Source organism: Dermochelys coriacea, chromosome 20 (assembly GCF_009764565.3).
Source record: "Dermochelys coriacea isolate rDerCor1 chromosome 20, rDerCor1.pri.v4, whole genome shotgun sequence".
In the NCBI taxonomy this organism is placed as follows: Eukaryota; Metazoa; Chordata; order Testudines; family Dermochelyidae; genus Dermochelys; species Dermochelys coriacea.
The window spans coordinates 6,868,847-6,938,740 of record NC_050087.2 but is presented as its reverse complement, the minus strand read 5'-3'; the positions used below and the strand labels follow the sequence as shown (position 1 = coordinate 6,938,740).

General features: G+C 56.1%; 1 protein-coding gene and 1 long non-coding RNA gene across 9 annotated transcripts; both read left to right on the top strand.

Moving 5' to 3' along the window:
- The first annotated feature begins 7,556 nt into the window (after positions 1-7,556).
- On the top strand, positions 7,557-15,038 carry LOC122458321. The gene is made up of 2 exons (XR_006278317.1): positions 7,557-8,052; positions 13,477-15,038. It is a non-coding gene; the product is annotated as an uncharacterized LOC122458321 (long non-coding RNA).
- A 13,269-nt stretch (positions 15,039-28,307) lies between these two features.
- On the top strand, positions 28,308-60,806 carry CALCOCO1 (calcium binding and coiled-coil domain 1). 8 transcript variants are annotated; one of them, XM_043506730.1, is made up of 15 exons: positions 28,308-28,522; positions 46,672-46,836; positions 47,803-47,905; positions 48,851-49,044; positions 49,584-49,742; positions 50,126-50,274; positions 51,075-51,165; positions 51,449-51,604; positions 52,331-52,585; positions 53,225-53,350; positions 53,711-53,806; positions 54,079-54,190; positions 55,684-55,898; positions 57,737-57,843; positions 59,301-60,806. In XM_043506730.1, the coding sequence occupies exons 2-15, from the start codon at positions 46,675-46,677 to the stop codon at positions 59,503-59,505; spliced, it is 2,130 nt and encodes a 709-aa protein (XP_043362665.1). In that variant the 5' UTR covers positions 28,308-28,522; positions 46,672-46,674; the 3' UTR covers positions 59,506-60,806. The 8 variants fall into 8 exon arrangements, with proteins under 8 accessions (XP_043362665.1, XP_043362670.1, XP_043362666.1 ...); XM_043506731.1 differs by lacking the exon at positions 28,308-28,522 and adding an exon at positions 38,248-38,356; XM_038379139.2 differs by lacking the exon at positions 28,308-28,522 and adding an exon at positions 38,289-38,385.
- The last annotated feature ends 9,088 nt before the right edge of the window (positions 60,807-69,894 follow it).

Here is a 69,894-nt window from a genome sequence, read left to right as displayed (position 1 = left end):
CTGGCAAACAAACCCCACCGCTGCGAGTCCCAGAGCCTGGGTTGTCAGACTTGCAGGGCTCGTGCTGCAGCTATGTGTAGCCATGTGAACATTCCCACTCGGATTCTGAAACCCAGCAAGGAGGTTGGAGCTCAGAGCCTGAATGGGAACGTCTACATGGCTATTTGTAGCAGGAGCCCCACAAGCATAAGTCGATGCATCCCAGTGCTGAGGGCATGGCTCCACTTAAAACACTACAGTGTAGACACTACCTGCGCCAACAGGAGCGGTTCTCCATTGGCTACCTCCCTGGCCTTGTCCATCAACCTAGCTCTGGTTACAGAGGGACTTCGGTGAACTCAACTATGCTGCTCATGGGGGCAGATTTTTCACACCCCCGAGCTATGCAGTTATGCTGACCTAATTTTCTAGCATAGGCCAGGCCAGAGACTTGCTGCTGTGGGGTTTTGCTTGCAGTGTAGACGTACTGCAGCCCGAGGTGTAATTGCCAGCTCAGGCAGAAATTCTTGTGCTAGCTCTGAGCCAGCGGACTCCAGTTTGGCACCGTTGTAACTGGGAGCAAGATCTGCGTACAGGGGACTATTACAGAGTTGCGGTCAGCTTAACAGTCATGGGGAGTGGGGGGGAGAGGGGAATAACCTTACCTGGCCAGAACCTAAGCGATGGTTAAAGAAATGATTAGAGAAATAACTACTTTATAAAAACAGATGGATAAAGAGAGGGCGGGAGAGATGTGTGCTACTTGGACATTTTAGAATGATTCATATGGAAAGAATCTTTAAAAGCTTTTTCCGGCCTGTGCTGTTTTCTTTGGCCAGGAACAGGACTCATCAGTTTCAATTTTCTTCCTAGTCAATTTCACAGCCAGGCTGGGATGCTCTCCCCAGAAACTGCAGTGTCTGGCTCACAAATTCTATTTATTTATTGGTTGTTTCCGTGGAGATTAATCATCACTGTTCTGATCACTCTCCATCTTTGGAAAAGCTGATTTTAAAAACAAAAAAAACAAAAAAACCCCAACAAATGCATGTGGTGGTCCTGGTTTAAGATGCCAGCACCACTGTGATTCCCCGGATCAGGTGCATAGGAACCAGGCCAGGGAAGTCAGCACTCCTGGGCCTTAGTTCCTGTTCTGACACCGATTTGCTGTATGACCTTGGGCAAGTCACTCGGGCCAAAATGTTCACAGATGAGTGTCTCCACCTCCATCTCAGAGGTGCCCAACAGAAGACTCCAAATCCCTGCCCCTTTGAAAATGGGGCTGTTACCGACTCAGTCACCCTCTAAGACACAAGGACAATGTTCTTGCCTCAGCTCTTCATAAAGTGCTTTGAGATCTAAGGAAGAACAGGGCTAGAGGGGAGCCAAGTGTAGCAAAGAGTAATCCGAGAGGTGCTAATTAAGCTTGTAGCAGGGTCTTATTGGAAAAAACCTGGGAAGTGGGCAGGCGCAAGCCCACCCACGGCTAAAGGCCCCTCCCCCAGCCTACAGGAGGGACCACTGGACCCAGGGACCAACTGATTATGTGGGACAACTAATGAAAAACAGGATCGGAGTGAAGGTCAGAGGTTCAAAAGGAGGATACCGGATGGGGACACTGAGCAGAGAACCCCAGACAGCGCCCACTGCTCCTCAAAGCTGTCGAGGGAGCCAGCGGACGCTGCCCAGTGGAACTCTGCCCCTATGCGTAAAACTAGGGAGGAACGGAAATAGGCCCCGCAGTCGCAGAGCACCCCCTCGTCTAACATCATCCTCCCGGTATTATAGATGGAGACTTTGGCCAGAGCCAGGAGGAGGTTGACGAGGAGGTCTCGTGACTTCGTGGGGCCACGGATAGGGTGTGCAAAGAGGAACAAGTGTGGGGAAAAGTGCAGCTAGAACCTCAACAAGAGGTTCTGGAGGAGCCGGAATAGGGGCTGCAACCTGGCGCATTCGAGATAGGCATGCGCCAGGTTCTCCCTCACGCCGCAAAAGGGGCAGGCCTCAGGTGTAGGGGTGAACTGCGCCAGGTGCACGCCTGTGCTCATGGCTCCATGAAGGAGCCGCCAACTAATGTCCCCGGCGGGTCGTGGGACCAAAGTGGAATAAAGGCTGGCCCACCGGGGCTCCTATCCCTCTTTAGGTGGAAGATAGTCCCCGCCATTTGGTGTCGGGCAGGACACGACGGTGAGGAAATGTAACATATGGAGCACGAGCGTGTACAGATGATTTCTGGGAGTAGTTCGAAACCGGACTGGGTGCAGGGTACACAGCCGGCTCGGAGTGTGGGAGCAGGGAGGCTGGGAGGGCTCGCAGAACAGTGGCCCAAGAAAAGTGTCCGGAGGGCCAGAGGTGAGGGTGGGCAGGGAACGCCCTCTCGCAGGGCTTGCCGCAGGAAAGCAAGTGAATCGGGTGACAAGGCGACCTTCACCTCCTGGAGTACGTGCCTAGGGGTCGGAAGGGTGGAAAGCCCCATGCGTCATCCGAGTGTGCGGGGCTCCACCCAATCCCCCCTGTCGTAGTCCAGGAGGTCTCCGACTCTGATGGTTTCTGCCAGGACCAACCTCCGACACACCAAGGGAGACTCGGCCACCTGCACACGGAGATCGAGGTTGTGTAGCAGGGGCTCCCTCGGTGGCCACAATCTACCTGGTTGCTGAAAAACGCTTCCAGGTCTGGAGGAGGTCCTGGTAGAAGACCGGCAGCTTGAAGAGGTCTCACGGAAGGCCTCTCGGATGGAGAAAAAAGAGCTGCTGGTCACATCAGAGCCCTCGGAGGCGGTGGAGGAAGGCGTTCGCCAACGTGCTCCACGCCGGACTACCTGCACGGTAAAGGAGCCTCTGCAGGGCCTGGAGGTGGAAGACACGGACCTGGCTGCGCAAGCAAACCAGGCCCTGTCCTCCCTCCTCCAGAGGAAGACTCAGAGCCCCTGCAGAGACCCAGTGCAGCCCCAGCCAGAAGAACTCCAGAGCCATCCTCTGGAGCCTGGCCAGGATCCTCAGGGCCGGGCTCAGGGTGTTGAGTCAGTGCCAGAGCATGGACAGGACCAACTGGTTCAGCACCAGCACCCTCCCTCGCAGGGAGAGACACCGGAACAGTCCTGTCCATCTCCGCAGCCGCTCACCCACCCTGGCTTCCAAATCCTGCCAGTTCTCCGGTGGAGAAGGATGTATGGTGGATAGATAAACGCCAAGATAGAGCAGCGGGCCTGCACTCCACCGGATGGCCTGAAGCACGGGTGGGAGGGAACTCGCCTGCCACCCATCCCCAACCACCAGGCCAGAGCTCTTGACCCAGTTGACCCGGACAGAGGAGGCTGCCAAGTAAACTGCCTGGCAGGCCTCCACCCGCATCAGGTCATCCGGGTCCTGGACCACGAGGAGCACGTCGTCAGCGTACGCTGACAGGACCAGCCACAGCTCCGGTTCCTGTAGCACCAACTCCGTCAACCTCTGGCGGAGGAGATGGAGGAAGGGCTCGATCGCCAGAGCATACAGCTAGCCCGAGAGGGGGCACCCTTGCCGTACTCCCCGCCCGAAGCTGACCGGCTCTCAGGGTCCAGTTGAGCCTGACTAGACACTCCGCGTTGGCGTACAGCACCTGGAGAAAGCCCACAAACTGGGGCCCGAAGACAAATGCCTGCAGGATGCCCAGGAAATACCCGTGGTCCACCCTGTCAAACGCCTTCTCCTGGTCCAGGGACAGGAGGGCGAACGACAGACCATCCCTACGCCCCAGCTCCAAGAGGTCCCAGACCAAATACAAGTTGTCAAAGATGGTCTGGCCTGGGATGGTGTAGGTCTTGTTGGGATGAACCACGTCCACCAGCACAGACCCCAGCCGCAGCGAGATGGCCTTCGCTACGACCTTGTAGTCCGTGCTGAGGAGCGAGACGGGACGCCAATTCTGTAAATCGCAGAGGTCCCCTTTCTTCGGCAATAAGGCGACCACAGCTCGCCTGCACAAGAGAGGGAGGACCCCGCTTTGCAAGGACTCAGCCCAGTTGCTGACAAGGTCCGGGCTGAGGACATCCCAGAACACGCGGTAGAACTCCACGGTCAGCCCGTCCATGCCCGGAGATTTATTAATGGGTATGCGACGGAGGGCTTCCGAGAGCTTGGCCAGAGAGAGAGTGGCAGCTCCAGCCAGTCTCGGTGGCCCGCACTGACCGTCAGGAGTTTGGTCCAGAGCACCCTGCGGGCATCGGCTTCGGTCGGATCCGGGGAGAAAAGGTTAGCATAGAAGGCCATGGCCCTTCCACGCATCTCCTCCGGATCCATGAGTGGGGTCCCATCCTCTGCCAGGAGGCAGCTGACGTGCTTTTTGGCCCCCCTCCTTTTCTCCAGGGCATAGAAGAAGCGGGAGCCGCGATCCATCTCCCGAAGGAGGCGGATGCGGGATCGAACAAAAGTGCCCCGGGCTCGATGGTCCTCCAGGACCTGGAGCTCCTCCTGCTTCTCCCGGTACGCTGCGCAGAGGGGTGGATCCTCGGGGCCTGAGGCGAGACGCCTCTCTAGCTCTAAAACCTCCTGCTCCAACTGCCCTATCACCGCATCCCTCCGCCTGGTGGCGCCCCGGGTGTAATCGCGGCAGAAGAGCCATGCATGCACCTTCCTCACATCCCACCACCGCCTCGCCGAGGTGGCACGCCACTGTCCCCGCCAGGCCAGCCAGAGCTCCCGGAAGGACGCCATGAAGCCCACATCCTCCAGCAAGCTGTGATTAAAATGCCAATAGGCCGGCCCCGGCCTCTCCGAACTGAGAGAGGCTGCCACGGTCACCAAGTGGTGATCCAAGAACAGGGCCAGCTGGATGCTGGAGGCGTAGGCTCGTGCGAGATGGAAACGCGAGATATAAATGCAGTCCAAACCGGGAGTGGCACGACCAATCCCCCTCCACCCGGACATAAGTAAAGGTATCATCGTCGTCTGGGTGGTGGTCGTGCCAGACATCCACCAGGGAGTGAGGATCCACGATCTCCCTGAGGATGCCCGCAGCTGCCTGGGATGTCTCGACTCCTGAACTGTCCCGGTCCTCGAGGGTGGTGCTGAAGTCCCCGCCCAGGACCAGGCGCTCATGAGGATCCAGAGTGCCAAGAAAGGCCGACGCCTGCCGATAGAAACGCACTCGTTCCGGGCCCGCGTTTGGGGCGTAAACGTTGACCAGGTTTAATCTCAGCCCCTCCCGGACATGCAACAGGCGACCCGGCATGACCTCGGCTACCCCCAGCACCTCGGGCCGTAGCTCGGGGGGAGAACAGGGTGGCCACCCCAGCTGAACAGGTGCTGAGGTGGCTAAAGTAAACCTCGTCCCCCCACTCCAGCCGCCAGCTAGCCTCGATGGCTGGAGCCGTGTTGACCTCCGTCCCGCCCTTTCTGCCCAACGTTGGCCTGTTGCCTGCCCTCTCCACCCTGGGGAAACCCACCTCCATCATCAGCCCTCTCCCGCTGGGCTGCAAGGACCCCGCCCTCCGCCACGTTCTGTCCTTCCGCTGGCAGGTGCAGATTCAAGTGCCGCCGGCGACGCATGGCGGGGTGGCGCTTGAGGAGTCCTTCTTGGTGCCCTATCAGGGGGCCCATTACCGGGTCCATTATTCAACAGGGGAGGCCCAGTGCTTTCTCTGCCGGGCAACGGGGCACGTCCGGAGGGACTGGCCCCTGGCCCGGCCCGGAGGAGCATCCGGGACCCCTGAGACCCAGGAGGGCACTGGCCCTGTCACTGCCGGCAACCCTGGCAGCCCGGCTGCCACTACCGCTGCCCCTCCTCCTGTGGAGGAGAGGGTGGCAAGACTTCTGCCAGCTGAGGGAGAGGGCCCGCCCCAGGGGGAGGTTTCCCTTCCTCCTGTTGTCCTGTTCTCGCTGTCCCGAGCCCCAAAATGATCGCCCTTGCCCTTGGCCCTGCCCCTGCTGACTGACCCTCCACCTCCACTTTGGAGGGCTGGGTGCTCGCCGGTGGAAGTGTGGCGCCCGTAAATCACGGGCTCGATCCCTCCCCTCTGACGAGGAGGGAGAGGAGGCCCCCGAAAAATGCTGCGGGGGGCTGACGCTGTTACATAGAATCATAGAATCATAGAATATCAGGGTTGGAAGGGACCTCAGGAGGTCATCTAGTCCAACCCCCTGCTCAAAGCAGGACCAATCCCCAATTTTTGCCCTAGATTCCTAAATGGCCCCCTCAAGGATTGAGCTCACAACCCTGGGTTTAGCAGGCCAATGCTCAAACCAATGAGCTATCCCTCCCCCTACATCTTCTGCCGTGCCTCCGGATGGAGCTCAGCAGGAGACGCTGGCTATAGCAGCCATGGCAGCAGACGGAGATGCCACTGCCGCCCTTGTTGAGTCCCCTCCCGAGGAGGCCTCTGTAGGAGTTCTCCTGGCCCCTTTGCCATCTGTGCCCCCCCGCCGCTGTTGATAGCGGGGCTATTACTGCCCCGGTTCCTGGCGGGGAGGACTCTGGGGTCGCAGGGACTGACTTTACTTCCATATTTGAGGAGATTGAGGCCCTGGATCTGACCCCGGTCACCCAGGGGGAGTACGACGACCCCCCCCACCACCAGCGGGCTTCGATCTGGGCGGTGGCTCAGTTCCACTGCCCCCTCCTCCTTCTCCCTGCCCCTCACTCCCAGTTGTAGCCCCTGCTCTGGTCCTGGGGGTGGCCCTGGCTCTCCCTATTTGCCCAGCCGTGGATGGCACCTCACCTGAGGCTGCCGAGCCCCCAGAGGCGATGGCTGATGCCGAGCAGTTGGGTCCTGAGCCTGTGGGCATGCCCTCTACCACCCGGATGGAGCGGTTGGCTTCCCCTCCGGAGGGGGGCCCCACTGAAGTATCCATAGTGCCTGACGCCATGGCTGTGTGCGACGTGTTTCTCACAGCTCCCGTGCCTGGCGTCAGTGAAGGCCCCTCTCTAACCCCTGTCCCGTTGTCCCCCAATCCTGGCCGAGAGGAACCGCACCCCGATAGCCGGAGATCATGAACTCATCAGTGTCCCCACTCCTGTTCCTACCCCTGCTCCCGGCCCCTCTCCTGCCCCGGTCCCAATGTTAGCCCTTGTCCCTGCTCCCGCCCCTTCTTCCGTCCTTGCCCCTGGCCCTGTCTCTGCCCCCACCCCGATCCTATTTCTGTCCCCAGTGAGTCGCTCGCCCCCTTCCCCACCACCGTCCATCTTATTGCCGCCCCTGAGGTTGTCTCGTTTCCTCTATCTACGGACAATTCAAGGGGTGACAACAGTGGTGGAGGGGTCCTCACTTCTCCTCCCTCCAGAGGGGTGGGCAGGCTGGAAGGCCCCCCCTCCCCACAGCAGTGGCCATCCAGGGAGGGAGGCAGAGCTCCAGCCAGCAGGGCAGCCCGAGCAGACTGACCTCTCCCTCCTGTAATATTGGGGGCGGGGGGATCACCTGCTTCTGCCCCTGCCCTGAAGGGCTTGAAATCAGCCCGGGCAGAAGCTGCGAGAGGGCTGCTCCTAGGGAAAGCAGCTCGCCTCAGCTGATTGGGGAAACAGCCCCAGCTGTGGCCACACCCCAATCAGGGCCCAGCTGGCCTTTATAAGAGGGCAGTGGGCCAGGAGGACACAGTCTGTCCTGAGATGTTGAGATGCCTGACTGCTAGGAGCTGAGCAGGCTACCTAAAGTGGAGCAGGGCTGGGGAAAGGCTAGAGGAGCTGGGGAGCTCCAGCCTGAGAAACCCCCAGGCTGCAGGCCTTGATGAAGCCCTAGGAAAAGGGTACTGGTGTTGCAGAGGGCAGCCCAAGGGTAGGCAGAAGCAGCAGGTCTAGACCCTCCTTGCCAATGATATGGGGCAATTATACTGCAGTCTGCCCCAGGGAGCAGGTGTTAGAGGGTGATTGTCAGTTGCCAAGACTGAGGTGAGGTGGGGATAGAGGGTAAGAGTTCCCTGGGGGGCAGGGAGACCCAGATCTGTAGGGGTACTGCCAGGGGGCAGCACCCCAGTGTGAAAGGGGCACTGGGGTCTGGGAGGGACACAGGGGCCAGCGGCAAGTGGGACACCAGCCTGTGGAGGGCACTCTGGAGGCTGGAAACACTAATTCCCTGGATGACCAGCAGGAGGTGCTGCAGGGGTAAGTCCTGCCCCATCGCAAAGCTGAACTCCATCACATTCCCCCCTTCTTGGTTCAGCTTGTAGCATGGGGCTGGCCATGCACCTTCTCCCCCTCAGAAAGGGGAGCGAGATTATAGAGAGTGGCACTGCACAACTGTGAGAGGCTGGGGCAGTTGGGAGACCTGGGCTCTCTTCCCTGTTCTGTTACTGACTGAGCTTGGGCAGGTAACGTCTCTGCTCTGTGCCCAGGGGCAGCTGGTATAACAGAGCAGCTGCCAGACCCTGGGTTTTGAGGGGAAGTTTTTGATTTATTCCAGGTTCCAGGAGAGTGCTGAGGAAGAGGTATGTGCTATTCAGCTTTGTGGGTTCATCCATAATCTCCCTGGACTCCAGAGAGATTACTGATGAACCCAGGAAGTTGAGTAACAAATACCACCTCCTCAGCTGCCCCAGAACCTGCATGGGGCATATCAAATGCTTCTTGCAGGGGAAGCCAAAGTGGGGGCACTCAGGACTCCTCTGGGGGGGGCAAGTCTCAGGGCTCCAGCCACGGAGGGGGGCAGCACGGGTAGAAGGGTTGGGGCTGGGGCTAGCCTGCTGCCCATGTCTATACCTTAATTTCCCTTTTAGCCTGGACTATGTACAAAGTAGTGCCAATTCAGCCCAAGGCGTGCCACTGAACCAGTGCCACTTGGCATGTGGACCTCTTTACCTCAGGTCAGCTATGACTTAGACTGGTCTAGCTTCTACCTGTACATTACCCAACATCCACAACCCCAAAGCTGCACCAGTTTAGCCATCTTTTACCTTCTTATGTGGTGCTTCCCCATCTTTAGAGTATTTATCCTCACAGCCCAGCCCTGCCTCACAGGGGGTTATCAGCCCATTGCATAGATGGAGCACTGAGGCACAGAGAAAAGAAGCAATTTGCTCGATCAATAGCAGAGCAGGGATCTAAACCCAGGTCCCTGCCTAGCACCCTAACCACTGGGCCATCCTAAGTATCATCTCTCCCTTTAGTTAAACCAGTGCAGCATCTGTGTGTAGCTAGAGGATAGATCCAACCAGGGAATCATCCCCAAGGAATGGCCGCAAGCCCCGTCATTTGGTACCACAGAACTGCCTTGGGCAGAACCCAAGATCTTTGCCTTGCAAGGATCAGTCCTGAGCTAGGCTGGGAGAGGGTTAACAGGGTTTCTCCTTCTCTAGCTTCTGTTCTTCTGTCAGCCCCTGGCTTGGTGCTTCAGGCGACTGCAAGCTGCTGCAGGGGGGCTTCTCACCAGGGTGTGTCTGGACTGGGCAGGACTCTGAAGCAGGGACAGCAAAACCCCAGAGTCCCATGGCTCTCAAAGGGGTGGAGTTTCCACCCTGCCCCTCCCACATGGGCTCAGAGTAGGGATTCTCACCAGGAGAAAGAGCAACACCCCCCCCCAAGTAACCTCCTCTTCCCCCCCCCCCCCAATAACCCTGTGCAAGGGGCATACAGCAGGCAGGACTGGGCCCAGCCTGATGCCAGCAGCACCAGGCCACCCCAGCAGAGCCCAGGGAGGGGCTTCTGGGCCATTCCAGCCAGTGCCCATTTTGGGAGATTCTCCCCTTCTTTCCTTCCATCCCCACCCAGGTCAGCAAGGGGAGGGACAGGGTGAGAGCAACAGCCAGAGTCAGGCAGGCAGGTCTGGCCAAGATTCAACCTCCACAGCTCTGCTGATGCCCCTCAGTGCTGACCCCAAGCCTCCTACTACCCCAGTCCTGGCCTCCCAACCCCCCCAGAGCTCTGCAGTGCCCCTCAATCCCGACCTGCAATCCTCCCTGCTCTCTGAGCCCTGGGCTCCCTGAATCGCCTGCTACACTGCACCAGGCCAAGATGTTTGTGGTTGCAGCCAGATCTTGGCAAAAGATTCCCAGCCTCGACGGAAAGACCCCAAAGCCTGGTTCACACCCAAAGTGGATTTAAACCACGGTTGTGGTTTGAATCTGATTTCATCTGACTAGAGCCAAACCTGTTACCTGGGGACACTGACCTGGGTGTCAGCCTGGTTCATATCAGCTTAGCTCCCACTGGTAATTTTCCAGGCGGCGGCTAACCCAACGCCACCAGCTTTAAACCTATAGGAGGGCCATGGGGTTTAGATTCATGGATCTGGAGACCAGCAGGGGAGCATCCACTCGGGCCTCACGTCAGTGTCAAAACTGGGGTTCACTGAACTGGTTTTTGAAGCAATTTTCATTCAATGGAACATCTGGTCCAAGTGATGGAGAATCCAGCACCTCCATGGGTGCTGCCCTTCCATCTGCATCTCATTTCCATTGGGAACCTGCAGCTCCCAGCCCCTGGGATCCTGCCCTGCCTTTGTCTGATGGTTGAAAAGGCCCCTGAAGCAGCCGATTTCTCTGCTCACGCCGGGACTTACAGACCACGTGCCACCCAGTGGCCCCTAGGAGAGACCCTCATCTCTGCCTAATAAACTCTAGCAAGGGCTTTGGGTGCTGGAGAAATACAGGCAGGATCTTGGCTAACAGCCCCAGGGAGGTGCCTGGTGGCAGGAGGCTATGCCAATGGTTTAGTGGCATTTAAGTGACTTCTGGCCTGAGGCTCTGTACTCCCAGCCATAGGCCACCAGGTGGCAGTAGGTTGTGCCGTTTTTGCCTTCCCAGGCCTTGGGTGCTCAGTTGTTCAGCTTCAGGTATCATGGCATAGCACAGGCACCAATCCACAGGTCTGCGGGCTGGATCTGGGGGTGGGGGGAGCAGTAATTGCTGCTACGCCTAATGCCCAGGCAGGGCATGGGGAGGAGGCACAGCACCGGTGCTGCTCCAGTCCATTGGGACAAAGCTATGAACCGCGGGGCTGTTGGGGGCAGCGGGGCACTGGCCCTTTGGGGCTCCGCCCTGCGGGATGCTGAGCTCTGTGCGCTCCTGTCCTTGCAGGGCGAGATGGCCCTGGGGCAGAGAGGGTCAAGGATGGGGGAGGAAGAGGAGCCAGATTGGGGTGGGGGGCTGAGTGCATGGGCCCGGTGGATCTGGCAATGATGGAGTATAGGGGCCCCAGGGTTGGGGCCGGCTCATGGGATTGGGGGAGAGCCAGTTGGACTGTATTGAACGGGGGGTGGATCTAGGAGGCAGCTGTGGAACTGGGAGGGGAGGGGAGACTTTACCTGCAAACTATCAGTGCAGTGAATGGCACCAGCCCAGCCTGGAGGCCAGTGGGAAATCATTAGCTCCCCTTTGTAAGGTGCTCTGAGATCCCCGATGGATGGGCTGAGCACTGATCCCTCAGGCAAGGGGCAGCTCCAGAGGGGTCCTTCCAACAGGCCTAGGAGAAGGCAGAGCCCAGCATGGAGAGAGCTTGTGTCTGTTTGGGCCAATTTCAGGCTGGAGCTAAGGGTTTGTTCAAATGAGCCAGCCCAGCAGATCAGGGTTCTGGTTCTAACTCAGATCTCACCCACCCTGAGAATTTAAAGAACATGGATTCAAGTCCATCAGCTGACACACTGAGGGTCCAGAGCCTGGGAGAGCACCAGTAGCACTGCAGCCTGCCCAGGGATGGCTTAGTAATCTGGCTCTAGGGCTAGGACACCCTCCCCTCCTTGGCATTATGGGTTTGAATCCCAGCTCTGTTTTTCCTGATCCCAGACAGCTTGGTGCATGTGATGTCTGAGATCTCAATGCCCTCCTCATTCTCCATCCCTGACTCCTCGCGTTTCCCCAGAGGTGGCTGCACTTCAGCTCTCAACTTCAGCATGCCAGGGGCTCTTGGGACCTTAGAAATTGTTCAAGCCCCACGGCAGACCCTGGGCGGAGCTGACATCAGTCATGGAGAGTGCGTGGTTAGCAGGCAGGGTTAGGGGGAGGCCGTGGCTGGCTGATAAGCCGGGTTGGAACAATGATATATGGCCCCGCTGATAAGAAGCGCTGTCCTTAATTGGCCTCGATTGCCTGTATCATCGCTTCACAAGATGAGTGTTGCTGTGTTTTTACACAGCATTGTAACACGCTGTCTGCTCCAGGCCAGGCTCCCTTAAATCAACTCAAAAATGCCTGCACGGGCTAGCGGCTGTCACACTCTGGCCAGCGGAGCTGGGGGGTGCCAGGGGTTAAGGCATCACACCCACTGCTACCCCCGCCCCCCAGCACTGATAGGACTGGGACCCTCTCTGGAGCCTCCAAAGGTCCCTTCCTCAGAGAGGGGAAGTGAGATCCTAGAGTACATTTGTGGTAGGGCTGGGAATAGAACTCAGCAGGTCTGATTCACAGCCCCCTGTTCTAGCTACGCACCAGTCAGCGCCGGGAATAGAACTGAGGCGTCCTGATTCCAGTCCCCTGGTCTAAGTACACTCCTGTCAGTGCCAAGAATAGAACCCAGGAGTTCTGGCGCCCATCCCATTCTAGCCATGCTCCTGTCAGCACCGGGAGTCCTAATCCCAACCCCCCATTCTCACCACGCTCCCTATCAGCACTAGGAATAGAACCCCGGAGTCCTGGCTCCCAATTCCCGTTCTCACCACATTCCCTGTCAGCACTAGGAATAGAACCCAGGAGTCCTGGCCCCCAATCCCCTGTTCTCACCATGCTCCCTGTCAGCGCTAGGAATAAAACCCAGGAGTCCTGGCTCCCAATCCCTGTTCTCGCCACGTTCCCTGTCAGCACTAGGAATAGAACCCAGGAGTCCTGGCCCCCAATCCCCTGTTCTCAGCACGCTCCTGTCAGCGCTAGGAATAGAACCCAGGAGTCCTGGCCCCCAATCCCCTGTTCTCACCACGCTCCTGTCAGCGCTAGGAATAGAACCCAGGAGTCCTGGCCCCCAATCCCCTGTTCTCACCACTCTCCCTACTAGTGCCTCTAAGGTCAGGCATCACAGTTACGCAGGTGCTAAAATAACAAGGAGTCCTTGTGGGACTTTAGAGACTAACAAATTTATTTGAGCATAAGCTTTTGTGAACTACAGCTTACTTCATCAGATGCAGTAAGCTGTAGCTCACGAAAGCTTCTGCTCAAATAAATTTGTTAGTCTCTAAGGTGCCACAAGTCCTCCTTTTCTTTTTATCTAATGAGAGAAATCAATTAACAACAGGACCCCAAGGGAATAGAAATAACTTCTGAAGTGGTAAGAGAGAGGCTCGTTACAGACAGTTGACAAGAAGGTATGAGTAACACTAGGGGGAAATTTGTATTGGGGAAATTAAGTTTAGGTTTTGTAATGACAGGTGCTAAAAAACCCCACCCCAAAGTTTAAACCATCAATCGAAGTTCACTTTGCCTTTGCTTGAAGCAGACTTTGCTTTCTCTGGCCACGATCCAGTCAGCGGCCCACTTTACCATAAACTGTCACGGTTGGGGATGAGTCCGGGAGTTTCTAATGTGACAGACCACCAGGGCCTCATTACGGCTTCCCCCCGCCTCCCCGGATGCCTCTAACTGCCCAACCTGGCTGCTTCTCTTGCAGGTCACCTGTCCAAGAGGTGGGTTTCGGGCAGCTGTGGTGCCAGACTACAAACTACTCATCCCTCCTGGCGAAAGGGCAGGACCATAGGTGCAAGAGTCAAGTACGTCCTACATGAGCCAGCAGCACGGCCAGCATCCTGTGTTCAAAATTGTGAGACTGGGGTAAAAGGTCAGGAGACTGGCATAAGAATCACGAGACTGGCTTTAACATGGGGAGATGGGTGTAAAAATGATGCAACTGGCATGTAAAGATTGGCCTGGAAGTCATGAGATCGTTGTAAAATCGTGAGGTTTGAAAATATCATGGGGTTTTCTTGGCTCCCTGGTTTCTGAGCCTTTCTGGGTCCCGTTACTCCCATTTTCTGCCCTTTCGTGATTTCAATAACAGCTGAGGTTTGCCTGTCACCCGTGACTCCAGAAGCTGGTGCCTGATGGAACAAAGTCACATCGAATCTCATGATACACTTGGGATCGCTGGAACGCTGCGGCCAAGGAAGGAGGAGCTGGCAGCCCTGGGATCACAGCTCCTTTCTGCTTTTCTTTACCAGTCACCTACACAGTGCTTTGCAAAATCCGGGAGGAGGATCTCACCATCCGCAATACATGAGACTCCCCTCTCCCTGGGCTCAGCCTGCTGGGGGTGGGGGCTACGGTCCCTGTTCAGCCCCACCTCTTGTCTGGCTTGAGGACCGGGTCCTCCCAGTGTAATGGTCTCTTGCAGGAGGCTAAATCTGAGCTGTCTGCATGGTCCATGCTGTGGGGAGGGATGACCCCTCCTCCCCAAAAGCAACATGCAGGAGCCCAGGTGCACATGTGTAGCAGAGATGTCTGGCTCATCTGCTTAATTAGCAGTTCATTGACTGTGGCGGGGGGGGGGGGGGGAGGGTGCGGGGGAGGTGCACCGGGCATCACTCTTCCTGAAGAGCAGCTTGGGGAGCCAGCAGCTCGCCCTGTTTGGATCAGGGCCGGGGCGAGGATCTGATCCCCCGCCCAGTGCCTAGGGAGAGGGTGGGCATCGGCTGGAGGGGGGGTCTCAGGAGAGCACTGGGCCCCATGTGCTGCGTAGCTGACTCAGTGACCCACAACCATGGAGTCGGCGGGGGTGGGGGTCGCGAGAGACGGTGCCCAATAAGCCGCCCTGAAGATGGGCCCCAGCCCCGGATCTGGACCCAAACTGCCCCATCCTTGAGGGCTTCCAGCTCTGGTCTGTTTGAAGGAGGGGCCCTGAGCTGCCGTCTGCGCTAGGGGGAGGCGCCGGGTGAGCGGCGCTGGAGGCTGGCGCCTTCTCTCCATCTACAGAACAGGGCCAGTACCGCCAGTGCCAAAGCACTCTCCCCCTGCGATGCCAGGGGGACCTCCCATGCCCAAGGGGACATGAGAGTGGCTCAGGCTCCATGTCTCAGCCCGTCCTTGGCAGCTGCCCATGTGGTGCCTTTTGGGAGGTGGAAACATGGGCACTAGGTGCTGGGCTGAGACCCCCTGACTCATTACACACCACGGTGGAAGGGGTGGTTAAATGCAAAGGCTGCCAATCCCTGAGGGTCACGTGGCTCCCAGTCCCCCCCATGGCATATGGCGAAGTCGGCCATCCAGTCCATGGCTCCGCCGGCCAGGATCTAGGGCTCCCCCTGCGGCAGCACCTGGTCATAGCTGGGGAGAACCCCAGGGTCTGTCAGCGTCCAGCAGCCTCAGTTACGAACCCTCTTTCTGCCCATCAAGGCCCAGCCCAGCCATCCTCTGCCACAAGGAGGGCTGCAGGTCATGGGCCCATCACCCACCCCGACCCCTCTCCATGAGGGGTGCTGTCTGGGGCGCCCTGGGCCACGCTTGTGCACACCTCCCAGAACGTTGCAAGGCCATGCTGGAAGATGGGAGAGACCGGGGCAGCCCCAGTCCTGTCTCCTGCTGCCAGACGGCTCCTCCCCGTGCTGCCCTCGGCCCAGCAAGGCTCTGACTGGAGCCGGAAGCCGCCAGCCTTTGCTGGCACAGACATGCTCATCACCCAGCGCCTCCTCGAACTAACCCTCCCTTGGTGCTGCTAGGCTGGCCCACCCCTGCGGTCTATCACAGCCCCTCTCCTAGCATCATTTTGCCTAAGAACCAAACCCACTCCCTGGCTGAGCCACCAGGGGGCAGTGTTGACTCACATGGGCGGGGTTTGTTTTGTGGGTGGAGCTTAGAGAGCACCTCCCCTTTTCCCCTTCCCTACCCCAAATTCAACCGGTGAGCGCTGCTGTCCTTCCCCTCCAGATCAAGGGGGCAGAGCTGTGTTCCCGCAGGTGCCATACTGCCCCAGAGCCGCAGGATGGGCAATCAGAGAACCCTGCTCCATCCATATGGCCTGTGGGCACCATGCCCACCTCATATGGCGTTGCCTGCCCGGACAGACCTGGTCTTGACTTCCAAACGTCCGCCTGCCCTTGCCCTGCCAACCCGCCTCCCTCCCACCAAGGCACTCCAACCCACAGCCACCCCAGTCCCTTTGGATCCCAGCCTGGGGTGGGTGGGCAAGGACCGAGATCTATCCACACCCACACAGAAACCCTCCCGAGGCTGGGAACGGGGTCGGGTAGCGATCCAATTGCCAAACCCCGCACACACACCCCCGCCCCTCCCTGAGCCGAGCCCTCTGTCAATTTCACCCCTGGAAACGGGGATGGAAAGCGGCGGGGGCAGGCGGCTTTTTGCTGAAACTTTGCTTCGCTAGTTTGTTCCCCGTTCTCCTCCTCCCCTTCCCCCGCGCCTGCCGGCGCTGTCTTTTTTCGGCCCATAATGCGGCGCTAGCTTTTCAGGTCATGTTTTTAGTAATAACCTTTAATGCAGCTGGCCGGGGTCCAAATGGTTGCTATGGAGCTATGTGTATAACTGATCAGATGGACTATGAAGTGTTAAGGCTCCTCTGGGGTCCAATCCCACATAAAGCTATCATTAATTTCTCTGAATTACACCAATTCCGGGACATTCTTTATGGACAGATAGTGAGGGAGACAGTTATATGACAGGACTTGCTGTGCTAAGCAGATGTGCCTGGTTCTCTGCTATTCTATGCATACTAAATGGCTGCTCCGGAGAGTCCCCCATCGCCGCCCCTTTTAGCGGGAGCCAGGAAAATGGCCACGGGGAGCGGCGGGTGGGGGGGTCTGTTCTTGGGGCTGGGCCCCATCTTGCAGGGGAGGGACGGCGGTCTGATTCACCACCCCGCCGGCCCTGGCTCGTTCCCCTTTTCTCCTCCGCCGGATTTTCTCCTTCACTCGCTTCTCTCCCGTCCCCCATGCCCCCCTCCTTTGCCCCTTTGCCCCCCCTTTCCGCCTTCCCCCGTGGGAAAAGCCACTTCTGACTGGGAGCTAGCAGCTTCCAGGGGGAGGCATGTTGGGGAGGGGGCTTAGGGATGCAGTGGGTGGGATCCCCAACAGGGCCCGATCCTGGAGGTCATGGGCCCCTTGAACCCCTGTGGGGGGGGGAGGGGGACCTGACCAGCCATGGCAGAAGCTTTCAAGGTTCAGCTGCGGGGCTCATATCAGCACCTGGAATCTGTTGGGAGGGGGCAGATCCTCAAAGCTTCTGGCCCAGCCGGGATGCCACGGGGGTTTGCCTGGGCCAAGAGGGACGACTTCTGGGCATTCCCACTGACTTCTGCCGAGCAGCGCTGGAGAGACGTCTCCACTGGGCCCTGACCACTAGGAGCCCCAGGTAACCGAATGACAGCCGGGCCAGTGCAGCAGAATAGAGTTAGCCAATGGGGGCTAGTGGGGCTGCCTGCCCTAACCACGACCCATGAGTCTGGGAGCCACCAGGGTCTCCAGAGCATCATCATGGTGCTGACCCAAGTCCAAAATCATAGCAATGGGATCCTGTCACCATGACAACATGGCTCAGCACCCAATTCTAAAGTAGCCAAGGGAGTCCCTGATGGGATACGGTGCTGCTCGGCCAACCCCCATCCCAGCGCAGGGGGCAGAAGCCAGGAGAGTGAGGGAGATTGGGCTGGGCCTGTCACGGAGAGGTGGGGGTCAGATCCTGGTTCTTCTTCAGACAGACCCCTGAGGGCTCCAGGGAATGATCCTGTTTCGAGGTCAAAGGGACCAAACCAATCTCCAGCATCACCAATGACTTTGAAATCTGCAGCCCAGCCTTGCGGGGCAGAAGGTACACGGGACATCCTCTGGGCACCCTATGTAGCTGCCGGGGGTAGGGGGAGAGGGCTTGTGACCCTAGCAGGCCTTTCTCTATTTGGGAAAGGAAGTGTGGCGATTTGAGCAAAGGCATGAGAGTCAGGACTCCTGGGTTCTATCCCCAGCTTTGGGAGGGCGTGCGGGGTCTAATGGGGTGGAGGGCAGCGGGCTTCTGTCACTGGTTCTCTGTGAGCATTGAGTGAATCAACATTCAGTGCCTCAGTTTCCCCAGCCACAAAACAAGGCCATGAAACACCCACCCTTAACTGAACGCCTGACTGTGCGTCTCCCTCCGCTCCCATCCACAAAACACCTTGAGACCCCCGAGGGGCTGCGGAAAGGTTACCATGATACCAGCCCCACTCCCCCTTCACAGTGAAACAACCCATACCAACTGCTTTAAAATGGGCAGGTGGCGGGGGGGATCTCGCATCCCTCCCCACCCCCAAAGGCAAAGGGATTTTTTTTAAGTAATTAAAAGCGTCCGATGGTTCCCCAGGCCCCATTAAAAGTCATCAGGTCTTCTCCAACTCCAAGATGCTATACACAGAGGCTTATATATGACTGGTAATTTACGTAAAACAAGCCAGCAGATGGCTCAGCAATTTAGCAATTACCAGGTGTTAGAACATGTATATCTCGGCTTTATGAAGAATTTTATTATTCCTAATTGTGTCACCTTTTTTCTTTTCGGAACAATTCCTGCCCATTTTGCTTCTCTCTCTCCTGCTGTCGGGCCAATTCTCCCTGGCCTGGATCAAATCTGTCCATGGGGTACGGTCCGTTTGTCCCAGTGAGCGACCGGGGGCATTGGAATTTGGGGGCTGTGGGACTCGGCTATGAGGCTGGGGGATTTTTTTTTCTCCTTCCCTTTGCAATTTGTCCTTAAGGATAAGTCACGTTAAAGGTGTAATCGTAAAAAATAATTGCTGAGCATAAAGCTTTCTCCAAAATGTTGTGCCCATTACAAATCGGCAGTGCTTTCATATGGGTGCAGAGGGAGGGAAACCCAAGCCACTAGCTGTCTCAGGAAAACTGGGTTCAGATCCTCAGGAAGGTCACTCGTGGAACGAGTTTGCTGGGACTCCGCTTAGCTCCTGCAGTGGGGGGGCACAGAATTGTCTGCTGCTTGTATGGGTTGTTTAGTAAGTGGAAGAAGGACAGGATTTTTGGTTCCAGCAATGAAGATGGGAGGTGTCTCATGTGGCTGCCTTTGAACCCCTCTCCAGGACTCCAAAATTGGGGTGCAAGCAGGAAAAGTGAGGTGCCAAGTGGGAGCCGCTCATGTTTGCTGTGGCTGTGTCTGCTCATGGGATGCCCAGGGTTAAAAATATTGAAGGTCGGGATTGAGGGGTATCAGCAGAGCTATGTATGTAGGGAGCCCAGGGCTGGCATAGCAGGGGGCTCCGGGTCGGGATTGAGGGGTATCAGCAGAGCTATGTATGTAGGGACCCCAGGGCCGGCATAACAGGGGGCTGCAGGTCGGGATTGAGGAGTATCGGCAGAGCTAAGTATGTAGGGAGCCCAGGGCTGGCATAGCAGGGGGCTGCGGGTCGGGATTGAGGGGCACTAAGAGAGCTGTGGGGGTGCCATGGATGGATTTCCAGGGGGGCTGCAAGTGGGGGCTGAGCATTGCAAGGCTTCACTCTCATTAGACAAGGAGAAAGGTTTCCAAGGCACAACAGAAAGCAAAGCAGCCATTGCCTCTCTCCAGCCCCCACGTTAACCAAACAAGGGAGGCAGCCAGAACTGGTCACCTTTTATCAATTCTTAGGCACTTCTGGCCCATCCAGGACAGGGCTTGGGGCCAGATTTCCAAGAGCTCAGCTCCCCATTTAGCCCCCCAAATCAGAGGCTGGATTCTCTGAAGGGATCAGCCCATGGAGTAGGGGTTGGGCAGATTGGAGAATCTGATCATCAGTGTCACCGTGGGAGGTGCTAGGGGCTGACCACGTGGGAGTCCGGCCTCCGCTTTATTTCAGTCTGTGCCTCAATGGGAGTGGAGCCCCAGTTATCAGAGCCCATCACTCCCCAGCTAGATGCCGGCTGGCCCAGCCGCAAGTAAGTCTTTGTGCTAAGCACGTGTCCAAACAGGAAGGCAGAGCTGAGAACCCCAGAGTCCTGGCACCCCCAACCTACCTTCCAGCAGGACACATCAGACCTGGCTCCAGTTCTCCAAGTCTCCAGGGGGATCCCTTAGATGCAAGCTGGGGGAAAAGGCATCAGTTTCCCTGGGGGAGATTCCCAGGGGGCTATTTGGGTCAATCCCCCCCCTCAGGACGGCAGCCTCATGAGAGCATTGATGCATCAGGGAGAGGTTAAACGTGGTGCACTGGGGGGTGCAAAGGAAGCATCTGATGAACCCACAGCTGGACTCCAGCTGATGCAGCTAGCCCCGGACCTGCCCCATGCTCAGTAACGAAAGGCACTTGACAGTGGTGGGGATGTGCAGAAGCAGAGGGAGCGGGGGCTGCAAAGCCCTAGGCCAGGGGTTCTCACAACAATATTTTTGGTGGCCTCGGAGTGCGGCCACCAACTATTGGTGGTGGTAGAAGGACCCAAAAGCTTGGCTGGTTCTCCAGTGTGGGGTTTTTTTTTTATTTGCTTTTTTTGCAGGGGGTGGGGGAAGAATCGTGCTGGGGCTTGCGGCTGAGTCAGAAATGGACGTGGTCAGAGCTCCCAAAGTTGCCATCTGCACTAGCTGCGGCCACAATGGAGAGCCAGAAATGGGGAGGCACGAGGCACCGGGTGACCCAGAGCGGAGTGGCTGGGGGGAGAGAGGAGAGGCTGAGATTGAAAGATGCTGATGCTGCCTGAGTGCGAGAGATCCCACAAGTTGTCGGGGATCAGGGAGGGGGCGATGAGGAAAGATGGGGCCTGCGGAGCAGCCTGATACCAGATCAGGAAACACACCTCAAGTGTGATGTGACCCCACTCGGGGGGGGGCTCCCCCTGCCGTAACCCCTCGGGCGCCTGTCTTTGTCTCACACTGGCCTAGCTCAGCCTGTCGACAAAGCCTCATTGAATCGGATTCTATTGCCTCGGCCAACACTTGTACCCCTCCCTACCCAGCCAAAGGCCAGTGGACCAGCCTCCCCTGCAGAGTCCAGCACCATCCAGAGGGGGCGATGTGCCAGGCTCCCAGATCAGTATTGTGCAATGACACCGCCCCAGAGCAGCACGGATCTGTCCCGAATAAAGTCTCTTTGAAGTCCCATTTCCCTGCTTGGGAACAAGGAATTGAGTAGCCACCAAGAAAACCAGGCAGCTGGACGGCTTGTTTGTGGCCAATCTCATGGTTTAGCGGCTGCTATTGGCAGCCCCTCCCTTGATGGCTCCAGTTGGACTGTCCTGCTCCGGTTGGCACGACCCCCAGATCCGAGCTGCTGATGTCAAATTCTTCAGCCGCCGGCCCCTTCCCATGATGGATGCGAGAGGTCTCTGGAGCCCGGCTTGGCACGGATTTAGCACCCACCGAGACCTTGAAATGACAGAGCCCGCCTGAGGGGCAAGGTAATAACACCGCTTAGGCCTCATAAAGCACTTTGTACCCAGAGATCCCAGGTCAGTAGCATGGTCCCCATTTTGCTGCTGAAGCCCAGCGAGAAATAACTCGCACAAAGTCACCCAGGAGAGCAAGCCGGGGATAGAACCCAGCTTTCCCAGCTCCCAGTCCTGTGCAGCGCGCTATCCACTAGGCCGCACTGGCTTTCGTAACCTGCAGCAACCTGGGGGACTGACAGCCTCAGCGGACCAGATATTCCCAGGTCCCTGTGGGTTTGGGCTGGATTCGTATGGTCTTTGCTGTTTATTAGGGGTATTTCAGGAGTACCCGGACACCGCGGGCAGCGATGCACTGTCTCTGCAAGCTAACGCTATCAAGGAACCCTTGTGTCGGAAGATGTGAGGATTTCAGGGAGTACTAATCAGGCCCTGACTGAAAGTCTTAGCGGAGATGCCAAGGGCTGCAAGGGCCGTGGGCACCAATGCCTTGCATGCCCTCCACAGCTGGCAGGAGGGGACAGCCCTGCCCCTGCCCATGGGATTCCTTCTCAGGGGCTATGGTGGTGTCGCAGTGTGGCTTAGCAGGTAGGGTGCTGGGCTGGTACTCAGGATTGCTGGTTTGCCTTCCTGGCTTTGACTTTGGGCAAGTTTGTTCCCTTTGTTCAGGCTGTGAGCTTTGTGGGGCGGGGGCTGTGTCTGGGCAGGCCCCGGCATGTAAGGATCTTGGCTGGGGCCTCCAAGTGCTACCATCGGATGCCTTTAAAAAGAACAAACTCTCCCGGCATCTTCGCCCCCCTTGGCAGCCCAGGGACATGGCTGGCGCGGCAGTCGGATCCCCACGACACCTGCCCGTCCCACAGGTCCTGGCTCCTTTCCCTTTTCCCATCCAGACCTATGCAAGGAAGGAACATATGCCTGGGTGAGGTGTGGGGGCTGTGCATTGAGCTGGTGGGGGAGGTGACCCTGCATTGAGTTGGGGGGAATTGCACCGAGTGGGGGGGCACTGTGCATTGAGCTGCAGGGGAGGGGAGGTGACCCTGCATTGAGTTGGGGGTGATTGCATGGGGGGGGCTGTGCATTGAGCTGGGGGGGCAGGTGACCCTACATTGGGTTGTGGGGAGATTGCATGGGGGGGGCTGTGCATTGAGCTGGGGGGGTTCAACTGAGGGGGGGCTGTGCAGTGGGCAGGGGGGCGCTCACTATCTGTCCAGCCCCAGACACATCTGTCCGTCTGTCCGTCCATTAACACCAGCTCTTCTGTTCTCCCCCGCCCATCGCACTGTCCTGCCAACTGCCCCTGATGGGCCGGCCCAGCAGCGAGGCTGAGCACTGACTGGGCCGTGGCGGGCGAGACCTGGTGGCCTTGAAGAGCGCTTGCCCTGTGGGTCAGAAGAGGGCACCAGCCTGCAGCCCCTTCTGCCAGGACTGGTTCTCTCTGCAGCCCAGCACCTTGCCAGCACTTGGATTTGGGCTGGGCTGGCTCCACCCGAGTGCCCTCCCTGCCGGCGCCAAGCTCTAATTAATTAGCGCACTCAGTCAGGTGGCGGGCAGAGTCGTTTTCCACCATGGGGACTTTGCAATAACGCTCCAGGCCCCAGCTGCGGCAGGCAACGCACGCGCTCAGCAATTATCCAGCCAGTGGCTCACCTAATCGCCGGCTGCCAGGATAGCACCGGGGACCCCGCCACCATCCCCTGGCATCGCAGGCAAGGCAGATGGCCATAAACACGTCCCCAAGGGAAGCTGGGGTGACAATGGCGGGGGAAGGGTTGGTGAAACTCACCCCCATTAATGCTACTTGGGCTAGGGCCCTGGCCAGGGAGCTGGCCCTATAGCTAAGCAACTAGCATCAGTAACCAGGATGCCTGGGTTCTAGTCCCAACTCTGCTGTGGGACCTTGGGTGAGTCCCTGCCCCTCCCTGTGACTCAGTTTCCTCTCCCACCCTTCTTTATTCAGACTGTGAGCAGTATGGGGAAGGGGCTGTGTCTGTGCAGCACCCGGCAAAATGGGGCCTTGATCTGGATTGGAGCCACGCAGTCCTGCTGAGCTACTTCTGATCTGGGAGTGTATATCTCTGGAGCCTTTCGTTTCCCTTCCTCCCCCCTCCCCGCCCCCCGCACACACACACACAATTCCCGGAGAAACAGACAAAGCTCTTGCAGGCTGCTGAGCTATGGGTATAATATGTGGACTAGAGTGGGTGTATACCACTGCCCTCCGATGGATGGAATTGGAACTATTCAGCTTGGTGACATAGACCCTATATCCCTAGCCACGATGGGGATTCTCCACTAGCTCTTGTGGAACTTGGAGAGTGGATGTTTGGCGCCAGAGGAGATGAGTCCTCCACCTGCTGTTTCTGTTGCCAGCTGGCCAGCCGAGACTCTACTAGGAAGACATGGGCCTCGGGGGGGGGGGGGTGCGGAGCTTGTCCCAGAAGGCAGGAGAGCTCATGTGTGCAGGGACAGGTTTTCTCCAGCACTGTGCCTGTTTGGAGCCCCATAACTCAGGACAGAGTTGGTGCCCAGCACACGCTGCATAGAGATACAACCCCTGGGACACTTTGCAAGGACATCGAATTGCCGCAGCCCTGCCCGCGCCCCCTCCCTCCTCCAGCCCCTCAACCCTGCACCAGGGGCAGCATTGATTGGAAGAAATCAGCTGGGAGCATGGGCCCCGTCCCAGGGTGATTCCACCTGCTCTGTGCCCGCCTAGGTGCGGAGAGGATGGTGCATGGGTCCTAGCAGTGGCCTCGTGCCTAGGGATGCAGGGGGCCTAGGCTCAGTTCATGGCTCTGGCACTGATTCCCTGCGTGTCCGTGGGCTCCCTTTCCTGAGTGATCAGCACCTGTCAGCTCCCAGTGCATACAAGGGGCAAAAGACACAGTGAAGGCTGGTGAGAGGCAGGGGTGCCCAGAGCAGGGATGGCAGAGAAAGCGTGTGGCAGGGAAGAGCCGCACTAGCTCTGAGCTGCAGCCCTGGCAGCAGTGCCAGGCCGGGGAGCCAGGCCCAGCTCAGCCAGATGGAGCCGGGCCTTGGAGCGAGCGGAACGTACCACCTAATAAGGGGAAGTTGAGAGCCGTGACCCCAGCACCTGCCATGGTCTGAGGGCCTGGCAGCTCCTGGCAGGGGCTGTGGAAGCAGCAATTCTCAGCCAATCCGAGGCCGTGGCACCGTCCCCATCTGACAGGGCCTCAGGGCTGGGAAATAGACCCAGGCATGCTTGGCCCAGCCAAGCCGGGATGCGGAGCCGTCTGCTCGGCCCAGCTGCTGCTGGTGGACCCGGCGCCAGCACCAGCCGGGAACAGGCCAGCAAATCGCGCTGCCTAATGAAAGCCTTTGAATTTGCAGCTGCCTCCAGACAGGCGGACGTGCATGGAATGGCAGCACCACAAAGTCTGGGCGGGGCGGCAACTTACCGGGAGGTGGCCGGGAGGTGGCAGGACTTGTGGGGGGTGGGGGGTGGCTGGGGTGCACAGGGACGTGGCATGGGGTCATGGGTGTCAAGCTGTCCTGCAGCGGCTCAAGAGGGCAAGTGCCAACCTCAGGGCAGAGTGTGAGGAACCAGAGCACAAACTCCAAATTGGCTGTGAGTTTGATACTTACATTTCACCAGCCAGTTATCAAGTGTGAACTCCTCGGGCACTAGACCAGCCTTAGCCTGGAGTGACTGACAGCCCCCTTCGGTGCTTGGATCTGTCTTGCCACCCAAGTGGGCCTGTCTTTGTGATAGCTGGTCCCTTACACCAAGGATCACAGCAATATTCAGGTTATTCCCAGTCCCAAAGGACCAGTCACTTACCCCAGGTCAATTATAACTTGGCTCTCACACCAAAGACAACGCTTGGAGTCAATCCTATCCTAAACGAGCTAAAGATTTATTATATAGGAAACGGAAACAAGCGAGTTAGTTACAAGGTTAAAGCAGGAGAACAGACCCACACAAATGAGTTACAGTCTGCCATTTCACAAGGTAATAGACACTTCTGTAACCAGCAAGCTCTATGTGTCCTTTAGGGCTAATCCAGCCCAAGCACTGGGGATCTCTTGTTTATCCTGAGCAAACCTGCCCTCGAGCGTGCAAGCAGCCCAGAGCTACAGTTTCTCCTTGTTGAGGGTTTTTATTCCCTTTCCCCCTTCTCTGAGCTGCCAATTCAGCTGATGGGAGGGATTCACTTGCCCGTCTCCGGTTCATGGGGTGGGGGGGCAGGGAGCAGTCAGCAACGTCTCTTGTCCTCTTATGTTCCACAATAGGTCGTCTGCTGTTGCTGGGCCTCCGGTGAGATTAGGTGAGGCAGGAGCTTGCAAGCATTCAGTGAAGTCCAACCACGAAGCACACGACACGTGATACCTATTTTAAGAACACTAACACCCGGACTGGTTCCGCCCGGGTATTTGTCAGTACCCAAGTGAGGCCTGGGCAACATGGCATAAGCTGGCACAACAGGGACGTGGCCAGGGCTCACGAGGAGGTGACCAGGAGGGCGGGGACTCACCAGGACATGGCTGGGGGGCAGGGGCTCATGAGGAGGTGGCCAGGGGCATAGGGGCTCACGGGGATGTGGCGGGGGACTTGTTGGAATGTGTCTGGTGGGGGAGGCTGGGGCCTCACGGGTATATGTTCAGGGAGGACTCAGGCTCATGGGGATGGGACCAGGGGGGGGTCACAGTACTGAAAAATGCAGGGAGATGGTCCCCATCTCTGTCCAAGACTAGACCCCCTTGGGGTCCTGGAGGCCGGGCAGCTGATCGTCATCCTTACAGTGGGATGGACACGCACACAGAACCAGGACCCAGCATGGTACCTGGGCAGCAGTGTGGTTCTGGGTAGCCTGGCCCCGTAACAGACACTGTCAGGAAGCCTGGGCCCCAGTGCAGGATGCTCTGGGTTTGCGGGGGGGGGGGGGGGGGGGAGGTTGCCCTGCTGCCCCTAGGAGACGGAGGCAGAGCCCTGGGGAAGGCAGGAGACACCCCAACCAGCTTCATCAGGGACAGAGGGGGGGCCAAGCTCTGGGGAGCAGGGGGGAAGGGATAGAGCAGGGGAGGGGTGGCAGGAGGGGCACGGGGAAGGGTGGAATAGGGGGCAGCAGAGGCGGGGCGGTGGGGGGCAGAGGGGTAAGGACTGGTGGTGAGATGGAGCTGGGGGACAAGGGGAGTGAACTGAGGAGGTGGGGACAGGAAGCAGCGAGACGAGTGGGGACCACAGAGTGTTAATCCCAGCCCAGGAGCCCTGGCTCCTGCTAACACCCAGAGCCCCCCAATTGCTGCTGGGGGTTCCCCCCGCTCCTAGCCCCGGGGCTCTCTGGGGGGCCTGATGAGGCGATCTGGTGCACAGTGGTGCTCCATTGATTTTGCCATTGAACTGTCAGCGCCCGGCCCACTCGTATTTAACATGTTGACCAGCGGGGCAGCGTAAAATTGAATTTGCTTCATTACCAGACAGATCCTGGCCTGTAAATTCTGGCTTCTTGTCCCCCGCGCAGAGCTCTCAGGCCTGGCCAGGAGAAGGGCTTCCTGGGTGGAAGGGAAACTGAGGCATCAGGCAATGGAGCCATGGGGCTGCTGCATAGGGATCCCAGCCCCAAACTTCCGCCACCAGCAGCTGCTCTGAGCTCTGCCCTGTACCCACTCAGGGGGTAGGGAGTGGGTATAAGATGCCCCACCCTGTCAAGCTGGGTGAGATCAACACACACCACCCCCATTTTGCCAATACATCTCTGCCCCATGCTACTACCCCCCTCCCCAGGGGAACCTCTCTGTGCCCTGCCCAGTCCTGGGGCTCCCTGCCCAGGGGGCTGGATCGCGCCAGTCCTGGGGGCACAGGGTGGATGCCTCTTCCAGTAAGAATAGGTATGAAATTTCTTCCGCCTGGCTGGATTTGAAAAGAAATGCTCCCCATCCCCTTCCCAAGCCCCGGAGCCACCTGCAGATAAAGGAGGCCTACGGGAAAGCAGAGACCTGCCTGGCACAGGGACTCGCCAGGAGCTCCATGGGCCATCCATGGCAAGGCCCAGGGAAGAGAAGGAGATGCAGCAGGCAGGGAACAGGTGAGCCCAAGGAGGCCGGCTGTGGTGGGGGTGCTGTGGAGGCTGCCCCTGTTCCATGGCTTGTTACCATGCTACAGCACCACACCCCCCTCAGCTAAAGGCTGGGGGGAATCCCAATCCGCACTCAGAGCTATCCAAGGAGACCTCCATCTAACTCAGGAGAGACAGGGCTTGACACTCCGGATATTTCCAAGGTAAAGCTCTATGGGGCATGGACTGCCTTTTTGGTTTGTGTCTGTACAGCGCCTAGCACCAGGGGGTCCAGGTCCATGACTGGGGTGCCTAGGAGCTACCGTAATACACCTAATAAATAACATACAGTACCTAGCACCATGGAGTCCTGCTCCATAACCAGGGTTAGTTGACACTATTATAATACACCTAATAAATAATGAACAGCACCTAGCACCATGAAGTCCTGGTCCATGAATGGGGCTCCTAGGCACTACCGTAATACACCTAATAAATAATCATAAGGAAAGAAAGAGCAGCAAAATCAGATGTTTCCCATTCGGGTGTCCACTGAAGGGGCCAGAAAGGTCTGGCTCCCTGTTCTCATTCACCTCCAGTGGAGGGCTGCGAAGGACTGGCACCCCCAGGGCAGGGTGCCCCCCGATCGGCGAGAGGGGGGCTGAGAGCAGAACGGGGCTGGCGCAGCGAGCCAGGCTGGCACATAACACAGCGAAGGTTGGCCAGAGAATGCCAATACAACAGCTCCTTCTGTTCATTTCCATGCCAGGGCCCGGCATCTGACGCGCTAATGAAAGGCAGACGAGTCGGGCTTAATTAGGTCTCTCTCACGCGGTGGTCTGTGATTTTTAGCACCCCGTGGTGGATGCGGCATCGCAGCCACCACCCACCCTCCAAACTGTAGCATAAGCCATAGCGCCTGGCCTGCCAGGAGCATGGGGATTTTTATGCTGAGCTAATGATGTTCCCCTCTCCCCAGCTCTCACGCGACCCCCTCCAGGCTAATAAGAATCCTGCTGACGGTAGACAATGCTGGATCTTGAAAGGACGCGCACAAGGTATTTTATATCACAATTCAAACAAGCCTCACATTGTTCTTTACTATAGAAAACCCCAGGTAGCTTTCAAGCCAATACTGTCATCACAAGATAGTTCCCTTCCCGCGTCCCCTGCAGACGCGGCTTCATTAGTATTGGATTTGTTCTGAGCCCTTGGCCTGCCCCGGTGGGTCTGGTTAAAACTCGGGAGCTCTGGAGGCACAAGTGGCTTATTGCAGCCTCACTCCTCAGCAGGATCCAAGCCTGCTGGTTTGTTTATTGTAGGGTTACTTGCAAGCTCTGACCTGCAGAGGCTGGTGAGTTGTTGAAGGGGTACATGTTTTGCAGAAGGGTTTGTTATTGTAGGCTGCTGGTGTGTTGCTGGGCTGTGCACGTGGTTTGTTATTGTAGGGTTGCTGGGCTGTGCACACAGTTTGTTACTGTAGGGTTGCTGGGGTGTGCATACGGTTTGTTACTGTAGGGTTGCTGGGGTGTGCATACGGTTTGTTATTGTAGGGTTGCTGGGCTGTGCATTTGGTTGTGAGTGTCAGACAGTATTCTTCTTGTAGGGTCATTTGCCAGTGTCTGATTGCCCATGCTGGTTTGTTATTGTAGGGTCACACTCCCACCCACACACTAACATGCCCTAATGAACAAACAGGCAGGCTCACAAGAGCCCACCCTCATGAGCACATGCCCCCTCCCTCCCTTTATCAGCCCTCTCCCGGGCACAGCGAGATGAGCTGCCAGGCCCTGGTGGCTCATGACCTGGCATCCCCTGCCTCCCAGCACTGCCCTCTGCTCCTGCTTGTCGGACCAGTTATCCCTGCTCAGAAGCGGGTGCTTGGAAGGCGCAAACCCCCAGGATAGAGAGGAGACCAGCAGGGAAACCTCCCCAGCAGCGAAATCTCTGGCTGTGGACCCAATTCCCACGGGAAGTGCTGAAAGGTCCTTGGAGCCTGTCACAGAATCATAGAGACGTAGGGACTTCAAAGGTCATCGGGCCCCAACAGGTGTTTGTCCAACCTATCCTTAAAAACCTCCAGTGACGGGGACTCTAAAGTCACCCCAGGTACCCTGCTCCAGACCTTCGCTATCCTTAGGGTCAGAAAGTTCCCCCCAATATCCCAATTAAACCTTCTGTGCTTCAAAGTAAGCCAACCCCTTCTTGTCTGACTCTTGGTGGATATGAAGAACAGCTAATCACTCTCCTCTTTATAACAACCTGTTCCATATGTGAAGGCTGCTCTCGTGTCCCCCTGCAGCCTTCTCTTGACTGCACACGTCCAGTTCTTTCAACGTATAGGTCAGGTTTTCTAAACCGCCGATAGCAGATGTTGCTCTTCTCTGGATTAGCTCCAGTTTGTCCACATCGCTGCACAAAATGCCTAGTTCGATCCATCTAAGAGCGCTCACAACTCCCCTGGGAGGCAGAGCTATTACCCCCCTTGCACAGCTGGGGAACTGACACACAGAGAGACTAAGTGACTTGCCCAAAGTAAGTCTGTCGTACTTAAACCGAGGTCTGCCCCATCAGAGTGCCCTAACCACTAGACCCTCCTGCCTGGAGCCTGCTGAAATTTTTCACTCAAAACTCTTTTTTTGCCAAAAAATGAAGATTCAGGGCGTCTGAAACATTTTGCCATTTCACGCCAGTTTTACCAAATTGTTTCTCTGGGCGAAAAAAAATGTTAAAAAATTCCAGAAAAATCTAACAAATTTATTAGAGCATAAACTTTCGTGAGCTACAGCTCACTTCATCGGATGCATCAGATGCATCGGAAATGCATCCGATGAAGTGAGCTGTAGCTCACGAAAGCTTATGCTCTAATAAATTTGTTAGTCTCTAAGGTGCCACAAGTACTGCTTTTCTTTTTGCGAATACAGACTAACACGGCTACTACTCTGAAACCTGTCAGAAAAATCTAAAATGTCTCAATTTTCGTTTCAAAGGTTCCTTTGATTTCATGACTGAAAACAATCATCACAGGCTTTTAAAAGGCCCAAATCAAAATGAAAAGTTTAGTGCGACCCGAGATTAATTTTTTTCTTTGACTTTTTGACTCTGAAAATTTTGTTTACGGAACCACCCAAAATTAATGATTTTTCCCCACAAATTTTTGGAATTTCCTGAGGACTGAAAAATCTATTATATGCCCGACTCCAAGAGGTAGGTAGGTTTCCCATCTGGAGCAGGATGAGTGAGGCAGAGTCGGGGCCTTCCCCAGTGCACTGTGTATTTACAGAACGTGTCCCATGGATGGGGGGAGGTGGCAAAGTCCCCACTGCCCTGCCACCAAAAAGCAGCTTCTTTAGGGCGCAAGGTATGTCTACACTGCAATCAGGAGGCATGACTGCAGCGGGGTGGGCATTTCATCTCGCCAGCATGGCTAGGAAGAGCAGTGGAGATGCAGTAGCACGGACTCCGGCGTGGGCTAGCAAGACAAGGACGTTCCCGGAGCCCTGTGCATGCCTGTTCACCCCGTCACTGCTAAATTAAAGCCAGTTGGGTATGCCTAGCCCAGCTGCAATCACACCTTCCACTACAGTGTAGGCAAACCTCCCCTCCCCCCACACTGTTCCCATCTCCCTGGGACCCTTCCCCCTTGTTCCTGTCCCAGCCCAGGGCAACCCTCTGCCTTAGTCTGGCACATCCTCGCCCCTTGAGGCCAAGCTGCAGCTGAGGACCAGTGGCCTGGCCACGGACCCTCCTCTTGTACCACTGCTCAGCAGCACCAGGCAACATCTGGACAAGATTCGAGGGCCCCCACCCCAGGCAGTCCCCTGAGCTGTGATGTGGGGAGACCTTCAGCGGGAGTGGGGGGGGGGGATGGTGCATCAGGGAGCCTTCACACACACCTGTTGCCATAGCAGCAGTATGTTGCCAGCCCGGTGTAGCCCAGAGACAGGGCAGGAGGGAGGGAGGAATCAGAGCATCCTAGATCCCACCAGCCCATCTTTCAAGGGCCACGTCAAGATGTCGCTGAGTGTGGAGGTCCCAGAGCCAGAGGGGAGCTGCCCCCACCCTGCGGGAGAGGCCTCTTCTCTCTGAGGTCTGTGACCCCCACGGTGGATGGACAGGGTGGATGGGGGTAGGGGCACAAGGGAATGGGCAGGTTGGGTATCTGAGGCTCCAAGCTACTGATTCAAAATCATGAAGGAGACTCATTTTCCAATATCAGCTGCTCAGCAATTGCTGCAGAAATGCTCCAAATGCAGCACAGCCACCCATTCAGCATGACCACGCTTACCTCTCCATCCATCCCCATCCGTCTGTCCATCCCCATGCACACCCATCTACCCCCATGCACATCTATCTACCCATCAGTCCCCATGCACATCTATCTACTCATCCACACCCATACACACCCATCTATCCATCCATCCCCACCTGTCTGTCCATCCCCATGTGCACCCATCTACCATCCATCCCCATACACACCAATCTATGCATCCATCCCCATGCACATCTATCTATATCCATCCATCCCATACACACCCATCTACCCATCCACCCCCATGCACACCTATTTTTCTATCCATCCCCATACACACCCATCTATCCAACCCCATGCACACCCATCTACCCCCATGCACATCTATCTACCCATCTGCCCCCATACACACCCATCTATCCATCCATCCTCATCTGTCTGTCCATCCCCATGTGCACCCATTTACCATCCATCACCATACACACCAATCTATGCATCCATTCCCATGCACATCTATCTATCCATCCACCCCCATACACATCCATCTACCCATCGACCCCCATGCACACCTATTTATCTATCCATCCCCATATACACCCATCTATCCATCCCCATACACACCCATTTACCCATCCATTCCCATCTATCTGTCAATCCATCCATCCATCCACACCCATCTACCCATCCATCCCCATCCGCCTGTCCATCCCCATGCACACCCATCTACCCCCATGCACACATATCCATCCGTCCCCATGCACATCTATCTACCCATCCATCCATCCCCATCTGTCTGTCCATCCCCATACATACCCATGTATCCATCCATCCCCATCTCTCTGTCCATCCCCATGCACACCCATCTACCCCCATGTACATCTATCTACCCATCCACCCTCATGCACACCTATTTATCCATCCATCCCCATACCCACCCATCTATCCATCCATCCCCACCTGTCTGTCAATCCCCATATACACCCATCTATCCCCATGCACATCTATCTATCCCCATACCCACCCATCTACCTAACTATCCATCCGTACATTCCCATACACATCTATCTATCCATCCATCCATCCTCACGCACACCTATTTATCTATCCATCCCCATGCACACCCCTCTATCTATCTATTCCAGCCTTCTAGATTCTTAACATTCATCTCTTCAGCCCCTGGGCCTACTGCCCCCCCAACTTTCCCCTCCCCGCCTTATCCCTTTCTGCCTTTTGTAGTCTCATGTGGCTCTGTCAGTCATGCTCAATGCTGGGTCAGCCCAGCAAGCCCTGCACTGGTAGCTGCTACCCCCCTCATCTAGGCAGCAGGGAGACAAGGATGGAGACAAACGGGCTGGCAGGGCGCCCCCATCTCCTGCCAGGATCCCTGAGACATCCCTGGCAAAGAGGGTTAATGATTGATCTGTTTGGTGCTTGTCCCAAAGCGAGAGGAGAGTGACGCCATTATGGACAAGTGGAAGTTACTGCTACAGTAACCTGTAATTAACAGCCAACAGTTCATTAGCAGGAGAGATTGCAAGGGGCTCTATACCGGCGGAGTCACCAGCTACAGATCTGGCCCGTGATTTACAACCATGTGGCAGCTCTCCTAGAAGGGACTGCGAAAGGTGCTGGTGGTGCCGTGAGCTAGGTAAATCAGGAGCATTTGGCTTCATTTAACCTGACCCAACCCACGTTAGGAGGGAGGTTCGGTGAAGAGCAGTGTGAGAGACAGCTGAGTGCAAGCAGGTGTCAGCCAGGCTCACAAGAAGGCCAACTCTTGAAACCTCTGAAGAATAAACTTGTGAGACAAGAGACCCTAGGCAACACCCTTCCCTTCGCAGCGTCTCACTTCCCCCTGGCACTGATTCATCTTTGTACATTGCATTAAACCTCGCAATCATTTCTATTATTGGCCGGGGCCAAGATCAGGGCCCCATCATGCCAAGTGCTGCACAGACACAGAGTGAGAGATAGTTCCTGCCCTGAAGAGCTCACTCTGAATAGATCAGAAGGGGAAACTGAGGCACAGGAGGAGGCCTTGCCCAAGGACAGTTGCAGAGTCTGGAATAGAACCAGGTGTTCACAGTCACACCCACTGGCCCTGGCTGCCTTTCATGTAACTGCAAAGTACTTACCAGTTCAGTGAAGAATCACTATCCTGAAATTTGCCTCCAGTATGTTCCTGGTTCTGAAATGTCTTTGCCTGGGGTTTGCTTAGAGTTAAATAACATCCTTGAAGTTATTCTTGCTGCCAGATTGACGATCCACCTTGGGTTATATCTTGGTTCAGGGCCCAATCCTGTGTCCGTTGTTCATACCATTAGTTCTGTAGACTAGTCTAAGTTCTACACACAGTTTTTGGCTCTATTGATTTGAAACTGGTTTGTTTTTTATTAATAAATCCCCAGCTGTTATGGGGTGTTTTTCATCTCCAGATCTCAAAGCACTTTACAAAGGAGGTAAGTATCATTATCCCTGTTTCATTGATGGGGAAACAGGCACAGAGATTCACTTAAGGTCAGCTAGTAAAGCGGGGAATAGAACCCAGGTCTTCTATGTATCAGTCCCCTAGTCTAGCCACTAGGCCATACTTCCTCTGAAATCACTTAACTCACAGGGAATAATCTATAATGGCATAAGGCAAAGTTCCACAATAAAACTGCTATAGGTTGCAGCAATTCAGCTACATGGAAACTCAAACCTCCCCCATCAACACAGTTAAACAGTACCAAAATTGCAGCTAGACCTGGCCTTTGATGGGGTTAAAGGATCAGGTCCTGAGTTGTTTTTTATTTGCATGTAAAGTGCCAGGCACATTTACAGCACAGTAGAAATAATAAATAACCGGATCCAATCAAACTAGCTTCCTCTTGGCCTGCCTTTTATTAAGAGAGGAGGAAATCCCAGCCAAGGGAGTTAAAGCAAACGGGGACTGCCCAGCCCAGCCAGATGTGTTCAGAAAGGATGCTACAAATAGCAGGCAGTCCCTGGAGGAAGGATGACGGCTCTGATTCATGGGGGGGTGGGGTGGGGTGGAGACGATAAACCCAATATTGAGGGAATGATGCAAATGAGCTCATTTGCCTAGCAAACCAGGGATGAGGCTTTTACAGCATCACTAGCTTTTATGCTTTCATCATGTGTTCTGCAATGCTCATTGTTTCTTTCCAAGCCCCAGCACATGGAGTCAGGGGAATTCCTGAGAATCTCAGCATTTGCTTAAAAAATAAAGGCCAGAGAAAAGCTCAAAAACATGGCATGAGGCTCAAAAGGCGAATAAAAAGAGCCCCCAATGGCCTTTTTAAAAAATCTCATGTTTTTAAAGCCAATCTCAGGACTTTTTCGAAGCCTGACTCATGGGTTTTGAACACCACTTAGGATTGGCAAGGCTGCTTTCGCCCCCATTTTGGGGTCTGGATTCTGATGCCCTGACACCTGGCATATATCCCCAGCTGGAATAGCACTTCCCATGATGGGAGCAACATGCAGCGATTACCTAACTAATCCTCACCTGCAAGGTAGGTGGATGAATATCGTCGTTCCTGTTTTACAGACGGGGAAACTGAGGCACAAGAACAGGGAAGTGACTCATTCAAGTTCCCACTGTGACTCAGAAGCACACCCAGGACAGGAACTCAAGATGGGCAACATCCAAAGCTGCCACTCTTCCCTCAGGGTCACTCAAGGGCCTCTCTTACAGCCCCTCTGTCAGGAGTGACTCCCCTCAGCACCCGCCTCAAACCTGAAACGGGATCCTCTTCCGCCATTCTCACCCACCCTCCTACACTCACCAGCCTTCAGCTCTGACAGAATTGTGCAGACACAAAACCACATCAGCCCCCATCATAGCTCCACCCCCTCTTCTGGATCCCCTTCATTGCAAGGTCCAGGGACCTTGTGAGCTGTTTGGGCCAGGGGAATACATCTTTCCCGCATGTCTGTAAAGCACCATCTACGTGCAGGTCGGTGCCGCCAAGTGTGTTTGATTTGGTGTTGCAATGTGTGCTTGGTTTGTGTTAAGCTGTGCATCCATCTTTTGTTTGCTATTGCATTGTGTAATCAGTATGGTGTTGCATTGTGTGTTTGGTGTTGTATGTTCAGTTTGGTGTTGCACTGTGTACTCCATTTGATATTGTATTGTGTGCTCAGTTTGGTGTATTGTGTGCTCAGTTTGGTGCTGCATTGTGTACTTTGGTGTTGTCCTATGTGTTTGGTATTACATTGAGTGTGCTATTTGGCATTGCATTGTGTATGCAGTTTGGTGTTGCAATTGTGTGTTTGGTGTCGCATTGAGTGTGCTCAGTTTTTGTTGCATTATATACAGTCTGAAATTGTGTGTATAGTCTGATGTTGTTGTGCTAGGTTTGCTGTTGCATCGTGTGTGCTCAGATTGTGTTGCATTGTGTACAGTCTGCTGTGTGTATAGTCTGACGTTGCTGTGCTGTTTGTTGTTTCATTGAGTATGCAGTTTGCAGTATTGCCAACCCCAAGCATTCAAAAATAACAATTTGGGGCCCCTCGAAATCATGAGATTGGCTTAAAAATCATGAGACTTAAAAATGACAACGTTGGGATTTTTATCTGTCTTCTGCAGGGACTCGGTGCCCAGACCCCCATTCCCCTTTTTCCCCTCCACCACATGGCAGGGGCTCTACGTGCCCCGACATTTTCTCCTGCCCATACCAAGGCCAATCCACCATTTCCCCCTTCCAGTTTTCCTGGTTTTCACCAATCTCACTAGGGTTCTACCCACTGATACCTAGAACATTCCCTGAAATTGTGGAACGGATCCGATGTGGCATTCAAAAGTTCCTGTATTACAGACAGACCGACAGAGAAACGTTGTCAAGCTGCGTATTAGACCTCGGTTGGCTCAGACAATAACAATGGCAGATACCCCTTCTTCTTTGCACAACCCTCTGTGCACGAAGGTCCAGACGTGGTCACGGGCCACATTTGTCTCTAATCCTCCCCTATCTCCCTGCTTGTTGCCACTTGTACAATCTCATCATTGTCAGGGCAAGACCCATCTTCTCTGCAACCTGGAACAACCTCCCTCTACGTCTCAGCCTCTCCACCTGATTGGGAATCGGAAAACACCTCTTGGTTCCCTTGCCTGCACTGTTTTCATTTCACACTCCCTCTGCTTTGATCTCGGTCATGGCTTTGTTTAACTCTGTAAAGCTAAGCATGGACGCCACATCTTATTTGAACTGGTGTGAATCCAGATCTACTCCAGAGTCACACTTGACCCCCCCGATTGGCTACCTGACCCTCTTACCCACCTCCTGGGGCGGAGGGGAGGCTGGATGGGGACTGGGTAGATGTGGGGGTGGGAGATGTGAGGGACAGGACTGATCTGGAGGTTGGGGCAGAATTAATTGCTGGGCAGGAGAGGGGCAGATGTGGGGTGAAAGCATATGCAGCAGGGGCCAAAATCTCCTGACCCGATAAATTGGAGTGAATGGCACTAATTGTCACACACACACATGCACGTGCACACACCCAGGGGATGGCCAGGAGGAGTTCAACAATCAAAAGACAGACCAGAAAAACACAGTTTGTTTATTTTTTTAAATCTCATTATTGTTGGGTCCCACTCATGATTTTTGGTTTCAGAGTAGCAGCCGTGTTAGTCTGTATTCGCAAAAAGAAAAGGAGTACTTGTGGCACCTTAGAGACTAACAAATTTATTAGAGCATAAGCTTTCGTGAGCTACAGCTCACTTCATCGGATGCATTCTGTTTTTTCCACCAAATGCATCGATGAAGTGAGCTGTAGCTCACGAAAGCTTATGCTCTAATAAATTTGTTAGTCTCTAAGGTGCCACAAGTACTCCTTTTCTTTTTACTCATGATTTTTGATCTCTTGAGGTTAGCAATACCGGAAACTATGGTTTCTCTGGGGCAGAGCTGTCTAGTTTGTTTGTTGAATACAGTGAGAGGAAATACACATATTAGCTCTGTGATTCATTGGGGAAATACAATTACTAAAATGCTAGACAACTGTTGTGTTGCATTGTGTGCAGTATGATGTTCACGTGTGCACATTGTGTACATAGCTTTTTTGCTGTTACATTGTGGGTACAACTTTTCTTTGGTGTTGCAGCATCTGTTCAATTTGTGTTGCGTTGTGTCTACAGCTCGTTTGATGTTGCATTGTGCGTACAACTTTTGTTTGGTGCTGCATTATATGTTCAGTTTGTATTCCATTGCATTTTGTGGGTTCCGTGTTTGTTGCATTATGTGTGCAACTTTTGTTTGGTGTTGCAATGTGTGCATGCATTTCATTTGGCGTTGCATTGTCTGCACAGCTGTTGTTCAGTGTTGCATTTTGTGTGTTGACTTTGTGTTGCATGTCGCCTGCAGCTTTTGGGTGGTGTTGCAATGTGTGTGCATTTTGCTTAGCTTTGCAAGGTGGGTGCACTTTGTTTGTGGATGCATTGTGTGTGCTCAGTTTGTTTTGCATTGTGTGTGTCTGCAGCTTTTGTTTGAGGCTGCATCACACTAGCCCAGGGACAGGGGGTCGGGTTATAATCGGCAGAAGAGCAGCCAGGGCCATCCGCACTGGACAGAGGTCGCTCGAGCTCCCAGCTGGGTATGGCTCTACCCTGAACAACTTGAAACCTTACTCCTCGCTGAATAATACCCAATGCCTCCATGGCCCCTGGGAGCCCGTTGCACCCTGGGAGTTGAAGTCCCCTTGCCCAGTCTCTGCCTGGACTTCCCAGCTGGGCAAACTACACTCCCCAGATTCCCTAGCTAGGAGGCGCCTGGTCTCCCTCCCCCCCAGGGCTCTCTGGGAGCTGCAGTCTCCCCTCCTACCCCACCCTAGCGCCAGGTGGCCAGAGAGAACTACAACTCCCAGCATCCTCCGGGCCTCCCTTTCCCCCCCGCCCCCTGCTGGGCTGAGTGGTGTTTTTGTTGTTGGTAAAAGGTTAGTGGAACAGCTGATTGCTCTGTAGGGTAAGAGACCTTCTTTATCTAATGGGGCGCCTCTGCTTTTCTCCCCCTCTCAGGCCCCAGCCCCCCCCACTCCTTCCCCTGCTGCTGCCTGGGGGAGGGGGTGGGTGCCAGGGGCTCGCTGGGGGCGATCCGTGCCCCCCCGCAGTGCTCCCCTTTCTCCCCCCCGCGAGGGCTGTGCCTGTAGCCAGGGTACCCTGGAATCCAGCAGCCCCCCGATGCCAGGCGAGCCTGGCCTGGGTTCGAGGCCTTGGGAGGCTGGGCTCCCTGCTGCAGGGAAGGCAGCCTCTGTAAGGGGACAGCCCAGGAGATGGAAACTCTCCCCCCTCCCCCCACAGCTGACAGCCCCTCCCCCCCAGCTTAAGCCCCCTTCCACTGCTTTACCCCCATCTCCCCTGGCTGCTGGGACGGGCCTGGGACCTGCCCTGCTGAGATGTTTGCCTGGTTGGAGCTGAGCCCCCTGGATGGCCCTGGCCCTGGGCAACCCAGAGATTAGCCACCCCTATGGTATTAAAGAGCGAAGAATCTCTCCCATGCCTGTATTTGCACCTGGGGCTGGTGCATCAGGGCGATCTTCATTCCCCCGCCCCCGGCGCAAGGTCCCCCCCGTACAGCTTCCTTCCCCAGCACGCCTGTGGCTTCTGGTTTCCGAACACGAGTTTCCTTTATCGCTTTGGTCTGGAGCCGTTTGATTTTTTTTAAAGCCTTTTATTCTGAGCAAGAAGGGCAGGGGCAGGGAGGGAGCGTGGGAAGAGTTTCCCCGAAACCCGCTGAGGAGCTAGGTCTTTTCTTCTCTTGCCAAGCTGGGAGGTGGTTTTTTCCTTGTCTCTCCTTGGAACCGGCCTTGCACACTGCTGGTGCATGCTGCTTGCCTTGTGGAAGCATCAAGGAATCCTCCCCTTGTCCCTGGCAGCCAGGTGAGCGGAGAAGATGGATGGCAGCTGCTGGGATTCGTTTTGCACATGGCTGCTCCTTGGCTGGCTTGGCACAACTGGAGAAGCAGACCCCTGGGAGGGGAAAGGAATGTATTGTAGCTTCAGGCACTTGGCTGGATGATGCCCAGGAGATCCCACGCGAGCCGTGCGCTGTCTGGGCTTGTGGGGCCGATTGTGAGGTGTCTCGCCCAGGCCACGAGCACTTTTTAGCACTGACTGTGCAGGATTCCCAGGAGAGCAAGGCCAAGAGGCCCCTAGCGAAATCGGGGCCCTGTTGTAGTCACAAAGATACAGCCCCTTTCCCAAAGAGCTCAGAGTCTCCATAGGCAAAGGGTGGGAGTGGAAACGGAGGCACGCGGTGGGGAAGTGACTTGCCCCAGGTCACATAGCAGAGCTAGGAGTAGAAGCCAGGTGTCCTGCCTTAATTCCATTCTCTAGCCACAGTGCCACCCTGCTATCCTTAAGATGCTCAGAGACTCATTTTATATCAGAGGAAGTTAGTAATAGCAGGACTCTATAGAGGAGCTAATGTTAATACCTAGCTCTTCTCATCAGTGGGTCTTACGGTGCTTTACAAAAGAGGTCAGTTTCATTGTCCCCATTTTACAGATGGGGAAACTGAGGCATAGAGAGGCAATAACTAACACAAGGTCACCCAGCAGAGCAGGGTGTGAGCTGGCACTGGAGCCCAGATCCCCAGAGTGCTAATCCTGTCCTGTATCCACTAGGCCACGCTCCCTCCCAGCAGATCTTCCGCCCAGGCGTCGCTGCACCGGGGATTTTAATTGGTGCAGGTGCTCTTTGAGGATCTCATTCAGATGTCCTGGGACACTCACCACGCAGGATCGCTGCACATGGGCGCCACTGTGCGGAGAGTCTAATGATGGCAGGGAAGGCAGCAAGTTACAGGGCGCCTCTGTCACATGGGATCATCGAGCGAGGATTTTGGCTGGGCCAGAGAGGAAATTGGGGTCACACCCTTTTGCAGTGAACCCCTCTGAAAATGTTTACAGCCCCATCAGTGCTGTGTTTGAGACTCTTGGCTATTACCATATTGTTAACTTGTTGCGTAGATGCAACCTCACCCTGGCCATGGCACTTATGAGACAATTTGCTGTTCTAGCTGCTGAGTTAATTGCAGCTGCTGTGTAGACAGGACCAGATGTCTCTCTCCCTGTGCCTAGCTTGCAGCCCTGATGTGGTGTTGTGTTTTGTAAGCTAAGCAGTACTGGGCCTGTAAAGAGCTTCGAGGGGAGACTTTCCAGGAAAACCCAGGCTTCTGAGGGAAACGATTCTAGTGATAAAGCAAGGGGTGCTGTTATTATTTCTGTATTGTGGTAGCACTTCGGAGGCCCAGTCATGGACCAAGCTCCTGTTGCGCTAGGTGCTGTACAAACAGAATATAAAGACCCCAGAGTACTCTAAGCTGTCCTGAACCAATGCCCCAGCCAGGTGCTGGAGCCGCCACTTTCCAGCTGAGATGTAAAATCAAGGGCCTGGCTCTTTTGCTGTTGCTGAGCATCCTGCGACCGCTTTCACAAGAGCCGGGGCTTTCTCCGTGCGTCCGTGCATTCCCCTTCTGTGTGTTCCCCAGCTGGGTATGAGACTCAGTTTCACCAACCCCAAATGTTCAAACATCATGAGTCAGGCTCACCAAAAATCATGAGGTTATGTAAAAATAATAGTGTTTGGGTTCTTTTTATTTGCCTTCTGCTTTTTGAGCCTTTGGGGTACACTGGGGTCACATTTTGAAGCTTTCCACTGCCACGGGGGCTGGAAACATACTTTTTCTTTAAGAAAGGCTGAAATCATCATTTATCCCCTTGACTCCAGAAGCTGGGGCTTTAAGGAAAACAATCATTATCATGAGACTCGTGACAAAACCATGAGAGTTGGTAAGACTGGAGACTCCATTTCCTGTCCTCTGTTGCACTGATGTGGCCGTTCTGGACTCCGCCCCAGGGGAGCAATCAGAGTGATCCCAGTATACGCCACTTGTAAAGCACTTTGGGATCTGATGCTGGAGAGGCAGGATGAGACCCAGATACTTCTGGTAGGCCAGGGAGGGGCCAGGGGAGCGGGGTCGTGTTTGCCCTCTCACCTTGCAGCAGTGTTTCTTAAAACCAGTGCAGTTCCCCTTGTGCCACAGCATCCGTGCCCGGGGCAGTAGACGCATCTGCTCCCCCCAGTGTAGTGGCCAACATTATCTGGTTCCATAGGGCTGCATTTTCTGGGGCATACTGGCTAGAGCACTGGACGGGGACTTGGAGACCTGGCCAACTAGGTGACCTTAGGCAAGTCCCTTCCCTGCTCTGTGCCTCAGTTTCCCTAGCCGTGAAATGAAGAGAATGAGGCTGACCTCCTTTGTAAAGAGTTTCGAGATCCATGGGTGAAAGGCACAATAGAAGAGCTAGCTCCTGCGATTAAAGTTGAGAACCCCTTTGTTTAAAGATTTCAGAGTAGCAGCCGTGTTAGTCTGTATTCGCAAAAAGAAAAGGAGTACTTGTGGCACCTTAGAGACTAACAAATTTATTAGAGCATAAGCTTTCGTGAGCTACAGCTCACTTCATCGGATGCATTTGGTGGAAAAAACAGAGGAGAGCTTTCGTGAGCTACAGCTCACTTCATCGGATGCATTTGGTGGAAAAAACAGAGGAGAGATTTATCTCTAAGGTGCCACAAGTACTCCTTTTCCTTTGTTTAAAGGTTGACTGTTCTAAGTCAAATGCTCTCTTAGATTCTCTTGAAATGTGACATGCCCCCTGGGAATGCAGGGTCTGGTAAATGATCCAAATTTGGTGTCGTCTGAACAGGGGGTTCCCAAAATACAGCCCCCTGAAAAACCCACAGTATTTCATCAAGGCATCAAGATTCTACCACCGTGGTGGGGGTGGGAGGGGCACACACCTGGGGCTCAGACTGTGTCTCCGATCGTCCCCAGCTGAGCTCAGGCACCCAACAGTTAACTCAGCTAGTGTGTGGACCCCACTGCCCCTTGGGGGAGGCAATTTTGAAAGCACTATTAAAGGCAGAGTTAGGGTGTCTGCATTAGAGGTTGCGAAACACTCGTGTGCCAAAGAACTTGCAAAGCACGTGCGCAGAAAGGCGGTTTCTAACCATAGTGATTGCACTTCACGTGGTGGGTTGAGGGGATGGGCTGTGACCCTGAGCTACCCCCGCAGGTATTGCAACTTTGAAAGCTACCCGTGGCAGATCTCTGAGGACGAATTACAGGCCAGGTGCAACTGTCTGCCTCGGTCGAAGGGTTTCTGTTACTGCTGGGAACTGTAATCCCAGGACAGCAGAGAACTGAGAAGGGGCGCAAACTCTTTTTGAAAAGAAAGGGAATGACACGGGAATGCTTGCAGCGCCAGGCCGGGGGTTGGGAGAGTGCTGGGGAAGGGGAATCATGGGAGTAATGGGGATGGGTGGCAGGGAGCAGAGAGGGGTTGGGGGCTCCGGGGAGGGGGAGGGGAGATGTGGGGGAGCGGTAGGGTAAATGGGGTGACTAGGGATGTGGGAGCATGTGAGCCCCACCTTCTCCCCCCATGTGTGTACCAGGATCTTGGGAGGGAGGTGTCAGCTTGCTCCTCTGAGTGGGTCTGAGTCCCTCTTTCTGCCCCTGTGTGTGCTGGGTTCTTGAGGGCCCAGCTGTTCTAAGGGATCTCAGCCCCTCCCCTGCCCCCATGTGTGTGCTGGGATTCACTAAGCCCTGTCCCTCTGGAGTGAGGAGACCAAGCCCCTTTCCCTGCCCTCCCCCGTTCCATGTGTGTGTGCCGGGATCTTGGGGGCCCTGTTATTCTAAGGGGTCTGAGCCCCTCTCCCTGCTCCCAACAGATGTAAGCCAGGTTCTGGAGGGGTCCTGACTACACCGCACATTGAAATCTCTGAAAATCAGACAATTCAAAGTTAACGTGACAGCACCCCTGCGTGGTGCTGGCCAGGGGGCCAGCTTGGAGGCTGGGCAAGCCAGGGGCCTCGCCAGAGCAAGGGGAGCAGCTGGAGGGGAGTGCCTGGGGGGGCAGTTTGGGGTCCAGCGCAGCCTCTGTAACTGAGAAATGTATGGTCCTCCCATAAGCAGCTGCTTGTGATACACGTAGAACAAATTTCTTACGTGCTCATGGCTTCTCGCATGCCAAGGAAATGGTCCTGAATGACTTCATGGGGCGGGACGGGGAGGGGAAGCTGGAAATGGGGGTGGGGCACTACCTGATGTGAGAAATGGGGGTGGAGAAGGAGAGAGACTGCATTTTGTAAAGCTACTGAAACTAAACCACCACGGAATAAAATGGTCAGCTTTTTGGCCAGGGATGAGATTTCCCTCACTGCCCTGTTAGCAGCACCACCTTCCAGACATATCACAGCACGACCTGTGTTCCTGTGCCAAAAGGGACAGGAGCTCTTAGGATCACATAGCCTCCTTGCTAGCCAGCAACGTGCTGGCTACAAACTTAGGGGACAGCTATAACGACCTGCCTGACCCCTGACTCCTACAAAAAATGTTTCTCTTTCTGGTTGGAAAACTAGGAAATTAACGGACAAAAAACTTGGTTAACACAGAGCTGAGGTTGCCTGTTGGGTCTCGTGCCCATCCAGCAGGACTCAAACGTTGGACAACCAGAAAAGGCAGCGTGAAGGGACGCCCCAACACAGCCTTAACTCTGCCCCTCTGGAGCTGGTGGTAGCCAGTAGGAATGATCTGTGTGCGCTCCAGCTGTGCTCGCTGTTGTTAGGTGGTGCTATGTGGAATGGTGGAGGGATTAGCTGGAGAAGCTGGGCAGAGCTGTGATTGTGATGGGGGGTAATATGGGGGTGCCCTGCCCCTCAGAGATTCTGAGCACCTCTGCCCACGCCTCACCCCACATGTGTGAGGACAGGAAAACGGTGCATATGCATCTTGAGAGATGCTGTTTGTCTCATTCCAGTGCTGAGCTGGGAAGCATGTGTCAGCAGAAGGGCACGGGGGTCTTCTGGCCATGGGGGGCATCAGCAGCGAGGTGGGGTACGAGGGTGGGGTGGGCATGCCCTGATGGGTGAGTGACAGTGTGTCTTTGAGGGGATCTTATGTGGAATGGTGAAAGGTTGTAAAATACAGTGGCTGTGGGGTTGGTTTTGTGGTGGAGGCACCGTGTCCGGGCATATGGTGGGCATAGGCAGCACCCATTCAGTCCAGCTCACCTGGACACAAGTTTCACCTTGGCAAAGAGATGGCATTGGACTCTGTGCTGCAGCGGGCGCATGCTTCTTCCCTGGGCATGGGCACAAGCTGCAAAGGTAGAGTGCAAGCCCATGTCTTGTGGGCACCCTGGGCCATCACTCAGAAAGGGCAGAATTAAGGTTACATTGGTGTGTACCTTGACTCTAGGTTTCCTGGATGTCATAGGTCTGCATTTTGCTGGATGGGCACGGGGCACCATGGGGCAACCTGATCTGTTTTTGTCAATGGATTTGTGTTAATTCCTAGGTAGACCCCAGCCAAGGTTACGAGTCTAGGTGCAAGCCATCATCCTTGCACCAAAGATTTCACAGGGTGGGAGGAGAAACTGAGGCACAGAGCAAGGGAGTGAGTTGCCCAGGGTCACACAGCAGGTCAGTGGCAGAGCTGGGAACAGAGCCCAAGTGCCCTGAGTCCCAGTTTAGTGCCCTTGCCACTAACCAGAGTTAAAAAAACTAGACAAAGGTCCCTTTCTGTCTGAAATATGTGGGGTCTTGGGGGTCCAGCTCCAAAGTTGCCTGAGTGCCAGGACTCCTGGGTTCAATTCCCTGCTCTGAAATGGACTCCCTGTGTGCCCAAGAACCTCTGTAAAATAGAGACAGTGGCATTGCCCTGCCTCCTGCGGGCTGGGAAGCTAAATGCATCCATGCCCATGAGGTGCCCACAGTGATGAGTTCTGTGGATGTACCCATGGCATGTAGGGAAGCAGCGACTTTCAGGGCATCCCAGGCTGGTCCAGGGTGGGATTTTCCCATCCTGCCCTTTTCCCATCACGTTTTTCCCTCCCACCTATGACATTCCCAGGGTACAATCTGGACTGTTGAGCAACTGTGTCCCCTCAATTCTCCAATCTAGGGTGCCTTTTACACGGCTTCACTGTGAGAGCAACCACTCCTCGTCTGCTCACACACATGTGACTCACTCACAGCTACACTGCAAGAGTGTTACAGCCAACCACTCCTGAATTACACTGAAACTGCCAGTCCCAGACTTTCCCCCAGAAATGTGCATCTTTTACTGCCCCGCTCTCCTGGACACCACAAACTCATATAAAAACAGGTTTCAGAGTAGCAGCCATGTTAGTCTGTATTCGCAAAAAGAAAAGGAGTACTTGTACACCTTAGAGACTAACAAATTTATTTGAGCATAAGCTTTTGTGAGCTACAGCTCACTTCATTGGATGCATTCAGTGGAAAATTCAGTGGGGAGATTTATATACACAGACAGAGAACATGAAACAATGGGTTTTATCATACACACTGTAAGGAGAGTGATCACTTATATAAACTCATATAAAGTCCATCATTTATTAATAGAAAATGGTATACACAAACCCTGGTGTCTCAAATGCAGTTTCCCAAATAATTCAGTCCAAACACCCTGGTCTAGATAAAACAATAAAACAAGTTTATTAACTACAGAAGGATAGATTTTAAGTGATTACAAGTAATGAGGCATAAAAGTCAGAATTGGTTACAAAGAAGTTAAAGTTAAAACACAACTAACATCTAACTTAACAAGCTAAGTGATTTCAAAGCAAAAGTCTCTCTCACTACATGTTCTAGCAGCCTCACTGGCTGAATTCCTTTCTGCCTGGATACCTTCCTTTGTCCTTCAAGAGTTATCGATGACGAGAGTAGAGAAGAAAGGAGAGATCTTTAGGGGAGTTTCTTCTCTTTTCTTACAGTTCTCTTTTTTTTTGAGAATCATCTCCAGCTGAGGTTCAGGAGACAGCAGGAGATGAGAACCTCCAGCACTTTCTTTGCCAAAGTGTAGATTTCTCACTCACACCCTTTTGCCTGACAAAGAATGGCCACTTACCCAGGTGATGGTCCATTTGATTTTGTTGACACCTAGCTGAGGCATCAGTTTGCCTGTTGTCTCTGTGGAACTGGTTTGTGGCTGCCTTTCTAAACTTGGAACATGTCTCTGCAATGTCATACAGTAGAATTTAATAACTTTACATACAATGTTGTCACACACTTTTTACCAGGACAATAATGGTCAGCATATTATGAGTTTTTGAATGATACCTCACAAGGCATACTATGTACAAAATTTATCATAGTCTTGTAGAAAGGGTGAACATTGGGTTACAGACTGTCACACTGTCCTTCTTCACCTTCCACCCCAATGAAGAGGATGGAGGAGGTGTCTCCCAGCAAGTCGCAGGCACAGGCCGACCCTACCATGGCCTTCCTCAACGTGGCCCGCACTTACGTGCCCAACACCAAGGTCGAGTGCCACTACACCCTGCCCCCCAGCATGAAGCCGTCGGCCCGCGACTGGATCGGGATATTCAAGGTACTGGGAAGAAAGAGGTGGGTGGGAGCTGGATGCCTTAGCTGGGATCTCCCCTGTAGCTGTGCCCCCGGGGGGGGAGGGGCCGTGCAGCAAGTGTTCTGATCCGGCAGTGAATCAGGCTGAGATGGGGAGGCGCAGGGTGTCTGGGTGGTCTCCTCATCACCTGGGGTAGAGGTTTCCCCTCCTATTGCATTCTCTGCTGTTCCATTGCGCTGAGCCCGCAGCGTGCTCGTGAAAGGAGGAGCCCACATCTGCAGGCCACCGTGAAATTCACCCACTAGTCGACCAAGCCTCCTGCTTTTCCCTGCATGCTAAAGCAAAACGAGGTAGCATGGCCTAATGGCTAGAGCACTGCCCTGGGACTCATGAGACCAGGCTTCTATTCCTGGTGGCCGGCCTTGGCAAGTCACTGCCCCTTCATGTACCTCAGTTTCCCCATCTGTAAAACTGGGGCAGGCAGGGGAATGATACTGCTCTCCTGTGCTGTGTAACAGCTAGGCAGACCCAGGCTTGAGGTTTCAGCAGTTCCAAGCCCGCACTTGAGCATCCACGCTGCATGGTAAACCTGGGCTTACAATTGCCGGACCCGGGTGTCGCAGCCGAGCTAGCACGCCCGTGCTGTGCCATGCAGACCTTCGACTCGGGTCTACTGCTTGAACTGAATCCAGACTGCAAAATGATATGCCCTGGCTCTGATCCACCCCCACCCCCAGCAGGGTTGTAAGACCCAGGTCCTGAGTGCTTGCTGCCCCGAGTCAGACAGATCTGTGTGTGGACGGAAGCGGGGCTTGGGCTCAAACCTGGGTCAGAGCCCAGGCTTAGTGGGCAGCATAGACGCCCGTTGCTGTGATAGCCCCTCCCTGTCCCCCCCAATGAGGACAGCAACACTGGCACTTGATGAGCGTTAGAGAAGCGCTTAGCTAATGCCAGGGTTCCTCAGACACCTTCTTGCCTGCGTCTGTCCAGGTGGAGGCCTCGTCCGTGCGGGATTACTACACCTTCGTGTGGTGCGTGGTGCCCGATGGAGGCGCGGAGGGGGCACCCGTCCATTCCAGCGTCCAGTTCCATGGTAGGGGGGCAAGCTCCGGCAGAGGGGGGGTGCGGAGATCACGTGCATGGGGGTTGCGGGAGGGTGAGATCAGACGGGGGGATCAGTCAGTGAGCAGCCGGAGCAACAGCCAGAAGGGGTGGCAGCCCTGGGAGAAGATTTGGGTTACGGAGGGTTTGCTGTGGCTTGTCGGACTAAGGGCCCATCTAGCCCGGTATCCCAGCCTCCCTGATAGACGTGGTCATGCCAGCGGGCCCATCTAGCCCAATATCACCTTGCATTGCTGGGTCAGACCCACGGGCAGATCTAGCCCCGTATCCCCACCAGATCAGGCCGATGGGCCCATCTAGCATGGCGTCCGGCCTCCAGGTGTGCTGCAAAGCAAAATGCTCACTGAAGCCCCCCTGCCTGGCCGTATGGTGCAGTGACTACAAGGGGCATTGGGAGGGGAGGGGTGGGGGTAAAGCAGAGAGGATCCTCGGAAGGGGTGCAGGAGGCAGCCAGGGGGAAGGATCGAGGCCAGGACTGGAATGGGATGGCAGGTCTCCAAGCAGCCCCTGATGGAACGGGCATCCAGGCCACTGTCGACCTTTGGCACTACCCGCTGGTTGTCAGAGAGGCCAAGCCGGAGTGAGCTGATGAGAGAGGCCAGGCCAGAGCAGTCCATACAGACTAGGCTCAAGGCCAGGGGGCGGTGGACTGGTTGGGGGGCAGTACCTCTGTGACCAATGTGGTCTGCTGACAAGGCACTCACCAGCTGCTCTGCCGTAGCACTGACCACGCTGGTGCCAGGACTCAGGAGCAGGGGGCAGTTGCTGGGGACAAGACGTGTCAGGGGAGAGCCTGACCTAGCCCCAGACTATGGGGCATCCGAGCCCCAACCCGGAGGCAGTCAACCTCCTGGCAAGGCCCTAGCAGCGGTGGGGCAGAGGCATCTGATGCTGGGCCGTGTTTGTCCTGCTGCAGCCAGCTACCTGCCCAAGCCGGGGGCCCAGCAGTACCAGTTCCGCTATGTGGACCGCCGTGGCGAGGTGCGCGGCCAGAGCAGCCCCTTCCAGTTCAACGAGCCCCGGCCCATGGACGAGCTCATCACACTGGAGGAGGATGACGAGGGCAACATGGACATGTTGCTGGTGGTGCCCAAGGCCACCCTGCTGCAGGTAATGAGGGATCAGTAGTGGGTAGAGCACCAGATTGGGGGTCCGGAGACCTGGGTTCTGGTTCCAGCTCTGTCAGTGGCCTTGGGCAAGTCACTTCCCAGGTTTGTGCCTCAGTTTCCCCTGGGCCTGGTTAGGCTGTGAGCTCACCCAATGCACAAGGTGGAGGGCAACGGGAGGGATCAGCTGTTGCTCTGCCCAAGAGGGCACCTAGCCATGTCCCGGTCAACACAAAACCCTCCCCTCCTGCCAGGCTTTTCTCCCTGCTGGGCAGGCAGTAACAACTGCATTGGGAAATGGGGCTGAGCTTAGCCCTGGCCCCGCCCTCCATCAGCTCTGCCCCTTCAGAACGATCTCCCTACTGTCATAAGAGCCCCACCACCAGTCCCTTGCTCTGCCTACCTGAGTTAACCCCTTGCTTGCCAGTGTGGGGGCAGGGCCTGTGCATCCTGCAATGTCCTGGGGGCCTGGGGTGAGTGTAGTGCTTGCCCCCTCGGTCTGCACTAAAAGCGCCGGTCCCTGTGGGTCCCGTTTCCCCCCAGAACCAGCTGGAGGAGAGCCAGCAGGAGCACTGCAGGCTGCTGCGAGAGAAGCTGCGGCTGGAGGAGGAGGTGAAGGAGCTGCAGGCCCGGATTGAGCAGCTGGAGGAGGCTCTGGGCACCATGCGGGATGAACACACCAAGCTGGCCGAGCAGTACAAGGTGTGTGGGGTGCCCCCTGCGGGCACCGGGCCCTATCAGGCAACCGCCACTGGGATGAGTCCCCCACCCCCTGCTTCCCGTCGCCCATCACACTGGGGGTAAACTGAGGCACGCAGGTGGGTGAATGAGGTCTTCTGGCTCTTGTGTTCAGGCCACTGGGCTGGGCTGCCTCCTAGAAGGGGACCCCATATTCCTCCTTGCATTCCCCCCACCCTGCTATCCATTGGCTTAGCCCTAAATTCCAAAGGGGTTCTCCAGCTTGGGGGCAGGGGTCCCTGGGCTTCCTGCCTCTTGCCAGAGCACCCAGACTGTGTGCTGATCCTGTGTCCCTGATCCCGGCTCACCCCTCCCCTCCCTGCCCCACCCGGCGGCTCCTCTCCCAGGATCTCTCGAGCTCCCATGCAGCCGTGATGGAGGAGCGGGATGCGCTGAGCCAGCAGCAGGCGGGACAGCTGGCCCGCATCCAGGAGCTGGAGGAGGACATTCAGGCCCTGAGCGAGAAGGTGCTGCAGAAGGAGGTGGAATTGGACAGGTGAGCAGCAGTGGGCGGGGGTCAGCAGGCATGCGGAGGGGAGTTAGGGTCAGTGCTGTGGACTGGCAGGCAGGGAGGCAGCATAGGTGGCAACTTCTGCTCCCGCCAGTGGGTGCTCAACGCCCTTTTTCCCCCGGCCCCACCCCCACTCCACCCATTCCACGAGGCCCCGCCCCTGCCCTGCCCTGCCCTCCTCTCTCCCACCTCTCCCCTGCCCCGCCCTAACTCTGCCCCCTCCCTGCTCCTATTCCAACTCTTTCCCCAAATCCCCACCCCGGCCCCACCTCCTCCCCTGATCTCGTTCAGTCGCTAAGCAGAGTTGGACCTGGTCAGTGCTCGGATGGGTGACCGCTGAGGCCAAACCTAGGGTCTTGTGGGAAGCTGGAGAGGCCAGCTGTTGGGGGGGGCTCTTCCCTTGAGTGAGAATAGGCTGGTGTCCTAGGGAGTGACGTCCTGTGCTCCCGGGGAGCAGGGTAGGGGCTCAGTATGGGGTGCTCTCTCCTTTCTTCCCTCCCCCCAAGCGGCATGGACTCTGATGTGCTGTTGGGGTGCAGCCTCTGGGATGGGACTGGGGTTGCAGTGCTCCGTGTTCCCAGGCTGTGCTGACTAAAGGGGACCCGTTAGCGGGGCTGCAGGACACAGCCTCCCCCTGGGGTTCTGACCCAGCCGCAATGAGTCTGTCCGGCCCCCTCACTGCACCTCATCCGCCCCCCCCACCGCTGTAGCTGGCAGTGCCCCGAGCCGAGCCGGAGCTCACCCTGCCTGTCTGTCCCCCATTCCCCCTCCCCCCCCACCTGCAGGATGAAGGACACGGTGAAGTCCCTGGTGCGGGAGCAGGAGCAGATCCATCACCAGCTCAAGGAGGAGAATGCCGAGAAGGAGCATTACCAGGTGAGCGCTGCAGCGCCCCACGATGGGGGGACCTGGGGCGGGGCTTGTAGGGGTGACTTGCTGGTGGTAGAGCTAGCTGGGGTGAGCAGAGGAGCGGGGGTCCCTCTCCTCCCCCTCAGACACACACAGGAGTGGGGGGTCCTTCTCCATACATCTGTAGAGCGGCAGGGTTCCCCCATCCCCAGGGGACACCCAGAGGGAAGGGAGATGGGTCCCACCCACCCCCCCAGCTTTCTCTGGGCTGGCACGTGAGGATCAGGTGTCCCCCACCCCAACCCCCCAGGTCAAGCTGCAGGCCTCGGAGCAGGAGAGTCGGAACCTGGCCTGCGACCTGCTGCTGGCCAAGACCCGGCACGGCGAGAAGGTGTCGCAGGCCCTGGTGCTGCAAGAGGACATCAGCAAGCTGCAGCAGAAGCTGGCAGCTGCACAGCAGAGGACGGTGAGTGCCCAGGGTGAGGGGCCCCCCTCGGTGCCAGGGTGCAGCCTCCGCTCCCCCCTCCCTCTGCTTGGGTATGTGCATTCACCAGCCCTTCCCCTGGAAAAGAGGGGATTAGAGTGGTGTCACTACAACAGGAGGGGGATGGGAGCCAGGACTCCTGGGTTCTCTTTCCCGGCTGTGGGTGCCTGTGTGTGTTTTAGGGGTGAGGACAGGGAGCCAGGACTCCTGGGTTCTTTTCCCACTGACTCCTGAAATGCAGCCACTTCTGGGGCATGGAGAGGAGTAACAGGATAGTGTTTTACCAAGAAGGCAGCAGTCCCAAACCCTGCTCACGTGAAAAGCGCCGCAGGATTTTTGGCACCCTCCTGGAGCAGGATTTTGAAGATCTCTGCCAGGAGGGAAGTCTCCAGGCTCCTCAGAAAGCCTGCATCAGCCCTAATGGGATTTGAACCCTGGCTTAGAGGAAGGCCAGCTATTTCCAGCTTGTCTTTGGTGCATCGACCTCAGAGCTACCCTGCATCTCATTGAGGAGTTTGCCTTGATAACATCCTGTAGCAGGGAGTTCCACATGCGAACAGCAAAGAATTTTAACAGTCTTTTAAATGCCCTCAACTGCTCCCTTGTCGCTGTGTTTGGGGGTGGGATGCAGGGGCAGAGCCCAGCTGGCCTCTTCCATCCCATTCATTATTTCCGATCCCCCCTCATTGCCTTTCCCTGGCCCCCCAGGCCCAGCTGGAAGCGCTGTGTGAGCAGCTCCGCTCCACCCAGGACCTCCTTGCCGCCAGCCAGCAGAAAGTGGTGCTGCTGGGGGAGGAGTTGGCCAGCACCTCCTCCATCCGGGACCGGACCATCTCGGACCTGCACAAGAGCCGGCTGGAGTCAGCCGAGACCAACATCAAGCTGGCAGACATGACCCTGAAATGGAAGGAGGGGAAAGGCCAGTGGTGGAAGGAGAAGAGCAACTTGCTGCAGAGCATAGAGGTGCCAAGCCCCACCCCGCTGGGCCTCTCACTTGAATGGGTGCAGCCACCTCTGGGATGGGGTACTGCCAATGCATTAACAGTTTAGGATAGAAAATGAAAGTGCATCCCCTAGCTGGGCTTGTCTCAGTGACCGGTGGACTGGGACCTGGGTCGAGCCTGTCCAGGCCTTGGGGAAAGTCCCACTGTCGTGACCCACACAATGCTCAGAACTTGGTTTATGTCTCAGCACAGCGCCCCCTAGGGCTGCACTGGGGTGGGCACTGGCTGAGAGGAGAGCGTCCCCTACTGAGCTCCCTGAAGCACAGCATAAGGGGAGAATAACCTGTACCAATCCCCCTCCTCCCTGCAGCCCAGAACCCCCTAAACCTCTTATCAGAGAGGACAGTGCCCCTACTGAGCCCCCACCCCATTTCCTGCAGCGCAGCGCCCCCTAGCACTGCGTTGGGGCCAGCACTGGCTGAGAGGTGAGGGCGCCCCCATTGAGCCTCTCACCCTGCTCCCTGCAGCACCGTGCCCCCTAACACTGCACTGGGGGTATTTGTAGTCCTTCCATCCAAGCCTAGCTAGGGAGATGTGCTGGGCTCCCCACGGCAAGCGAGTGCTGGCCCCCCGTGAGAGCCCCCCATGCTGTTTGCAGGCAGAGAAGGACAAGATCCTGAAGCTGAGTGCTGAGGTGCTGAAGCTGGAGAAGAACCTGCAGGAGGAGCGAGCCCAGAAGCAGGCGCTGAAATCTGAACTGTCCCATGAGAGGGACTCCAGCCTGGTAAGGCCAGTGGGGGGTGGGCACTGCCCCTGGGACAGAGGGGAGCCCCACTCTCTGCCCTATAGGGGGTGGGATCAGAGCTGTGATGGGGAGGTCCTGGCATGTGGGAGGGGCGGTCCCTGCCCTATATGGGGAGGAATCAGAGCTGGGATGGGGAGGCCCTACCCCGAAAGCTACACACTGGTGCAAGGGGGCGCCCTGCCCCACAGGAAGAGAGATTGGGGCGCTCCTGGGTTCTGCGGGATCAGGTGCCTGGGGTATGAAAGCTCCCGCCCGAGGCTGGTGCAGGGCTGGGCATTGGCACACGCCCTGCCCTGGGGCAGTTCTCACGGTCCTGTGCCCCCTTCCCCCCCGCCTCAGGTGCAGCTGTCAGAGAGCAAGCGGGAACTCAAGGAGCTGCGCGCAGCCCTGAAGGTGGCTGAGAAGGAGAAGGAGCAGCTCCAGGAGGAGAAACAGGTTGGTGCCAGCCAAGGTCAGAGATCAAAGGGGGGCTGAACCCCGGAGCCAGGCAGTTATCAGGAGGGGGCGACATGAGCCACATTCCCTTCCCCATCAGAGCCTTCCCTGCAGAGGAGCTGGGCGGGGCCCTGGGGTCAGGCAGGGACCCTGCAGCCTGGGCAGTGGGTAGGGGCAGGCAAAGCCCCTGCCCCCGCCGGCGTGCCCACTGGTGGTGGGGCCCGGGGCGCAGGCGGGGCCGATCCTTACGCTGGCGGCTGCCCCCTCCCCAGGAGCTGCTGGAGTACGCCCGCAAGCTGGAGGAGCGGCTGGAGAAGGTGGCCGACGAGAAGTGGAGCGAGCTGACGGCAGCCGAGGAGCAGGAGACAGCGGCCACGGCGCTGAGTGCGTAACACCCCGTCCCCCGACATCGCCCTGTGCCACTCCCCCCCACCCCATTACCTCCCCAGCCGTCCCCATCCTCCCACCCTGGTTACCCCCGTGCTCCTACCCCTGGGCTCTTACCCATTACCTGTCCGCCCCACCCCTGTTAGTCCCATCTCCATCACCCCATCCACCCCACCCCCCGTTGCTCCCCCACCCCCATCCCGCCCATCCTCCCAGCCCTGTTACCCCCATCCTCGCACCTGTTACCTCCTCACTCTACCCCCATTACTTCCCCATCCATCCCCATCCTCCCACCCCTGTTACCCCCATGCTCCTACCCCCCATCCTCCCACCCGTTACCTCCCCACTCTACCCCCATTACTTCCCCACCCCCATCCCGCCCATCCTCCCACCCCTGTTACCTCCCCATCCATCCCTATCCTCCCACCCGTTACCTCCCCACCCCACCCGTTACCCCCGCCCATTCTCCCACCCCACCCTTACCCCATCCTTCCACCGCTGTTACCTCCCTACCCCATCCCTGTTACCCGCATTACCCCCATCCCCCCCATAACCCCCTCAACCCACGCCCATTACCCCATCCCTGTGCCCCCTGTTCCCCCCACCCCATTACCCTTCTCCCCATAACCCCCACCCCATCCCTTTATCCCCATCTCCATTACCCCATCCCCCCATCCCTATCCTCCTCCCCGTTATCTCCCCACCCCATTATCCTCATCCCCCCATAACCACCCCATCCCATTACCCGCCGTTACCTCCATCCCTCACCCTTTAGCCCTGTTACCCCCAGTCCCCCACCTCTGTTCCCCCTGTCCCCCACCCCATTACCCTTCTCCCCATAACCCCCCCATAGCCCCCACCCCATCCCATTATCCCCACCTCCATTACCCCATCCCCCACCACTTTACCCCCCACCCCTGTTCCCCCATCCCCCCCACCCCTGTTACCTCATCCCATTACCCCATCCCTGTTCCCCATTCCCATAATCCCCCCACCCTGTTACTCCCATCCCTGACCCCTTTAGCCCTGTTACCTCATGTCTCCCCCATCCCTGTTACCCCCACCCCATCCCATTACCCCCAGGTAACCCAGAGGGGCTGGTAATGCTCCTCTCCCTGACCTGCTCTGCCCCCACTTCACTGCCTCATCCCGGACCCTGCACCCCTGATGGTTACTCCCTCACTGTTACCCCTGTTCATCCCCCCCTGCATCCCCACCCCGCTCTCACTGCTATGTTCACTCTGCACTCGCCCCCTCTCTCCCTCCCTGTGCTGCTCCCCCCACCCAGAACAGTGCTGCTCCCTGGAGTTACCAACCCGGTGCCAATGCCAGCTGTCACTCCCCCCACCCCCACACCTCCGGTGCCGGCTCTCCCCAGGCTCCTCCCCCCAGCAGGGGTCCCCCCTTTGCCCAGCACCCCACACACCCTGCTCTGCTCAGCAGGGGGCTCTGGCTGCCCAAGTGACCCTGTGGCCTCCCCTTCTCCGCAGGTTCCCTGGACTCCCCACTCTCGGACTCGGAGGACGAGTCCCCCGAGGACATGAGGATCCACACCCAGCTCAGCTCCTACAGCCTGTGCGACAACCGAGCAGCCACCAAGACCCCGCCGTGCCTGCGGGAACCTATGCACAGGGTGGTGATCAGCCAGCCGGCCCCCATCACCACCCAGATCAAGCAGGCCACCGAGGACAACAGCTCCGACTCAGTGAGTCCCCGGGGTTGAGGACCCTTCCCCCCAAGCACCGGGCAGTGTGGAGGGGGAAACTGAGGCACAGGGAGTAGCCCTTGGTCACACAGCAAGCAGGGGCAGGGGTAGAAGTAGAACCCTGGCGTCCTGGCTACCAGCTACTTATGCTACCCCACTCTTCCACACTCCCTCCCGGAGCTAAGGACAGAACCTGGGGCTCCTGGCTTTCTTGTGACCATCAGGTGCCATTTCTTTCTTGCCAACGGTGGCTCCCTGGCCCATGCAGAACATCCACCCTAGATTGAGGCAGGGACCCCCACACGATGCAGCCCCCCCCTCCCACTCTGCCCCAGTCCAGTCAGTTCACCCTCCTGTGAGCAATAGCCCCCACAGCATCTCATGCCGAGCCCCTGAATCGAGCCCAGTGATTATCTGTCCAGTTTCTCGTGGCCGTGCCCAGGGACCCGCCAAGCGTGGTACTTCACAAAGGACCGGCTCACTCCCTGTCTCATCCAATGGGCTTCAAGCTTCTGATCCCTGGAACCTTAAAGCCCGGAGGTGGATGGGGTGGGCCCCCCACCTTCCTGGGCAACAGAAAGTCCAGCTTTGAGGGTGCATCTGAGCCTGCTTCTTCCGGGAGGAGGGGTTATCTGCCAGCCCCCCAAACCCTCCTACATTCCCCTCGACCCATCCCTGATAGGAGTAGCTGGAAGGTCCCTGGAGCTGCCTGGACCTGCCTCTAGCAAAAGGCCCACTCAACTGGTCCCTGCTATCTGATGGGAGCCCACACAGGACTGGGGTCAGCTCTCCCCCGCCCCCGCAAGGACAGGGGGGAAGGGGCATCTGTGCCAGGCTGGGGATCAGGCCCACACTTGAAATCTCTCCGTGTCCCATTGCAGTCGCTGTTCGTTCACGGGGCAGCTTCTTCCTCCCCGCCCCTCCAGCTGTGAGTCGGGCAAGGGGCTTTTTAGACCCGCCCCTGTAAAACTGACAAACCTCTGATAATTGGCATGATAAAACATGCAGTAACATTAATGGCCGGGCAGAAAAGGAGGGTGCCGGGAAATCTCTCCAGCACCTCCCGTTGGGGAAAGTGGGGGGTGGGGGTCAGCCCTATGGGGAGTGAGGACTTCTCCCTGCCAGCCTCATGGCATCAGTGCTGGGGGAGCCCCCACCTCCATCCCCAGGGGGGCAGCGAGAGCAGCAGGATGGGGGACTCTGCATCATCTGGGCCATTGCCAACACTAACCCTAGGAGGGGCTGATCTTAGCCCTTCAGGACTGGGGCCCATCTACACTAGGAAAGCAACAGTGTTGGGGGGGGGAATATGGTTACAACACAGTAGCTCCCCCCCCCCCGCAGGCTGAAACCAAAGCTCCAGCTCCCAACCCCCTGGGGCTTCTGGGCTGGTGAGATGTGGATGTGGCAGTCGGCTGATCACCAGGCATTTGGGGTTCCCTGGGGTTCCTGAAGGGGAACTGGGCTGGGGCTAGGGAGGTTGCCTGGCTGCTGGCTCCATGATTCCCCCATACAGCCTGGGGGCAGGAACCTCACAGAGACCCATCAGGGGTAGCCCACACCCTAGCAGTACAGCTGGGGACCTCGCAGCAATGGGGATAAAACTCACACCCCCCGTGGTCCCAGGACCCAGCCTGCTGCCGCTGGAGGTAAAGGAGAATCCCCATCCATCCTCATCAGTATAGGGCCTATGACACATAGCAGGACTGTTCTTCCGGAGAGCCCTGTTGCTTGGGGGGGCACAATCACTATGCCTATGTGTGAGGGGCACCCGAGTGCTGGGCGGGGCGGGGGCTGAACTCTGGCCCCCGGGGCTCTCACCCTCGCTCTGACTGCAGGAAGCGGAGGACGAGAAGGCTGTGCTGATGGCGGCCGTGCGGAGCGGAGGGGAAGAGGCCAGTCTGCTGCTGCCCGAGCTGGGCAGCATCTTCTATGAGATGGCCAGGTGAGGGGGGATATCGGCTGGGGCCTGTCAGCAGAGCGGGGGTCTGTTCCTTCGCCCTGCCCATAAGGAAAGGAGGGAGAAGAGGATGGAGGAGAGCAGAGTGGGGGGATGGGGAGGAGGATGGAGGAGAGCAGAGTGGGGGGATGGGGAGGAGGATGGAGGGGAGCAGAGTGGGGGGATGGGGAGGAGGATGGAGGGGAGCAGGGTGGGGGGATGGGGAGGAGGATGCTGGGGAGCAGGGTGGGGGGATGGGGAGGAGGGGAAGCGGGGGATTGAGGCAGCTTTCCAAGCCTCCTCTTAGTAAAAATATATAAATTTCCCTGTGGGTGCAAGGAGCCGGTGACTTTTACAGCCAGCGGCCATAAAAGTGGCAGGCACGGAGCTGGGAGATGTACGGCCGTGTCAGGGCATTTCTGAATCAATTTTCAGCATCATTAGAATCCTTTCTCCTGCAGACAGAGGCGGGTGGGCGGGGTGGGGGAGTCTATTTGCAAGTGAAATAGAGAGAATCACCCAGCTGCAAGGCAAGGGTGGGTCTGTGCACCCGTGTGGGGGAGGGATGGGATGCAGTGGGGGTGTCAGGAGCAGGAAGGGCAGGTTGGTGCAGGGTGCTGAGTGCTGAGAGGTGGGATGGAGTGTTGGGGGCGGGCAGGTGGTTACAGAGGGGATGGGATCAAGGTATGGGGGGAGGGTGGGGTGAGATGCCAGTGTTGGGGATTGGCAGGGTGGCTGCGACGGGGGGATGGGATGGGGCCATCAGGATAGGGCAGGGGGTGGGTGCAATGGGATGACGTGTCAGGGGGAGGCAGGGTTGGATGCTGGTGTCGGGGGAAGGGTAGAAGGGATGCAGGGGGACGGGATGGGGGCGTCAGGATAGGGCAGGGGGTGGGTGCAGTGGGATGACGTGTCGGGGGGAGGCAGGGTTGGATGCTGGTGTCGGGGGAAGGGCAGAAGGGATGCGGGGGGACGGGATGGGGGTGTCAGGATAGGTCATGGGGTGGGTGCGGTGGGATGACGTGTCGGGGGAAGGGCAGGGCGGGTGCAGGCAGCTGTGTGCAGAGGTGATGAGACGTGGGTGTCTGAGGAATAAAAGGAATTCTGGGTTGAGGGGGGCCACTGCTCCCCTTTGAGAAGGGGGAGGGGCTGCTGCGCGGTGGGAGGTGGGGGGTTGGCCCTGTGCAGGGAATTGGGGGGCTGCTCCGTGTTCTGCTGAGTCTGACGGGGAAGGAGCAAAAAGAGCGACCGGGGGGATGGGGAGGGAATCAGGAGGGGGGAGAACTGGAAGAGCCGGGTGGGGGGGGGACCCATAATAACCCCGGTCTGGTTGTGCCCCCTGTGCAGGGCCGGCTGTGCCCTCCGTGCAGGGCCAGTGGGCGGGGGGGCACTGCCAGGGCCCCGCTCACGGGGGCGACGAGCTCTAGGGGTGCCGACCCCCCGTCTCTGTCGCCCCTTCGCAGTGGCATCACAGACCGCCAGCCATCGGACCCGGACCCGGACCCGATGGGTGCCTCCCCGCTGGACCTGCCCGCGTCCCCCGGCCTGTGGAAGGAGTGCCCCGTCTGCAAGGAGCGCTTCCCCCTGGAGTGCGACAAGGAGGCACTGGAGGAGCACGTCGACAGCCACTTCTTCTTCAGCGCCCACGACCCCTTCGCCTTTGAGTGACCCCCCCCCCGTGGCCCCCGCCTCTCCCCAGACCCTCCTGTCAGGCACTGCCAGGTCAGCTCACCCCCTAGGAGCCACACAAGGGTGCCCTGGGCTCCCCCGATCCCTGGGGGGCGATTTACCCCCTCTTCCTGCCCTCCATGGCATCTGAGAGCAGGGAGTCAAGGGGGGGGGGAGCTGGGCACAAATGCCCCCTAGTGGCTGTTCCCAGGCAGGTCTGTAGGCCTGAGGTCTCCAGCCCCCACCCTGCTGCCTTAGGGTGAAATAAGATGAGTTGCTCCCACCCCCCAAATATGGGGATCAACCACTGCAGATGCAGAGCACTCATCAGTTGGGGGGGGGGGCAGGCATACACACCCCTTGGCTGCAGGGGCTGTGTGTCAGGGCAATAGGAATCCCCGGGGGGGGGTCCTCAACTCCCATCTGCCTCCTGGTACCTGAGACTGCTGCTTAGAGCTCGGGAAGGCTTGCTGGGGGTGGGGGGTGTTGGAGCTGGGGGCTGCCCTAGGGACACAGTGTCTTCCCCCCTTCCCCCAATGTTTCCCCTGGGGCTCCAAACGCAGGGTGTTGGGAACTGCTGGGCACTGGATTTTGGAAGATACAGGAGGTGGAGGGGCAGTTCAGAGAAGGTGAGGCCAGGTGAGGGTAGGCAGATTTCCTGTGTCCCTCAGGGCTCTGGGTAGAGGCAGGAGGTCAGTATGAGGAGAGCAGGGGAGGGGGCTGAGTGGGATTAGGCTGCCCCATAGTTCAGGCTAAAAGGGGCCTGGATTCCCCACCTTGTGGCCTCCCCAAGACCACCACCACCACCCCCCTGGATCCCAAAGGCAGCTGCCTTTTGCTGCTCCCTGCCTATGTGCCAGGGGTCCTGGCCCCGCTCCCCTGGGCCCAGTCAACTAGCCTTTGGGCCTCTGGCTGGGCTACTGGTTTCCATGTGTGGGCTAGGGAATTTTGCTGCTGTCATAAGGATCTGTTCCCCCATGGGACTCAGTTTCCCTGGCTGCAAGGCAAGGAGACCCAGCCCCCCCACACACACACACCGTCCACTGCTCAGCCCTGCGGGACGCCAGCACATGCCAAGAGCCAGCCAATAATGCTGGGAGCACTCCGCTAACGACCGCTGATTTGTTAGAATGTCAACTGTGGAAATAATTGGCACAATGGGCCTTCCATCGTCCCGTTGGCTGCCACCGCCACCTCCCACGCGGGGTTAATGGCCCAAGAGGGCCCACAGGATCCAGAGCCCCATGCACCGAAACCCTTCCTTCCTGGCGATCTCAGGTGCGGGGTGGAAGTGGGGAAGGGTCGGGGAGAGGTGGGGGGGGTGCCCAGGGTATGGGGGGGGCAAAGGGGCCTCAGCTGGTGCCCAGAGCTCTGTGTGTGTGTACACCAGGGTATCTGTCCTGTCCCAGCCCATGTTGGGGGCTGGGTTTCCCCAGCTGCTTTTCTCTGCCAAGCGGCCTCCTGGCCCCAGCATCCCCTTGGCCTAGAATTGAGCCACTCCCTGCCCCGGGTCTGATCCCAATCTCGGCTGCCCCATGGGGCACCCCAGGGATCCCAGCCCCCACCTGGGTGTAAATCAGGAGTGACTGCCATGGGATCATCCAACCGTTGCACCAGCGTCTCCTGCTGCAGAACCTGGACCTGGGTCTCTGTCGCAATCTGCCCCTCCCCGCAGCCTCTGGGCACCTGGGCAGTGACTGTGCCGGGGCAATAATGGGGTGGAGTGTGACCAGACCGGGAGACGGGAAGGAGAGGTCCAAAGACCCACCTGGCCAACTTGAGAGTTGACTGGGTCCCTGGGGCATGGGGGGGGCAGGGTGCACCAGCCCTGACATGACAGCGGGGGGCAGGGGCATAGACCTTGCATGACCCTTGGGAGCTGCAGGGGGGACAAACTAGCCTGACTGAACTCCTGGGGAGACAACACAGGGAGGGTCACCAGTCCCGGCATGACCCCTGGATGGGGCAGCAGGCAGGGCAGAGCCTTGACACTACCCCTGAAATGGTTTTATTTTCACTTTGTTTTTTAAACACTTGTCCATTATTACTGTTCTAATTCTCAGGATTCAGGGTCCCCCTCCGCCGGGTCTCTGCGTCTCATAGCCGCCTGCTGTAGCATGCTCAGTAATTAGTAAAAAAGAAAAGGAGTACTTGTGGCACCTTAGAGACTAACAAATTTATTTGAGCAAAAGCTTTCGTGAGCTACAGCTCACTTCTTGATTTGCAGTTGGTTTGCTTGATTTCGGGGGGCAGAGGGGCAGTTCAACACCCCCACCCCCTTGTACATAATTCACCTTCGATTATTCTCATGCACTTGCTTTTTGTATTCACAGTTGCAATTCCTTTTATTTTTAATTTTTTTTTAAATATAATACTGTTGTGAGTCTCCATTTGCCCCCTGCTCTTCTTGAGATGGGAGGGAGAAAGAAGTCAGGCATCCGGCTAGTCCCCAAGTTCTCGATCAGTCAGCTGGGTGGGATGAGAGTTCATGATTGTGCCTTTTGAAAGCAGGAGATGAGGCTGCTGTTTTGATCACTGGTTTAGAGATGCTCTTTATTTTGTAACTTACCGTGGTTGGTGATTCTGATGTGTCCAGCTGTTCCCTGCTTCTCCCCAGTCCCATACCTGGCTGTTTTTTGTTGTTTTTTTAATGTTTCTCCCCCCCCCCCCCCCGACAAAGACAGCTAAGGTCCCTGAACGTCAGAGCAATAAAAAACCAGTGCGCGCACACACAAACACGTACGCATGCGCGCGGCTCATGTATAGTGTGTATATATATTTATATTACATGTCTTGGCTATTCTAATAAAATCCAGTCTCTTCAAAGTTTTGCCTGATTTATGGTCTATAGGGCACCGTAAAACCTTGCGCCACTCCGCCAGGCCCAGGGAGATCTCTACCCTCCCAAGCTCTGCCAGGATAGTCGGGCTGATTTTTACTCATGGGGGTAAACGCCAACAGAACTGCAGCGGGGTAAGGCCAATACCTGGGCAGCCGGGGGCAGAGATCAAGGCCGGGAAGGCAGCCGAAGCGCCTGGGATTGGAAATGTTCCTCTTGCCGTGATGGGGGATGCTGCTGGGTGCGGTGGTGGAGCTGAGCAGGGCGAGGTGAAAGATCTGTCCCCATCCCTTGGCTGGTGTAGGCTTTGCCTCCGGAGCTGTGCTTCCATATCCCCCCGGCCCACATGGGGAGGCCGCTCTGGGCAGAATTGTTGCCTGCAGTAGATTGCCAGGCTGCCCCGCTGCAGTGTAAGAATGCAGTTCTGGCCACAGGGAGGAAATCAACACTCAGGTGGTGCCAGCTGGGTTTGGACCCCCTGCCCAGCTGCTGCAGACTGTTATGGCTTGAACCTGGGGGAGAGACTCAGGATGCCTGGGGTCTGACCCTGGCAGCAGCTACATGACGCCAGGCATTTCTCGGTGCCGCCAGCTCTAAGCAGTGACTCCATGCTCCTGTCTCCGAGACCGGCCAGTACCAGATGCATGAGAGGAAGCTGCAAGGACTGATCCTCGGAGGACAGGTCTGAAGGCCAGGAGTCATGACTCCCAGCATCACAGATCCCAGCCTCCCTAGCCTGGATTTATTACTATTATGGAACCATGTAGAGGTCCCAGCCGAGATCAGGGTCCCATTATGCTAGCACGGAACAGACACAGAGCAAGAGACAGTCCCTGCCCCAGAGAGCTTGCAATCTAAACAGACGGTGGGGAAACTGAGGCACACAGTGGGGAAGTGACTTGCCCAGGTCACCCAGCCAGTTAGTGGCAGAGCTAGGAGTAGAACCCAAAAGTCCTGAGAGGCCTCGCCACTGGGCCAAGCTGCCTTGTGGGTTTGTGGACAAGGTCAAAATGGACTTTAAAATCTCAGATGGTGGCTAGGAGATCTTCCGGGTCTACACCGGTGCTGCAGGAAGACACGCTGGTAATTCAGAAGGTGGGCAGAGCCAGTACAGCTCTAGGGGGCGCTGTGCTGCCTGGAGGTATCCTCTCCGGGGTGAAACATAAAGCTGAGGTCTTGACACCTTGTGTCATGACTTACGAGGAGAGGCTGAGGGAACTGGGATTATTTAGTCTTCAGAAGAGAAGAATGAGGGGGGATTTGATAGCTGCTTTCAACTACCTGAAGGGGGGTTCCAAAGAGGATGGAGCTCGGCTATTCTCAGTGGTGGCAGATGACAGAACAAGAAGCAATGGTCTCAAGTTGCAGTGAGGGCGGTCTAGGTTGGATATTAGGAAAAACGATTTCACTAAGAGTGTGGTGAAGCACTGAAGTGGGTTATCTAGGGAGGTGGTGGAATCTCCTTCCTTAGAGGTTTTTAAGGTCAGGCTTGACAAATCCCTGGCTGGGATGATTTAGTTGGTGTTGGTCCTGCTTGGAGCAGGGGGTTGGACTAGGTGACCTCCTGAGGTCCCTTCCAACACGGATATTCTATGATTCTATGATTCTAATGGGGTCCCGGAAAATGCCCCAGGAGCAGGAAAGTTAATCCCGAGCCCAAATCCAATGGGGGATTCCAGTTTGCCTCCTTCAATCCACTTCCCCAGCAGGCTTCTCCACTCCAGGCCTACGGTGTGGTGTGGCTGTTTAACAGCCGTCGCATCCCACCCCAGGGGTGGCCGCATCCTAGAGGTGGATAAGTCAATGTCTGCGGGCTGTATTATACAGGAGAGCCACTCACAATCCCCTTCTGGCCTGAAATATCCCTAGGGCTGCAGGGCTGACAGCTGGGGCCTTCTGCCTGGCATGCCCTGGGCCCACTTGGTACCAAGTGCCACTTGTGCCCATCTGGGCAACCTGGCAGACTAAGCTGGTGCAGTTTGGGTTTGTTGCTATTGGGTAAGTGTCCGCAATGAGCCAGAACCAAGTGCTCCCCATCACTGAGGCCTGAATGGGCCATGGAGATGCCTCTAGCCCCTCTTCCCAGGAGCAGGTCCCTCCAGGGCAGGGCTGGTCGGCATCACCCCGGCTCTGGTGGCATTGCCAGACCCAAGTTCCATCCCTTCGAGCATCCTGCCTCTGACTGTGGCCGGTGCCAGGTGCTGCAGAGGAAGATATAAGCAGGCTACAGTAGCAGATGTGGGATAATCTGCCCCTCACATTACGTCTGATCTTGGTCACTGATAGATTTAGGCTTAAACCCCAAAGCCCAAGGTTTAATATCATTGCCCACGTCAGCATTCATTCTTCTAACTCTGACTAGTCCTGTTATCCACAGAAATGTCCCCCTTTGGGAGTGCTTGCCCTCAGTGATTTCCTGTGGCAGGCAGTTCCACAGTCCAATTGCCCTTTGTGTGAGAAAGTGTTGTCTCTCATCCCCTTTGAAATCCCCACCATTCGCTTTCATTGACTGCGCCCTTGTTCTTGGGCGGGTGAAAGGCAGGATGGGTCTCCAGGGGCTGTCAGCCCTTAGTGCGAATTCCCCTTAGGACTGGATGGACAACGAAGGGAATGTGGCTCCAGTGGGAGAAAGGGAGCGTCTGGTATAGACCCTTTACAGCCCAGTCAGTGTGTGGCCTCCAGGCTCCCCCCGAGGCTGCAACACGAACTCATGCACTGGGCTAGTGAAGCTGGAGGTGAGACTGGCCCCTTTGAGAGCCAAGCTAAGCTGGTCATGGGTGGGAAGTGGCTGTTGCAGGCACCCCAAGGAGTTGGGGGAGCTCCGTGGGTTGCACGCTTGGCTGTGGGGCAGGACGCAGCTAGGGATCCTCCAAGGGGACAAACTCCAGGGAGCTGGAGCCACCAGGAAGAGAGGGCGGGAGGTGAAAGGAGGAGGCACCGTACCCAATTCTGCTGCCCGTCCCATGGCACAGGAAGATACTAAGACATGGAGAGGAGCCATACTTCAGCAAATGAGCGGGGCCGGGACCATGCCCATCCGATAATGCCCAGGCTCTGCTTCCCATCTCATGCTGTTTTCCCCAGGTGCCCATGATTACTGAGTCTTCATGGTCAGTATTATTTTTATTACAGTAGCTCCTCAGAGCCTCAGGACTCAATTGTGCTAGGCTCTGTACATTGTTTATTAGGTGTATTATGGTAACACCTAGCAGCCCCAGTCCTGGTGGAGGAGCCGACTGCACTAGGTGCTGTACAAACACACAGCAAAACGGACGGTCCCTGCCCCAAAGAGCTTCCAGTCGAAATGAGCCAAGAAATGCAAGGTGCCAACAGATGGGGGAGTACGAGCTGATGGGACTGTGCTGGGTGGGGCAACGGGCAGCAGTTTCAGCCCCCCACTGCCCACATTTCTGCAAGCCTTTCGGAGGCAGAGTTGCAAGGAGGGATTAAAGGAGGAGGAGCAGGGGGCGTTGCAGGTGGGTAGGGGAAAGCTGGCCCAGGGGTTAGGGTGCTAGCCTGGGGTCTGAGGAGACCTGGGGCCAAGGCCATGCTCTGCCATGGATTTCCCCTGTGACCTTGAATTCAATGGAACTTAGGAGCCCAAAGACCTTGCACCTGGGCCTTAGCCTCTCCCTGCCTCAGTCTCCCATCTGTGCAATGGGGCTGCCTCACAAGGCTGAATACACCCATGAGATGCTCTCGTACCAGGGAGATGGGGGCCTGATAAGTACCACAGATAGAGGATGGATATGATGAGAGACAGCATGGGAAAAGCCCAAAGCTGCTTCATTCCCTGGGGGGGAGCCCCAGTCCTGCCCAGAACCATCCTCAGGGTTTAGGGAGCGACTCTTGTTTGATCCTTCTTCCGATTCACACCCTATGTTTGAACCCAGCTGTCCCTAAGACCCCTCCCCACCCCCACAAATCCCAAAAGGGGATGCGGCAGAGGGTGCAACCGGTGCAGGGCTGGGCCAGCGTTGTCCGCAGGGCTCGGCTCTCCCAGCGCTGGTGCGGATAACGACAAAATCCATTTTTATCACCCCTTGGCTTTTATGGTCCCTTTAAAATATAACAACAAATCATTGGGGAATTCATTAGCCCCACACACACCCCTCCCCCGGCCCCTTCTTTTCTTTTCTTCTCTCTTATTTTTTTTTGAGGGGCGGGGGCCGTTGTGTGTGTGTAATTTTATTTAATTAGAAATGTAAAATACAAAGGCCCAGCGGGCAGGTGAGGCGGGACCGGGGTACGGGGGAGAGGGCAGCAGCAGGGTGGAGCGGGGGGGAGGCAGCACTGGCCTGGGGGCTGAGTAATAGCCCAACAAGGGCCTGATTTACAGCGGCGCAGATGGAGGGTTTGCCCTTGTATAACCAATAGTAATGGAGTGTTACAATCCAAGTCTTAAGCACAATGGCTGACCTGGGATACATAGATCATTAATATTACCTACACCACGGCTGCAGAAATTATCCAGGGGGAGGAAGATGGAAAACGCAGCAGAGACGGCGCCAGGGGGACGGAGAAGACATGGCCAGCTTAAATGGTACCCGGTGCAAAGGCCGAGGGGCAGGAGGGCTCATCCCTGGGGGAGATTAGCTGGTGCTAGGATGCCATTGGGGGTGGTGGGGTGATAGAGGATGTTCTGAGTAGGGGGACACAGGAAATGAGGGACAGTGGCGGAAGCAATGGGGGTTTTAAAGCTGAGCAATCCGATGAAGTGAGCTGTAGCTCACGAAAGCTTATGCTCTAATAAATTTGTTAGTCTCTAAGGTGCCACAAGTACTCCTTTTCTTCAATCAGGGAAAGTACCTAGCACCCCAGATCTCCATGGCCTCAGGCCCACTGCCCCCCTCCCTCCACCTCCATGAAGACAGGGCCTTGTGCAGCTGGCTGCAGCAACCCATCCAGAGCCCAGGAGACAGAGCTTGGCTGATCTCTGACCTGGCAGCACCTGGTAGGGAGCATGGCCTCCCCTGCCTCCCTGAGAAACATCTGCTGCCTATTCTTAGCATAGTGTCCCAAACCCCGCAGTTCTTGGGAGGGGGTGGGGTGAGGGTACTCCTGTTTCTGGGAGTCTGCATGCATCTACGGTGTGCCAACACTCCCATTTTGGTGTGTCTCATGGTCTTTGGTGGTTTTTCTTCAGGCACCAGCTCCTGGAGTCAGGTGATGACAGGAGAATCACAGAAAAGAACCCAACACCTGAGTATATATATATATATATATTTTAATCTCCTGATTTTTCAGCAGGTCTCATGATTTTTGAAGGCCTGAGTCACCCGTGCATTTGAAATGCTTGAGATCATTTAAGCTGCGTGTGTTTCGATAGATCAATAGATGAGGTCAGGTGTATTCTAGAAAATCGTATTCTGTGACCTTACCCTTCCCCCAATTCCATCCCAGAACTCCCTCCCATAGCCCACTCCACCTCCCCAAAATCATGCAACACCCCCTGACATAGCCCATTCCACCTCCCCAGTTTCACAGAGCACCCCCTGACATAACCCCATCCCACCTCCACCCTTGCACCCACTGCCGTAACCCCGCCCCCACCTCCATCCCAGCACCCCTGCCATAACCCCACCCCCACATCCCCAACTCAATCCCAGCACCCTCTGCCATGACGTGAACACCCTTTCCCCCTGATTCCGCCTTTGCACCACCCATTCCCCCAAGACCTCACCCAGGCACCACATCTTCCCACAAGGCCCCGCCTCACACCACCCCTTCCCCCAAGACTCCATCACCTGCTCATTCTTCTCTGTCCCCTTCCCCGCATCACTCACCCTTACAGCCGGTAAAAAGTGATGGGGCCATGGCTTCTGCCTCTGTAGAAGGGGGACCAATCTTCTCCGGGACAAGCTGGCTAGAGTAGCCAGGAGGGCATTAAACTGATAACAAAAGTGGAGGGTAAAAAGAGGGAGAATCTGAGCACTCAGGACAAAATTGAGATGTTGCGAACAAAACTAATCAAGGAACCAAAGGAGACGAAAAGAAGAAATTCTTTCACTGCCTGTACACCAATGCTAGGAGCCTGGGTGACAAACAAGAGGAACTGGAATTGCTCATTGATGAGCATAAATTTGATCTAATTGGTATTAGTGGAACCTGGTGGGATGATTGTCATGAGTGCAATGTTAAAATCAATGGTTTATAACCTATTTAAGAAGGCTCGAGTGGACAAAATTGGTGGGGGGAGTGGCACTCTCTGTCATAAATGGCATTACCTGTTTCCGAGTCATTGGCGGCTTGGAAGAAAATGATCTTGAATGCGTATGTATCAATGTCCTACCTGATAAAGCACAGAATGGGGTATAGTTGGTATCTACTACAGGCCATCAAATCACACTGAGGAACAGGCTGACCGCCTCCTTACGCACCTATCTGTAACATGTAGGGGGAAAAGCTGCTTGTTTATAGGGGATTTCAATCTGAGTGACATATGTTGGAGGTCTCATGCTGCCAGTATTAAAACATCCTTGGAATTTCTAAATATTCTAGATGGCAATGTCCTAACTCAAAAAGTGTTACAGCCAAGACAGGGGGATTCTATATTAAACCTTCTCCTAACAGTTAAACAGGAACTGATCACAGAATCAAAAATTATGAGAGCTTAGGTACAAGTGATCATGATTTGATCACATTTATAGCATGCAAATAGAATAAAGTCCAGACCAGTGATATACATATCTGGTGCTTTAAAAGGGCTAGTTTCACAAAGCCAAAAACAATTATGAGCCAAATCAGCTGGGAGGAAGAATTTAATCAGAAAAAATGTGAATGATAATTGAGAATTGGTTAAGAACACTTTACTAGATGTCCAAAAAGCCACAATCCCACAATAAAGGAAGAAGGCCATATTGGTTTAAAAATGACCTGGTTTAGAGGGGAAGTAAAGGCAGCTATTAATTATATATATATTACAAATGGAAGAAAGAAAAGGAATACTTGTGGCACCTTAGAGACTAACAAATTTATTAGAGCATAAGCTTTCGTGAGCTACAGCTCACTTCATCGGATGTAGCTCACGAAAGCTTATGCTCTAATAAATTTGTTAGTCTCTAAGGTGCCACAAGTACTCCTTTTCTTTTTGCGAATACAGACTAACACGGCTGCTACTCTGAAAAAAATGGAAGAAAGGAGATGTTGATAGTAGTGAATATAAATCAGAAGTTAGGAATTGTAGAAAATTGATAAGAGAAGCAAAGAGACACAAGGAGAAATCTATGGCCAGCAAAGTTAAGGACAATAAGGAGTTTTTAAAGTATATTAGGAACAAAAAGAATCCTAACAATGGTAGTGGTGTATTACTAGATGGAAATGGTAGCATTATCAACAACAACGCAGAAAAAGCAGAAGAGTTCAATAAATATTTCTGTTCTGTATTTGGGGGAAAACAGATATTGTCGTCATATCATTTAACATGCTTTCCAGTCCACTAGTGTCTCAGGAGGATATTAAACAGCAGCTACTAAAGTTAGACATTTTTAAATCAGCAGGTCCAGGAAACTTGCATCCAAGAGATTTCAGAGAGTTGGCTGAGGAGCTTG

Excerpts from the sequence above, each read along its gene's own strand:
- CALCOCO1 (XM_038379138.2), top strand. The coding sequence starts at position 46,666 with ATGAAGAGGATGGAGGAGGTGTCTCCCAGCAAGTCGCAGGCACAGGCC. Across the intron at positions 46,837-47,802 it reads ACTGGATCGGGATATTCAAG|GTGGAGGCCTCGTCCGTGCG; the intron begins GTACTGGGAAGA and ends GCGTCTGTCCAG. Across the intron at positions 50,275-51,074 it reads AAGGAGGTGGAATTGGACAG|GATGAAGGACACGGTGAAGT; the intron begins GTGAGCAGCAGT and ends CCCCACCTGCAG.